The sequence below is a fragment of the Dioscorea cayenensis genome, chromosome 4, assembly GCF_009730915.1.
Source record: "Dioscorea cayenensis subsp. rotundata cultivar TDr96_F1 chromosome 4, TDr96_F1_v2_PseudoChromosome.rev07_lg8_w22 25.fasta, whole genome shotgun sequence".
Lineage (NCBI taxonomy): Eukaryota > Viridiplantae > Streptophyta > Magnoliopsida > Dioscoreales > Dioscoreaceae > Dioscorea > Dioscorea cayenensis.
The window spans coordinates 14,104,418-14,166,023 of record NC_052474.1 but is presented as its reverse complement, the minus strand read 5'-3'; the positions used below and the strand labels follow the sequence as shown (position 1 = coordinate 14,166,023).

At 39.7% G+C, this 61,606-nt stretch overlaps 1 protein-coding gene and 2 non-coding genes across 3 annotated transcripts; 2 read left to right on the top strand and 1 right to left on the bottom strand.

Moving 5' to 3' along the window:
* The first annotated feature begins 20,145 nt into the window (after positions 1-20,145).
* On the top strand, positions 20,146-20,252 carry LOC120259714. The gene has a single exon (XR_005536269.1). It is a non-coding gene; the product is annotated as a small nucleolar RNA R71 (small nucleolar RNA).
* Positions 20,253-34,838: 14,586 nt separating this feature from the next.
* Positions 34,839-34,945, top strand: LOC120259635. The gene has a single exon (XR_005536192.1). It is a non-coding gene; the product is annotated as a small nucleolar RNA R71 (small nucleolar RNA).
* Positions 34,946-55,667: 20,722 nt separating this feature from the next.
* LOC120258338 (protein trichome birefringence-like 26) lies at positions 55,668-57,403 on the bottom strand. The gene is made up of 4 exons (XM_039265713.1): positions 57,143-57,403; positions 56,964-57,050; positions 56,579-56,856; positions 55,668-56,494 (listed from the first exon to the last, which is right to left on the bottom strand). The coding sequence occupies exons 1-4, from the start codon at positions 57,309-57,311 to the stop codon at positions 55,691-55,693; spliced, it is 1,338 nt and encodes a 445-aa protein (XP_039121647.1). The 5' UTR covers positions 57,312-57,403; the 3' UTR covers positions 55,668-55,690.
* Between the last annotated feature and the right edge of the window lie 4,203 nt (positions 57,404-61,606).

Here is a 61,606-nt window from a genome sequence, read left to right as displayed (position 1 = left end):
GTGAAAAATGTACGGGCGTGCGAATTTTCCGCACGCTTGTGTAGATCTCTGAAGATGAGCTTTCTCCATCCCAAGAAGACATAGGGGCATGCGGCTGCCCCTGTGAGTTGGGCTTGTGAATGTCCACGCCTGTGCGGAATTTCCTCACGGGCGTGCGAAACACTTAGCGATTCTTCTCGATTAGATAGAGAAGTCACAGGGGCGTGCGGCTACCCCTATGGGTCGGGCGAATGGGCTTGGGTATTTTTCACACGCCTGTGTGGATTCATTTAGAGGCAGTGTGGGTTTTCCTGAGAGCGCACAAGATCGTGCATCTGCCGCTGTGAAGCTCTCCTGTGGAGGCGCATTGGCGTGGGTAATTTCCGCACGCCCATGCGGATATACAGAACGGCAAGAGGCGCGAGTCCTTTTAAAAGGATCATCGTTTCTTCTCAATTTTACACTTCCCATTCATTTGCAAGCACGCTCACACTTTCTCCCGATTTTGTATTGCCAATTTAGAGGGATTTTTACTTGGTGATCCGGCCAATTTAATGTCTTTCATCTCAACTCGTTGGTAAGCCCTTATCTTTATTTTTCTTCGTTAATTCTTGATTTTAATCGATGAAAACTGTCAATCATGCTTCATTTCTGCAATTAGAATGATTATACATGTTTAGAACGAAGTTAGAAAGAATTTAAAAGTTTCTTGTTGGATTTTTGTGGCGCGGTCGTGCGTTTGTTCACGCCCCGTGGATCCACATGGGTGTTTGGAAATTCCACACGACCATGCGGATTTTTGCAGCAATACTTAATTAACTTGTTTGATCGAGTTTCTTTCAAATTTTGCAGGTTATGACACTTCGGTCAAAGAAGCAAGCTGATAAACGGCCGCGTGAGCCATCTCCCGAGCCCGAGAGCATGAGTTTTACAATTCTCTAGCATCAGGTGAGGTTTGAGGGGCTAACTAGTCTCAGATTTGGTCAGACAAGATTTCCCGACGTGAGCACACTTAGGAAGATTCAATCAGCAGAGGGTATGGCATACGAGATTGAGGACATGCTTGCGGTTGGTAGCTGGGACCATTTACTATCAATCATTCAGTTCAGTTTGATCGCTCATTTGAGTTTGATCGCTCATACTCCAGTTTCGACAGCGTTAGTGTCATTCAGTTCAGAGCCCTCAGACAGTATCATAGCTTGAGCGTGACTCAATTTGCAATCTTGATGGAGTTATATGGTGCGGCTTATACAGAGACAGAGCAGTATGTGAAGCTGCCCACAGATTATCCTGGGAATTTTACTCCGCAGCGTGTGTATATAGTATTCTGTGGACGGGCAGTATGAGCCTAGGGTTTCAAAGGCCACTTGCCTCTCCTGCCTGAGTTACAGATATATTCACACTGTTCTGAGTAGGTCAGTAAGCTGGCAACGTGACAATACCGGTGTGCTTAGCCGACAGGAGTTTTTATATTTATATTCTATTGTGCGGCGCACATCGATACATTTAGGGCATATCTTGGTAGAGTATATTCGACATCAGGGGCAGTATGCCAGACTTGGAATGATTTTCGCGGGCCCTGATATCACGAGACTAGTCGTCGGTATGGGTTTACTCGACGTGATCAGATGGGCCGAGAAGGTGACTATACCTGCTCCCCTAGGTATGGAAACACTGAGGTTGATGGGGATGGTACGGAGAGTTTAGTTAAGAGTATATGCTCTGATTATTCCTACCCTGGAGATAGCTGAGTTTAAGGAAAATGATGCCGGAGCTTCTCAGCCATCTTCCGAGCCTCAGCCGATATCCATGGAGACCGACGCACCTCCTGTGGCAGAGGACCCCTAGTACGCATATTTTCACCATCTCGAGCCCATGATTATTTTGAGAGGCTCGAGAGTGCTGTGGCGGTGATACGGACTGAGATTGCTGAGGCACAAGCAGAGATAGCAGAGGTTCGTGTGATGTAGGCCACACAGTTCACAGAGTTCATGACGCGTTTCAACGTTCTACAGAAGATCCTTTAAAGAGACGTTGCCTCACCATTTGTGCTGCGACCCCACACCTCTAAGGCACCTCCTACATCATCCTCACCGTATCCACCAGCGCCGTTCGACTATCCAGTAGAGGAGCCAGAGCACGGCATAGACACCTGATCTTATTTTCATTTCTTTATTTGCATTTCCTTCAGGACTTGTATACTCAGAAAGAATTTTCCTTCTTAGTTTATTTTCATTTTGTTGTCTCGAGTTGTACTCATTTCTCTATCTTTTATTTAATCGAGTTGTTTTTTGTTTTATTGAGCTTCACTGAACCCCCTCGTGTATGCGTGGAGATGGTCTTCTCATCATGGGAATTGAGAACTTGTCATAGACACGACCAAGGTGCTTCGGCATTTGGTCATGTATGCTTCACAACCCGTTGGAACACCACTCCCAATGAATTAGCCCCATCAAATGCAACACTAGGAGTTAGGGGAGTATTATTTTGATTGCTTCTCCTGCATTTATTCTTGATTTATATACATCATGAGTGAGCTTGCATGTGTACATTGGGGACACTGTACAACTTAAGTGTGGTGGGTTGTTTCATAGTGCACATATCTTTTATATTAGTCTTGATTGTTATACATGCTCACATAGCCATTGGCGGTTCACCTTAGTTGCAATGATTGTATTCTTGAGTATAGGAGAATTTTTAATATTGAATGTTCTCATGCTCTAGTTCTTGCTTGACTTTTTAGGAATTTTTGCCTGATTGACACTTGTGCACTACTCACTCTTTAAACTCTTTTGGAAACTCAAGTTTGATGTTAAAGGGACTAGTTTTAGTTTTGTTTCTTATGTTATTTGGCTGAAAAAAAATGGAAAAATTAAAAGAAAGAACAAAATAGTTTTGTTGTTTAGTTGTGCTTGTTGGGTTGAAAGAGCTACCACCTATGATGTATGAAGCTACTCTCATAAGTCGGATACTAGTTATGCCCTAATGAGAGAAAGAGCTATCTGATGGGACGTGTGAAAGCTACCACCCCGGTAAAAAGAGCTACGACCTCGAAAGTGTTAAAGCCACCTTAGCGGGCGCTTTGGAAAGGGCTACCTTAGAGGATGTGTGAAGCTACTACCATTTTTGAAATTTTTGTTACTTTTTGTAGATAAATAAGTCCCTTGTACTTAAAACAGTGAGGAGTATAGTTTGGGTTGTTTTGAGTGAGTTCACACACTTACACGATTTTGGGTTTGTTGTCCTTTTTTTATTCAAGTTTTTAGCTAGAGCATTGATTTTTCGTATTTAGTGTGGAAATTTCCCTTACTTCTAGAATGCTCTCTTTGTATGCTTTGGTGAACCTAAGGCTAAGAACTTCCAATATTTCCTTCATCTACGAATATAATGTTTTAATTTTTGCTTAAGAACAAACCAAAGCTTAAGTGTGGGGGAGTTTGATAAGTGCTTGTGTGATAAGAATGCGAAGTGTTCTTTCCATATGATGATCATTACTTTTATCAGGTTTTAACACTAATATGTGTGTATTTATGTTACTTTCATGCATATAGGGTTGTGAAGCCGAATCTTAGAGAAAGAAGGCAATGTTGATTGTGAGTGCACCATTCGGAGGAAATCTTGAGAAGGTTCAAACGCGAAGACATAAGTCGGGTTCAAGATGCTAGAATGTGCGCCAACCTCCTTGTATTCAAGCTAGCACAATGATTTGGAGGAGCACAAAGGCAGTCACATTCTAAGTATTCTGGCTTGTGCATGTGTAACAAGATCTCCACGAACGCGGCCGTTCATTGAAGAAGCAAAGCAATCTACGATGTAAACGTGTGCCCGTTTACGTTACCTCAATGAAAGCATGGTTTCGGGAGTGTTTCAGACCGATACTATAGCAAGTACTGTTTACAGCTGGCCGAAGAAGGAGTTAGCAAGAGAAGCCACACGACCGTGTTGAAATTCCACACACCCATGTGTTAATTCCACAAGCTCGTGTGGAATATACACAAGGGCGTGTGGACTCCCGATTCTAGCCCTTTAAAAGCCGATTTCAGCATTCTTGTTTCCATCTTTTCCCCAACTTGAGATAGGGCTATGGCTAGGGTTTTGAGAGGTATTGGCTAGGGATTGGGAGAGGTTTTACGGCTCCGACATCGCGCTCCGTTTGGAAGAAGGTTAGTGGGAGAGCTTTCGTCGGCACCGATCCTGCGAGGTGTATCCTAGGACGGACAAAGGGACCTTTGGACAAGTAGACGACTCTCCACAAGACCATCATCATGACTATAGAGATGGGTTTTCTATGGATTTATTGCTTTTACATTCAATTTTATTAATTGTAATTAGATCAATGGAGAGCTAAACACCCTAGTGGGTACTTGGATTATGAACCCTAGGATGGATTCATTTCATTGAAGTTTGTTATTATGCTTTCATTAATTAATGTTTTTATTGATTTCCAATCTTGAATGCATTAGTTATATGAATACTCCCTTAGAGTGACACTAGGGTTGACAGTTCTTGTTGATAACCCTTGTGAGTGAGTAACACACCACGAGAGTTAGACAAAGCTAGATTGGAGAGGGTTGAGAGGGTGATTCGAGAGGTAGCGGAGCGTCCCCTTTCCCCTCTGGTGTGATTTATTCTACCTCCAATTCCTCAAGTTCTTTACAGTCATAGTAGAGTGAATGGGCTAAGGGATAACCTTCCGATGGGGCTTAGTTGCGAGTGCAATGGAGTGAAGCGTTGAAGTGATTTTAGCATCTAGGGCTTAATTGTGGCTAGGGACCTTCCACCTTGACCAAAGGGTTAGGTCTATATATAGGAAGAGGATTTTTTAGTTGGAATTCCTAGAACTCATTGCAATTCTATACCAGCGCGAGGTTGAGAGATTGTTCATTTTCTCCTCCGGGACATGTATAGGGTTAGGCATGGTTGATCTTAGATTTGGGACCATGTATTAAAGGATCTCCATGACTCATTAATGCATTAGTTAGGAAGCATAATAGAGGGTTTTTGCACTTGAAAGGATTGTCCTAGGCGGATCAATATCCGAGTACCCCATTTATATCGATTGCCTTACCTCTCCTTTACTTGTGCTCTCTCTTTTGTCTATTTAACTTTTATTTGCATTACACCTTGTCACACAAATCATTATTCATATTTTGCTTAGTTAAGAAACAATTTAAGTATTTTTAATCCCTACTCCCTGTGTATACGATACCCACTCACCTGGGATTTTATTATTTTGACAAACCCGTGCACTTTATTAAAGGTTATAGCAAGAAAATAACATGTATTATTAAAGGTTGAAGGGTTTTTCATGGCATTGGATTAAGCAAAACTAGCTTCCTCATCCCTAATCCTGAGTGTCATTCTACCATTGCTAGCATAGATTAGGGCTTAGGAGGTGGCTAGGAAAGGCCTACCAAGAATGAGGGGCACTTTAACATCTTCATCTTCATCTACAATCACAAATCTACCCGAAAAATAAATTTATCAACCTTAACCAATGCGTCTTCTATGACTCCCCTAGGATGCCTAATGGACATGTCCGCTAATTGCAAGGTCATCCTAGTTGGCTTAAGGTCACTAAGTCCAAATCTCTTAAATATGGTGTAGCGCATTACATTAATGCTAGAACCTAGATCCTCTAGGGATTTTTCATTTAACAAATCACCAATGTTATAAGGGATAATGAAACTGCCCAGACCTTTTTGCTTCTTTGATAGTTATTCCTGAAGCAGCATTGAGCTCCTTTCACTCAATGTGACCGTTGACACCTCTTCAAAATTTTAATTGTTTGTTAGTATATCCTTGAGAAACTTCACGTGCTTTGGCATCTGAGACAGGGCTTCAACAAATGGTATATTAATGTGCAATTGCTTCAAGAAATAGAGAAACCTTTTTAATCTTCACCTGTACGATATTCTTCAACCTTGATCAGTATGGGAGATGGGGAACATACTCCTTCACCGCTGGTGGTGTTCTTTTCTTAACTTTATAGTAGATTCTTTGTCCCTTTGGCAGACTCTCAAAAACTTCAATTTATGGTCCCTTTTCCTTCACCATCACCTTTTCACTATCCATCCCCACCTCTTTACAACTCCAAAGAGTGATATCCTTGAGATACTCATGAGGGTTGGCTTTAATATTACTCAACAAACTTCCATGAGGATGTTTGGACAACATTTTAGCTATCTACCCCACCTGATTATCTAAATTTTGAAAAGAATCCTGTTAGCTTCTCATCGATACCTCTATACTCTGGAATTGGTATTCAGATTGCTGAAACTTAAAATCTACCTTTGAATAAACCAAGTAAGTAATTTCTCTAAAGCAAATCTCCTTCCATTCTACTGGCGAGTAGAAAATCTTGGCGGGGCTTCTATTGCTGCCCTTGATTCCCCAAGAGAAATTGGGGTAATTCTGTCATCCTGGGCTATATATGCCACTGTAGGGGTTTCTTTACTGTCAAAAGGCACTACCAATGAAATCTATTTGTTTGGCGGGTCTGTGTACCGCTCCAACAATGGGACAATATGTTAAGGCAAGTCCTCCCCCACATGTTTCTCATGTCATGACTGCAACTGACTCTAAGTAGACAAGTTATCAATCTTTCTGCTCAAAGCTTTCACTTGGGCTGCTAGTGTTGTTACTTTACTAACTTCAATCATCCCAGCTGGCTTCAAAAATGACTTGCCTCTCGAATTCCATTGATAATTATTTATGGCTATTTCTTCAATCAAGAACATAGCTACCTTTGGGGTCTTACAGCAAAGCTGATAAATAATTGTGCATTAGTAATACGAAGTATTATTTTCTTACAATGAGCATTACTTTTCTCAGATTTTATCACTTATACATGTGTATTTGCATTACTTTTGTGCATGTAGGGTTGTGGAGATAAGAATGAAAGAAAGAATCTGAAGTAGATCGTGAGAATACTTTGTTGATATGATCTTGGAGTGAACAAATGCGAAGACACAAGTTATGATCTAAGACACAAGTGTATGTGCCAACATCCATTATGGTCAAGCAAATACATGGTTTGGAGGGGCACAAGGGTAGTCACATTCGCTTGTCTTGACTTATGCAAGGCAAGCAAGATCATTGTCAAATGGGATTTTATTTGAAGATGCAACGCGATCCATAGCATAGACGTGTGCCCGTTTATGTTGCCTCGATGAAAAGTGTGGATTCGGGAGTATTTTGGTGGAGTATTGTAGCAGGTACTGTAGTAATTCACTGTAGTAGTTACTGCTTACAGACCGCAGAAAATCAGATTTCCACAAATCCACACAAGCGTGTGGAAATTACCTACGTCTGTGTGGATGCCCGATTCCAGTCCTATTTAAGTCACGAATCAGCCTGATGTTAGCATGTTTTCCGCATCTTTTTTTCCATCTTTGGAGAGGCCTGCGGCTAGGGTTTAGAGGGGCTTTACCAAGATTTTTTGAGTGGTTGTACGGCCTCCGATAGTACGTTCCTTTGGAAAAGAGTTATTGGGGGAGATTTCGTCGGCACCAATCCGGCGAGGTGTGCCCTAGGCTTGACAAGGAAACCTTTGAAGAGGACGAGGCTACTCCACAAGACCATCGACACAAATACACCGAGGAGGTTTTACTCATAGATTGCATGTTTTTATTTTTGATTTCATTATTGAATGTATCTTGCTCCATGGAGAGCTAAACCCATAGAGGGTACTTGGACTTGTAAACCCTAGGATGTTATTGTTTCATTGACCTTTTATAATGTTTCTTTAATTAATGTCTTTATTTGAGTTCCAATCTTGAATACTTGTTGAATGATTTCTCCCTTAGAGTGACACAAGGGTTGAGAGTCTACATTGGTAATCCTTGTGAGTGAGTGACACACCATGAGGGTTAGACAAAGTAAGATTGGAAAGGGTCGAGATGGTGAGTCACTCCAATCTTGGTAAGAGAGGAACTCCGCTGGGCTTAGCTTTACAAGCAACAAAGTGAAGTGTTGAAGTAATCCTTAGTGCCGGTTCTTAATTGTGACTAAGGGTCTTTCGCCTGGACCAAAGGGTTAGCCCTATATTTAGGAGTAAGGTTTATCACTTGGAATCGCTAAAGCTTCTTGCAACTGTACACAGTGTGAGGTGTTGAGAGTGAGTGATTTCTCCGCCGGGGTATAATGTAAAGTTAGTCATGGTTGACCTTAGGTTTGGGACTGTGTATCTTATGATTTCCACGACTCATTAAGCATCAGTCAAGAGCTTAATAGTTGGTTTTGCACTTGAAGCAATAGTCCTAGGGGGAGCAATGTCCGGGTGCCCCACTTTCTATCGATTGCGTTTCTTCTCATTTTATTGTGCCTCTTGTTCTTACTTTCTTTATTTCTATGCATATTAATTTTGTTCACACTACTATCGATTCATCTTCACTTTAGTTAAGTAGCAATCTTTGTGTTTCTGATTACTATTCTCTGTGGATTCGACTACCCACTCACCGAGGTATTATTACATTGACAAACCCGTGCACTTGCAGGTCACACGCAAGGGGTGTGTCAAAAACCATCCTCCCACTGCTGAATCAATAAACTATATGGTACTATAATTGAGGCCTATATGGAAAATATGAACTAACATTCATGTCGGGAGATTATGATGTCGGTATTTCCTCAACATGTCTTTGAATTGCTTCCATAACTCAAATAGCGGTTGAGTGTCCAATTGTGCATAAGCCATAATCTCCAAACGTAGTTTGGTCATTCTTCCTGGTGGGAAATAACTAGCCAAAAATGACTCAACAAGTTGCTCTCAAGTCATGATAGATGCTCTAAAAAAAGCCTGGAGCCACTGCTTAGCTTTTCCTTTCAATAAAAATAGGAACAAGCGAAGTGTGATTGCGCAGTCAGAGACATTATTAATCTTAAGCATATCACATACCTTGATGAATCTCCTAATATGGCTATTAGGATCCTTATCGATAATCCATGGAACTATACTGAATTCTGGAGCATCTATACAAAAGTGGGATTGAGCAAAAAGTTATTTGCCGTATCTAGTGGGCGCACTATACTTGACTAAGAACCATAAAGAGTGGGACACGCATAATTGGTTGACTACCCACAAGTGCATGGTTTGATCAAGTAATAGACCTCTCGTGCAAGCACGAGAGGATCGTATTCCGAAGGGCTATAGAAGCTACTCTTACTTTCTCTTTGCATGTTGCTTAACCTACAACTTCGAGTGAGGCAATGAAACTACGAAGTAAATATTCAAACTCTGTTAAAATGTTTATGGTGAAGGAAAATCGCAGGTGATAATCAAGGACTGAAAGTGGTCATGGATGAGGATCACCTTGGGCTACTAAAGTGCTAAGGATGCTACAATTATCATAAAAATGGTAGTTTGTATTTAGAGAATCCTAAGTTAGGTCATCCCGATGATCATAGTGATTAACCCCTAATCTGGTACCAATATTGATACGGAATTTCTTCTGAACAATTTCTCCTATGATTGCAATGAGGGTAATGGATTCCTCAATCTAGGATCAAAACACAAGCTAGGAACAACCCTAGAGTTGGAGAGGTACAAAATACCCGATGGTCACGGCGTATTCATACATACATCCCTTCCAAGCATAGTGTGTCTAATACAAGGGCGATGGTCACGCAACCCCGCATAACCTAGAAATTGATACACAGAGTTCTCATGCATACCAATACCATAAAGTACACCAAGCATGGATTACAAACACACCAAATGCAATAAAACAAGTTATAGCATCCAATCAACACAAGTTCACTCCCAATATTTACCTACATCAGGTGATCTTGGGGATTTAGTTGTCAGATTGAGTCCGATCCCACAAGTCAAAGGGTCCTCCAGTAATACCCCTCACGCAAGCACGAGGGGGTCGTATTCCCAGGGCCCGAGAAGCTACTCTTACTTCCTTTTTGCGTGTTGTTTAACCTACAAATTTGAGTGATATGTTGAAACTACAAATGCAATAAAAAAACTCTACTAAGATGTCTACAATGAAGGCAAATCATGGGTAGGAATTAAGAATGTTTAATTCCCCTTTTTTCTAAGATTCGCTTTAATTCCTGATTCGATACTTCAACTTAACTGCTAGTTTGGGATGATATGGAGTCAAAGTTCGATGAGATGCCCCGTAAAATTTCAAGACCTTTTCAAGCTGAGAGTTACAGAAATGAGAGCCTCGGTCACTTATGATCACTCTTGGTGTGCCTAACCCGGAGAACAATTTTTTAAAAATCTTACTACCACTCGGTCACTTATGATCACTCTTGGTGTACAACTTAAGTGTGGGGGGAGTTTCATATCGCACGCATCTCTTTTGTATTAGTTATAATTGATATACATGCTCACATAGCTAATGGTCGTTCACCTTAGTTGCATTGATTGTATTCTTGAGTTTAAGAAAATTTTTAACATTGAATGTTTTCATGCTCTAGTTTTTGCTTGAATTTCAAGGAATTTTTGCCCGATTGACACTTGTTGCACTACTCACCCTTTGAACCCTATTGAAAACTCATGTTTGATGTATAAGGGACTAGTTTTAGTTGTTTCTTGTGTTATTTCTAAAAAAAATGATAAGAAAATGAAAAGAAAGAACAAAATAGTTTTGTTGTTTAGTTGTGTTTGTTGGGTGGAAAGAGCTACCACCTATGATGTATGAAGCTACTCTCATAAGTTGGATACTAGTTATGCCCTAATGAGAGAAAGAGCTATCTCATGGGATGCGTGAAAGCTACCACCACGGTGGAAAGAGCTACCACCTCGAAAGTGTGAAAGCCACCTTAGCGGCCGCTTTGGAAAGGACTACCTTAGAGTATGTGTGAAGCTACTACCCTTTTTGAATTTTTGTTACCTTTTGTAGATAAATAAGTCCCTTATATGTATAACTTTGAGGAGTATATTTTGGGTCGACTTGAGTGAGTTCACACACTTACACGATTTCGGGTTTGTCGCCTTTTTGATTCAAGTTTTTAGCTAGAGCATTGATTTTTCGTATTTAGTGTTGAAATTTCCCATACTTATAGAATGCACCCTTTGTATTCTTTAGTGAACCTAAGGCCAAGCACTTCCAATATTTCCTTTGTCTATACTTTAATGTTTTAATTTTTGCTTGAGGACAAGCAAAAGCTTAAGTGTGGGGGAGTTTGATAAGTGCTTGTGGGATAGGAATATGAAGTGTTCTTTCCTTGTGTTGAGCATTACTTTTCTTGGGTTTTAATGCTAATATGTGTGTAGTTATGTTACTTTCATGAATGTAGGGTTGTGAGGCCGAATATGAAAAAAGGAAGCCAATGTGGGTCGTAAATGCACCAATTTGGAGGAAATATTGCTAAGGTTCAAACGTGAAGACACAGGTCTGGTTCGAGATGTGGGAATGTGTGCCAACCTCCTTGTATTCAAGTTAGTATAACCATTTGGAGGGGCACAAGGGCAGTCACATTAAAGCATTTCGACTTGTGCATATAGAACAAGATCTCCACCAACATATCCGTTATTGAAGAAGCAAAGCGATCCACGACATAAACGTGTGCCCGTTTGCGTTACCTCGATGAAAGCATGGATTCGGGAGTATTTCGGGCCGGTATTGTAGTAGGTACTATAGAAAAACTGTAGCAAGAATACTATACCATCACTGTTCACAGCTGGCCAAGAAAACAGGAAAACAGAGAATCCACACGGGCGTGTGGAAATTTCACACGCCCGTGTGAAAAATCCACAGGGGCGTTCACACGGCCGTGTGGATTCCCGATTCCAACACTTTAAAAGCCGATTTCAGCATTCTTTTCTCCATCTTTTCCCCAACTTGAGAGAGGGTTGTGGCTAGGTTTTTGAGAGGTATTGGCTAGGGCTTTGGAGAGGTTCTACGGCTCTGACATCGTGCGCCGTTTGGAAGAAGTTTAGTGGGAGAGCTTTCATCAGCACTGATCCGGGAGGTGTATCCTAGGCAGACAAAGGGACCCTTGTGACGAGTAGAGGACTCTCCACAAGACCATCACCATGACTAATGAGGGGGTTTTCTATGGATGCTTTGTTTTTACATTCGATTTCATTGATTGTATCTATCTCAATGGAGAGCTAAATCCCTAGTGGTTACTTGGTTATTTGTGAACCCTAGGATGTATTCATTTCATTAAATTTCTTTATTATGCTTTCAAATAATTGATGTTTATTGTGAGTTCCAATCTTGTATGCTTGATTATATGAATACTCCAATAGAGTGACACTAGGGTTGAGAGTTCTTCTTGGTAACTCTTGTGAGTGAGTGACACAACATGAGATGAAGAGCGTTGAGAGGGTGAGTCGAAAGGTAGCAAAGCGTCCCCTTTACCCTCCGGTGTGATCTATCCTACCTCCATTTTCCAAGAGTTCTTTGCGGCCATAGTAGAGTAAATGGGCTAAGGGATGACCTTCCACTGGGGCTTAGTTGCGAGTGCAATGGAGTCAAGCGTTGAAGTGATTTTAGCATCTAGGGCTTAATTGTAGCTAGGGATGTTTCACCTGGACCAAAGGGTTAGGTCTATACATAGGAATAGGGTTTATCGCTTGGAGTCCTTAGAGCTCATTGCAATTCTATACGAGTTCGAGGTGTTGAGATTGTTCAATTTCTCCTCCGGGACATGTATAGAGTTAGGCATGGTTGACCTTAGATTTGGGACTATGCAATTAAGGATTTCCGTGACTTACTATTGCATTAATTAATAATCATAATAGAGGTTTCTTGCACTTGAAACGATTATCTTAAGCGGAACAATATCCGGGTACCCTATTTATTGTCGATAGCCTCTCCTAACTTTTAATTGGGCCTCTATCTTTTCTTATTTTCATTTGCATTGAGTTTGTTGTCACATCACTTTCAACATATTTTCATTCTAGTTAAATAACAATCTTGGTGGTTCTAAGCACTATTCCATGTGGATTCGACTACCCTCTCACCGGGGTATTATTACTTCGACACCCGTGCACTTGTGGCTTACACGCATATTCGGATGTGTCACTTACGCAACTAAGCCCCAGTGGAGTTTGTCCTCTAGAACTTTACTCTATTGTGACTGCCAAGAACTCAAGGAAATGGAGGTAGGATAAATCACACCGGAAGGGAAAGGGGACGCTCTGCTACATCTTGACTCACCCTCTCAACCCTCTCCAATCAAGCAATGTCTAACCCTCGTTGTGTGTCACTCATTTACAATGGTTACCAAGATTGACTCTCAACCCTAGTGTCACTCTAGGGGAGAAATCATTCCACAAGCACTCAAGATTGGAACTCAATTGAAACATCAATTAAGGAAAGCATAATAAAAGATCAATGAAATAATAACATCCTAGTGTTTACAAAATCCAAGTACCCACAAGGGGGTTTAGCTCTCGATTGAGCACAATATAATCAACAATGAAATCAAAATTAAAAACATGTGTTCCATAAGAAAATCCCCTCAGTAGTCGTGTCAATGGTCTTGTAGAGTAGCCAAGTCTTCTCCAAAGGTCCCCTTATCCAACCTAGGGCACACCTCTCCAGATCTATGCCGACGAAAGCTCCCCCAATAACCTTCTTCCAAGCGAATCGCGGTGTCGAATCCCTCAAACCACTCCAAAGACTTGCGAAAAGCCTCTCCAAACCCTAGCCAATGGCTTCCTAAACGATGGAGAAAAGTGAAAGAGAAGAAGGGAAAAAGATCCCCAAAATTAGGCTGAATCGCGGCTTAAATAGGGTTGGAATCGGGCATCCACACGCTCCAGTGGATCTGCCACACGGGCCTATGGAATTTCCACACGGGCGTCTGGAATTTCCACACGCCCGTGTGGATTCTCTGGAAATCTTGTTTTCGGCCGGCTGTAAACAATATCTACTGCAGTACTTGCTATAGTGTTTTGCTGTAGTACCTGCTACAATACTCGGCTAAAAACACTCCCAATTCCACACTTTTCATTGAGGCAACATAAACGGTCACATGTTTATGCTGTAGATCACAACTCTTCTTCAATCAAAGGCTTCGTTGGTGAAGATCTTGTTCTTAATGCACAAGTCGGGATACGCAAATGTGACTTCCTTTGTGCCCCTCCAACTCATTGTAATGACTTCAATTCATGGAGGTTGGCATACATTCACGTATCCTGGAGTCCCACTTTTGTCTTCACATTTGTTCTTTCCAAGATTCCATCAAATAATGCGTTTACAGTCTACTTTTGGCTTCTTTTCTCAATACTTAGCTTCACAACCCTACATGCGCAAAAGAACACAAATATACACGTATTAGCGTTTAAGCCTGCTAAAAGTAATGCTCATCATAAAGAAAGAACACTTCTCATTCTTATCACACAAGGAGTTATCAAACTCCCCGACACTTAAGCTTTTGCTTGTCCTCAAGCATAGAAATACACATTGAAACATAGAAGAAGGAAATATTGAAAGTGCTCTGCCTTAGGTTCACCAAAACATGCAATGATAGCATTCTACAAGTAAGATAAATTTCAACACTAAATACGAAAAATCAATGCTCTAGCCAAAAACTCAAATAAAAAAGGACAACAAACCCAAAATCATGTAAGTGTGAGTAAACTCACTCAATTCAACTAAAAGTATACTCCTCAATGTCCTAAGTATAAGGGACTTATTTATCTATAAAACATAACAAAATAAAAAGATGGTAGTAGCTTCACACATCCTCTAAGATAGCCCTTTCCCAAATGGCCGCTAAGGTGCCTTTCACATTTTTGAGGTAGTAGCTTTTTCTACCGTGGTGACAGCTTTCATTGATCCCATGAGATAGCTCTTTCTCTCAATAGGGCATAACTAATATCCGACTTATGAGAGTAGCTACATACAACATAGGTTGTAGCTCTTTCCACCCCTAATGCACAAACAACAATTTTTTTTTTGGCAAAATTAACAAAAGAAATAACACTAACTAGTCCCTTTAACATTAAACTTGAGTTTCCAAAAGAGTTTAAAGAGCGAGTAGTGCAACAAGTGTCAATCGGGCAAAAATTCCTACAAATTCAAGAAAAAACTAGAGCATGAGAATATTCAATGTTAAAAATTCTCTTAAACTCAAGAATACAAACATTGCAACTAGGGTGAATTGCCATTGGCTATGTGAGCATGTATATAAATTAAAACTTATATAAAAGACATGTGCAACATGAACTCCTGCCACACTTAAGTTGTACAGTTTCCCCAATGTACACATGCAAGCTCACTAATAGTGCATATCAATCAAGAATATATGTGGGAGAAGCAATCGCAATAATACTCCCCTGACTCCTAGTATTACATGTGATGGAGCCAAATCCTTGGGAGTGATGTTCAAACGGGTTGTAAAGCACACACGGCCAAGTGCCAAAACACCTTGGCCGTGTCCATGACTAGTTCTTGATTCCCATACCGACAAGACCATCTGCATGCATACACAAGGGGGTTCAGTGAAGCTCAAGAAAACATAAACAACTCGAGTATATAAAAGATAGAGCAATGAATACATCGAGACAACAAAACAAAAACAAAAGACATAATCAGAAAGAAAATCCTTTCTGAATAGTGCAAGTCTAACAATAATACAAAATAAGATAACAAGAAAAAAAATAAAAAACGACGCATCAAGCATAAGTGTCACGCTCTGGCTCTACTACTGCTAGATAATCAAAAGATGCCGGTGGATCTGGTGATGGTGAGATTGGTGTGGCGGTAGGGTCTGAGGTCTCAGAACAAATGATGAGGCAATGTCTTATTCAAGAATCTACTGTAATGTATCAAAACGTGCCATAAACTATGTGTACTACGTGGCCTATATAGCCCAGACTTCATAGATCTCTATCTGTAGCACCCCCACCACACTATGAAGTCTCTCAAAATGATCATAGGCTCGAGACGGTGAAAACATACGTATAGGGGGTGGCTCCTCTGCCAGAGGAGATGCCTCGATCTCCACCGGTATCGGCTGAGGCTCGAGAGCAGGCTGAGAACTCTCGACAATATCATCATTTTCCTCTGTTACCTCTAGGGTAGGTGTAATCAAAGCATACACTCCGGATTGGACTCTGCAAACCATCCCCATCAGCCTCAACATCTTTATGCCCATGGGACCAGGTATACTCACCTTCTCGTCCCCTCGAATCACGTCTAGAAGGCCCATACCCATAACCAGTCTCGTGATGTAGGGACTCGAGAAAATCACTCCTAATCTAGCATATTGCCCTCAATGTCGTATATACTCTACAATGATATGTCCCAGATGGATCGATGTGCTCTGAACCATCGAATAAAGATACAGAAGCTCCTGCTGGCTCAGGACGCATGTACTGTCACCATGGCCATTCACCGACCTACTCATAACTATGTGCAAATATCAATATGCAGGTCGAGAAAGGCATGTGGCCTTGGATACTCCTGATTCATACTTGCCCTAACAGTATAGCACTCTATATGCTCTCGAGGGGATCAAGGTGCCTAGATAATCCGTCGGCAACTGAGCGTACTCCTCAGTATCTGTGAATGCCTCCTTATATAATCCCAACCAGGTTAAGAAATGTTTCACGCTCATGGTGTAGTGATCCCCAATGCTCTGAACTGTATATCGTTGCCACTGTCAAATCTGTCATAAGTACGGTCGAACTCGAATGATGATAGCACCTCGAGTGTAAGTGTACGGATAGTAGGCTCTCTGATCATCAACAACTGTCTCCAACCTCCAACCGAGACAAGATCCTCTACCTCGTTCGCCAACTCGCCTCCCTATTGTATATCTCGCAATAGACTCGTGTCTAGGAAGTGAGTCTTCCAGAACCGAAGCCTCGACAAACGTTCAAAATGAGCATGATGCTCAGGAATAGTGAACTCATTGCGTTCTACCTCAGGGGACTGCTCTCTGGGACGTTTGCCAGCCACAATCTTAGTCCTAGGTGCCATATCTGTAAAAATCAAAAAGAAATCACTCAAAATGGCTTGAAGCAATAATGCTGTAGGAATCCACACGACCGTATGCATCCACTGGGGATGAAAAACGCATGGCCTCACGCTAAAAACAAATAAATACATCATTATATCCTTTCTAATTTTTTCTAATCATGTATACCCCTTCTAATTGTAGAGACGAAGCAGCATTTACTAGTTTCATCGCTTAAAATAAAAAATTACGGAGAAAAGAAGGAAAAAGGGTTTACTGATGAGCTGAAGATGAAACTTTCAAAATCGGTAGAAAAATCGAGTAAAACTCCTCAAAATCAACTATGTGAGGTCGGGAAAAGTGTTAGGAGTGTTCTCTAAGTAACTAGAGGTGTGATGATGAAGAAGAGTTGAAAGATTTTAAAAGAAAACCACAACTCTTGCATTCTTTCTCATTCCCACGGGCGTGCGGAAATTACCCACGCCCTTGCGCCTCTATAGGAGAGACTCACAGCGGCAGACGCACGCCCTTGTGCGCTCTTAGGAAATCACTCAAGTCTGTGTGAACGCATACACACAGGCGTGGAAAAATACCCATGCTTATGCGCCCGACCCACAGGGCATCCCCACACCCCTGTGGCTTCTCTGGCCAACCTGAGAAAACTCTAAGTGTTTCACATGCCCCTGCGGAAATTCCCCACGGGCGTGGCCATGTACATGCCCAGTTTAAAGGGGCACTCACACGCCCCTGTGTATTCTCGGGATAGTAGAGATTTCTTTTGCAGAGATCCACACGAGCGTACTGAAATCACTCACTCCCGTGTGTTTATCACAGGGCCATCCACAGGGGCGAGTCCACGCCCCTATGTCTTCTCGGGAAAAATCTCTTAATCTCTGCAGGAAGACACACGCCTATGTAGAAATTACCCACGGGCGTGTGTATCTCACAAGGTCATTCATAGGGCCGAATCCACGCCGTTGTGCTTTCACTAGATGAGCTCTCACTAGAAACCCAAGGGCGTGTGGAAATTCCACACGCCCGTGCATTTTCTCTGGATGCTTTAAGGGAACTACAGGCTCAGAAGAAAATTCCTGCATATATAAAAACAATCAGAGCCTGCTTCTAGCATGCAAAATATAGCAGAGAAAAACTTGAAACATGCTCAAACGACCAACAATTTCGCCATAGACATTTAAGCACAAGATAACACCAACTCATCCATAAGAGAATCACATCGATGCATCAGAACATATAGACACCAACACTCAACGTCTTATTCATGCAAACACTAAACTAACAACTAACAAAATAGTAAGTGCTTGGGTTGCCTCCCAAGAAGCGCTTGTTTAATGTTAGTTAGCTTGACATACCTTTTCTTACCTCACGGGGGCTCATAAATGAAGGTTTCCCCCTTACCCATAACTTGAAAGCACGATGAGCAAAGCCTCTTCAAGGTAGAGGGAGAGTTGTCGAGCTTGTTACCACTTAAAGGCTTGTCACCCTTGTTCCATTCATGCACATCCCCAACAGCCTTGGGGCGTTTCTTGTGGCGTCTTCTCGCTCGCTTCATCTTCCAGAGCATATTTTTCATGATCCTCAAAGTAGGTGGTACTTTCTCCTCTAGACAAAGCATCATCAATTCCTCGTTCTCCTCATCTTGGTCTAGCAACCCCTCGTATGGGTCTGGATTCAATATTTCCTACACATATTCATTGATTGGTTCATCCGTAGTGTCAAGAAAATATAAAGAATCATCAAAGTCAAGAGAATGTCACATGGCTTCGGTAAGGCGCAATGTGAGCTTGTCATCTCCAACCCTCAGTGTCAACTCCCCCCCATCCATGTCAATCAATGCCTTGGAAGTACGCAAGAATGGCCTCCCAAGTATCAAAGGAACATCTGCATCCTCATCAACATCCAACACTATGAAATCTACATGAAATATGTACTTGTCCACCTTGACAAGCACGTCTTCAATGATGCCTCTCAGATGTCTCACCATCCGGTCCGCCAATTGCAAAGTCATCTGAGTGGTCCTAGGCTCTCCCAAGGCTATCTTTTGAAAGAAAGAATATGGCATGACATTGATACTGGCCCCTAAGTCTGCCAATGTTGCCAATGTTGCACGGGATAATGAAGCTTCCTATGTCTTTCTTCTTGTCGGCGTATTCTTTTGCAAGACGACCGAACAAGATGCATCTAAGATCATCGATGCACTCTCTTCCAACTTCCTCTTGTTGGTCTATAGATCTTTCAAGAACTTAGCATACCGAGGCATTTGAGACAATGCCTCCGCAAAAGGAATGTTGATGTGCAATTGCTTGAATAGACCTAAGAACTTTTTGTATTGCTCATCGTTTTGGTCATTCTTCAATCTAGAGGGATAAGGGATTCTTGGTTTATATAGTGGGGGTGACACCTCCTTCTCCTTAGTTGCTCCCTTCTCAACCTCTACGACCTCTGGTGCTTCAACATTGGTCTTCTCACTTGGAAGCCTACCTTCAACCACACAACCACTTCTGAAAGTGATCACCTTTACATGCTCTCGTGGGTTGGTTTCGGTGTTACTCGGTAAGCTTCCTTGTGGTCTCTCCGATAGAGACTTCGCGATTTGCCCTACTTGATTTTCTAGGTTGTGCAATAAAGCAGTGTGGTTGTGAAGTGTATCCTCAACCAATTGGAACCGTATATCTGATGATTGTATAAATGGGGTCAAGGTTTTATCTAAGTTGGTCATCCGGGTCTCCAAACCTGAAACTCTATTTTTCATGTTCGGGGCTTGTTATTATTGTTAGAAACCTGATTGTGCTATGGCCTTTAGCTGCCCTTGTGTACTCCAGAAGAAATTTGGGTGATTCCTCCAACCCTGGTTGTAGGTGTTGCAATAAGGATTGCCTTGGTTTTTGATTCAATTACCCACAAAGTCAACTTGCTCAATGGATAAAGTACCACAATGGCTATCGGGCAATCGGATGGGGCATGTTCTCCCCTCACCCATTACAATTTGTTACGCCCGCCAATCTAGGAGAAATTAGAGCGTCTAACTTCTTACTCAATGCCTTCACTTGGGCAGCCAACGATATAACCATATTGATCTCATGGAGTCCGGCCACTTTCTTCCTTCCCCTTGCATTCCATTGGTAGCTATTCATGGCCATTTCTTCTACTAATTGTCAGGCTTCATCGGGGGTCTTATTCCACATTGTACCTCCTGCGGTGGCATTTAGAAGTTATATTGTACTTGGATTTAACCCGTTGTAAAAGGTCTGAATGATCATCCATTCGGGGAATCCATGCTGTGGCCATTTCAGCAAAAGATCCTTAAATCGCTCCCATGTCTCAAACAAGGACTTGAGCTCCATCTAAACAAACGATGGTATCTCATTACGAAGCTTTGCTAATTTCCCCGGAGGAAAGTACCTTGCAAGAAAAGAATGTAACCACTGCTTAGATCTTCCTTTTAGAGATAATGAGAAAGCCCTCAATCTAATAGTATCGTCCATGACACCGTTGATCTTCAGCATGTCACAAACTTCACAAAAGTTCTCAATGTGATTGTTTGGATCCTCATCGGCCAAACCATTGAACTGCGCTGACTGCTGTATCATCAGGATGAATGCTGGCTTCAGCTCAAAGTTTGGAGCTGTAATCGGGGGTCGCACAATTGTAGATTGTGTCCCCAGTACTAACAGTTATAGCGTAATCATAGAGTGCTCTGTATTATTCATTCTGTTCCGCTATATTGTCTGATCCTTCAACTTTTACTTCCGCTAGATTCAGCCGTTCTTGAACAGGTTCTTTACCCCTTTTTCTGTGTGTACATTCAAGTTCAGTATCACCATCAATTAGTATTGATGGGTTCCCTCCGATCATAACCTAGAGCTACACCAAAAGAAAGAAAATAAAATTAGAACAATGATAAGATAAGAAGATATGAAAGAGAATGAATGAATAGCTAAGATAGCAAAGATAGCAAAGTACAAAGTATCTCTAAAAGCCTACTCCCTGACAACAGCACCAAAAACTTGACAATGCCCCTTGTGTTTGACCCGCAAGTGCACATGTTTGTCGAATAATAAATCCCAGGTGAGTGGGGTATCTTATCCACAGTGAGTAGGGAGTAAAAATACTTAAATTGGTACTTAACCACGTGAAAGTGAACAATGATAGTGTTAATAAAATATAATGAAAACAAAGATAAAAAGAAACAAGAATGAAAGGCAACAGTAAGTGAGAGGTAAGGCAATCCACAGAAGTGGGGTACTCCGGCAATGCTCCCCCTATAGTTAATGTTTCAAGTGCAAGACCAACTATTATACATCCTAATCAATGCTCAATGAGTCATGGAATTCCTTAACCACACGGTCCCAAATCTAAGGTCAACTGTGGCTAACTCTACACTATATCACGGCGGAGAAATCACTCAGTCTCAACACCTCACACTGTGTAAAGTTGCATAGAGTTCTAGGGAATCCAAGTGATAAACTCTCTTCCTATGTATAGACCTAGACCTTTGGTCCAGACGAAAGGCCCATAGTTACATCTAAGGCCCCAGACACTAGAGTCCCTTCAATGCTTCACTCTGTTGCTTGCATAAGTAAGCCCCAGCGAAGTTCATCCTCTAGAACTTCACTCTATTGTGACCGCCAAGAACTCAAGAAAATAGTGGTAGGATAAATCACACCGGAGGGAAAAGACGACGCTCCACTAACTCTCGACTCACCCTCACAACCCTCTCCAATCAAGCAATGTCTAACCCTAGTAGTGTGTCACTCATCTACAATGGTTACCAAGATGAACTCTCAACCCTAGTGTCACTCTAGGGTAGAAATCATTCCACAAGCACTCAAGATTGGAACTCAATTGAAACATCAATTAAGGAAAGCATAATAAAAGATCAATGAAACAATAACATCCTAGTGTTTACAAAATTCAAGTACCCACTAGGGGGTTTAGTTCTCCATGGGGCACAATACAATCAACAATGAAATCGAAAGTAAACATAAGTGTTCCATAAGAAAACACCCTTGATAGTCATGTCGATGGTCTTGTGGAGTAGCCAAGTCTTCTCCAAAGGTCCACTTGTCCGGCCTAGGGCACACTGTGTCGGATCAATGCCGATGAAAGCTCCCCTAATAACCTTCTTCCAAGTGAATCACGGTGTCGAATCCCTCAAACCACTCCAAAGACTTGCAAAAAGCCTCTCCAAACCCTAGCCGATGGCTTCCCAAATAATGAAGAAAAGTGGAAGAGAAAAGGGGAAAAAGATCCCCAAAATCGTGCTGAATCGCGGCTTAAATAGGTCTGGAATCGGGCATCCACATGCCCTGTGGATCTGCCACAAGGACCTGTGGAATTTCCACACGCCCATGTGGATTCTCTGGAAATCCTATTTTTGGTGGACTGTGAACAGTAACTGCTACATTACTTGCTACAGTGTTTTGCTATAGTACCTGCTACAATACTCGTCCAAAAACACTCCCAATTCCACACTTTTGCATCGAGGCAACACAAACGGCACACGTTTATGCCGTAGATCAAAACTCTTCTTTAATCAAAGGCTTCATTGGTAAAGATCTTGTTATAATTGCATAAGTTGGGATACACAAATGTGACAGCCTTTGTGCCCCTCCAACTCATTGTAATGACTTGAATTCATGGAGGTTGGTATACATTCACGTATCCTGGAGTCCCACTTGTGTCTTCGCATTTCTTCCTTACAAGATTCCACCAAATAATGCATTTATGTTCTACTTTTGGCTTCTTTTCTCAATACTTAGCTTTCACAACTCTGCATGCGCAAAAGAACACAAATACACATGTATTAGTGCTTAAACCTACTAAAAGTAATACTTATCATAAGGAAAAAACACTTCGCATTCTTACCACACAAGCACTTATCAACACCCACACATAATGAAATAAACATTAGAAATGCTAAAGACACCCTTAATAGTCAACTAAGAATCCTTTGGTCCCTAAACAAAACATTAGCTCTCAAGTGAAAGTAAAAACAGGTTCTAAGCGATCAATAGGTCAATTTTCCTTTCTCCTTTTTTTCTCATTTTTTTTGAGTCCGCCTAATGTAGACTGCACAAAATCTTTCTAAATGATGCACATGTTGATTAGGCATAAGAACCACCGAACTTACTCGATTACTGATCTACATGTACGTATTCATGATTCACTAGCAGAGAAATATTGACATAGACTCCCTTTTTTCTTTTTTTTTCAAGTGTATATATATACACCCTATCTCATGTGACCTAGTAAACTACTTTCTAATAAAAACTTCACTTAGGGCTAAAGAAAAAACAAAGGAACCAAAAGTTCATAAAAGACTATTGAGAGTAGAATTTAACAAACTAACTCCATAATCAAAGTGATGGGTTGGCTGGAGTGTAAAAGGTGTAAGTTTTCATGATAGAGCATGGAGGTGCACTAGAGATAAAATAAGACTTCATTCAAGAACAAAAAAGAAATATAACTCACATCCATCATTCTTTCAAGCTAGCAAATTCTTAATAATGAAATCATACCCATCATGGGTAATTCAAGAATGCAAAACACTAAGATACACCATCCCCACACCTAAAGTTGTACATTGTCCCCAATGTACATATGTCAGTATAACAAGGTGAAAGATATGTAATGCAAGTAAGTAAATGGAGTAAAGAAACTTCCCTAATTCATTGGTGAGATTTGTGCTACGTAAGCATGGACATGTGGTAAGTAAAAAAATGAGATCCATAGAATGTAAAGCTCCACTGATGATGATCCGGAAATTAACAAGAAGCTTATCATAATTCAAGATTTCAAAGAAAATAATGGAGGGATGAGCGAAAACAAGAACCAAAATAATTAAAGTTTAGTAGGGATTGACCACTTACTGATTTAAGAGTACAAGTTACAACAAAACAATACAAAGTATGATGAACTACAATAATAGGATAACATAAGCAGAGAAATGCTTAGGTATGCTATGAACCTAAGGGTTTGGTGGAAGCAATGATGCCATGCAAGTAGTGGCGGCAGAGGTGGTGCCAACAGATGATGATGAAGCACGAATAAAAGCCAGAATCTCAGCCACGTTGCTCTTAATGTGGCGTTATGATACAGCTAAATCGCTCTGCCCCCTCTCAAGAACCTATAGATGGTGGTGAACCTCATTAAGAAATTCCTCATAACTCGTCTCAAGTGATGGCTGACTCTTCTTGGGCTCAAACTCTGACTCTGTTTCTGTCTCATGTAAGGAACCAAGGTCTTGGGCACTCATCCCATGACGCCATGCAAGGTGATTCATATTCCCCCATCTCTCAACTATCCCAATAGGAGCAAGAGTCTAAATCCCAAGTGGGGCAATGGCACCCATAACCTTCATGTCTTGGTGGTACACTCCTTGAGTGTGTGTACTTCAAGTGCTTAGGTTGTCGAAGTAATAAAGTACCCAAGTGAGTGGGTAGTTGTATCCTCAAGGAATAGTGCTTGGAAACACAAGAATTTCTATTTAACTATACTAAAAATTATTGAGGAGTTGTGTGAACAATATCAATACAAATAAAAGTAAAAAAAAAAGAAGCACAATAAGGATTAGGAGAGGTAATCGATAGAGAGATGGGGCACTCGGACATTGCTCACCCTAGGACTATTATTTCAAGTGGAAGACTAATAATTATGTCTCTTAACTGATGCTTAATGAGTCATGGACATCCAAAGACACACGGTCCTATACCTAAGGTCATCCGTGACTAACCCTATACTATGCCCCGGCGGAAAGGGATACTATCAACGCCTCACACTGTGTGGGTTTGCACGAAGCTTTAGTGACTCCAAATGGTAAGCCCTATTCTCTAAAATAGATCTTACCCTTTAGTCCAGGTGAAAGACCCTTAGTCATGATTAAGCCCCAACACTAAAGATTACTTCAACACTTCACTATGTTGCTTGTACAACTAAGCCTAGTGGAATTTGTCTCTTACCACTTCACTTTATTATGACCGTAAAGAACTCTTGGAATGTGGAGGTAGGATAAACCACATCACAAGTGAAAGGGGATGTTATGCTATCTCTCAACTCACCCTCTCGACCCTCTCCAACCTTGCTTTATCTAATCCTAATGTAGTGTCACTCATCCACAAGGATTACCAAGATGGATTCTCAACCCTAGTGTTACTCTAAGGGAAAATCAATAAAACAAACATTCAAGGATGAACTCAATTTAAACATCAATTAAAGAAGCATAATAACGGTCAATGAAATAAAGGCCTTGTTTGGATTGGCTTATCAAAAAAGTGCTTTATTTAGTTTAGTAGAAGTGTTTCTGAAAAAAGTGCTTCTCTAGAGTTAGTTAAGCACTTTTTGTATTTTATGTTTAAATTAGCTTTTATGTAGAAGTAGAAGCTGTAAAAATAAACTAAAAACAGCTTTTTCATAAGCTGGTCATGACTAGCTTTTGAAAAAAAAATGTTTTTCAGCTTTTTTTGCAGCTTCTGCTTTTTAAAAAAAGCTAATGCAAAAAATATTTTTAGAACTCAGAAGTGCTTAACTTATAAAAAAACACTTCAGGGTTTTCCAAAAGCCAATCCAAACAAGGCCAAAATCATCCTAGCATCTACAAGTCCAAGCACCCACTAGGGGTTTAGCTCTCTATGGAGCAATACACAATCAACAATGAAATCAATAGTGAAAACATGTAATCCATAGATAAAACTCCCTTGTAGTCCATATCAATGGTGTTGTGGAGCCACCTCATCTTCTCCAAAGATTCCCTAGTCAAGCTTGTGCCACACCTCACTAAATAAGTGCCGACAAAAGCTCCCCCAATAACTCTCCTTCAAAGGAACGCGATATCGAAAGCCGTAGGACTGGTCCAAAAACCTAGGCAAAGCACCCGAGGTCATGGAGGTTCAGAAGAGAGCCAACAAACGGAAAGAGGTGGCACCCCCACCCTACAAGACAAGAATTCCTTATCCTCTGAGACTGAAGAACAACCAAAATGATGAGAAATTGACAAGGTCCCCTTGCGTATATCCCGCAAGTGCACGGGTTTGTCGAAGTAATAATCCCGGATGAGCAGGTATCGAATCCACAGGGAATAGGGAATAAAAACACTTAATCCACTTCTTCGCTCTGTGAAAGATCAGTAGTGATAAGTGTGACAATGATTCAATTCTCAACAATAAAAACAACAAGTAAGAGAGCAAGAGTAAAGAAAGGGGGTAAGGCAATCGATAAAGATGGGGTACTCGGATAATGCTCCGCCTAGGATAATTATTTCAAGTGCAAGAACCCGCCATTATACTTCCTAATCAATGCAATGGTGAGTCGTGGAAATCCTTAATTACATAGTCCCAAATCTAAGGTCAACTATGCCTAACTCTATACATGTCCCGGAGGAGAGATTAGATAACCTCTCAACCTCGCACTCGTATAGAGTTGCAATGAGCTCTAGGGATTCCAAGTGATAAATCTCTTCCTAATTATAGACCTAACCCTTTGGTCTAGGTGGAAGGTCCCTAACCACGATTAAGCCCTAGATACTAAGATCACCTCAACGCTTCACTCCGTTGCACGCACAACTAAGCCCCAGTGGAAGTTCATCCCTTAGACCATTCACTCTATTATGGCTGCAAAGAACTAGAGGAGCAGAGGTAGAATCTATCACGTCGGAGGGGAAAGGGGACGCTCCTGTACCTCTCGACTCACCCTCTCAACCCTCTCCAACCTAGCTGTGTCTAAAGCTCGTGGTGTGTCACTCACTCACAAGTTTACCAACGAGAACTCTCAACCCTAGTGTCACTCTAGGGGAAATATTCATACAAACAAGCATTCAAGGTTGGAACTCACAATCAACATCAATTTATTGAAAGCATAATAAAGAGATTCAAAGAAACGAATAAATCCTAGGGTTCACAAATACCCAAGTACCCACTAGGGGTTTAGCTCTCCATGGAGCTAAGTACAATCAAAGAAATAGAATGTAAAAGCAATGAATCCATAAAGAAACCCCCTCTATAGTCGGGTCGATGGTCTTGTGGAAAGTCCTTTACTCATCGTCCAAAGATTCCCTTGTCCGGTATAGGATACGCCTCGACAGAAGCTCCCTTCCCAACCTTCTTCCTAAGGAATGAGGATGTCGGAGCCATAGAACCTCTCCAAAACCCTAGCCAATACCTCCCAAAACCCTAGCCGAAACCCTCTCTCAAGTTATGGAAAAGATGGAGAAACGAATACTAAAATCGGGGTTGAATCGGCTTTTGACAAGATCCCATTGTGTATATCCCCCAAGTGCACGGGTTTGTCGAAGTAATAATCCCGGGTCAGCGAGTATCGAATCCACAGGGAATAGGAAATAAAAATACTTAATTCGATTCTTAGCTATGTGAAAGATCAATAATGATAAGTGTGACAATGATTCAATTCTCAACAATAAAAACAACAAGTAAGAGAGCAAGAGTAAAGAAAGGGGGTAAGGCAATCGATAAAGATGGGGTACTCGGATAATGCTCCGCCTAGGATAATTATTTCAAGTGCAAGAACCCGCCATTATACTTCCTAATCAATGCAATGGTGAGTCGTGGAAATCCTTAATTACATAGTCCCAAATCTAAGGTCAACTATGCCTAACTCTATACATGTCCCGGAGGAGAGATTAGATAACCTCTCAACCTCGCACTCGTATAGAGTTGCAATGAGCTCTAGGGATTCCAAGTGATAAATCTCTTCCTAATTATAGACCTAACCCTTTGGTCTAGGTGGAAGGTCCCTAACCACGATTAAGCCCTAGATACTAAGATCACCTCAACGCTTCACTCCGTTGCACGCACAACTAAGCCCCAGCGGAAGTTCATCCCTTAGACCATTCACTCTATTATGGCCGCAAAGAACTAGAGGAGCAGAGGTAGAATCTATCACGTCGGAGGGGAAAGGGGACGCTCCTGTACCTCTCGACTCACCCTCTCAACCCTCTCCAACCTAGCTGTGTCTAACGCTCGTGGTGTGTCACTCACTCACAAGTTTACCAACGAGAACTCTCAACCCTAGTGTCACTCTAGGGGAAATATTCATACAAACAAGCATTCAAGGTTGGAACTCACAATCAACATCAATTTATTGAAGGCATAATAAAAAGATTCAAAGAAACGAATAAATCCTAGGGTTCACAAATACCCAAGTACCCACTAGGGGTTTAGCTCTCCATGGAGCTAAGTACAATCAAAGAAATAGAATGTAAAAGCAATGAATCCATAAAGAAACCCCCTCGATAGTCATGTCGATGGTCTTGTGGAAAGTCCTCTACTCGTTGTCCAAGGATTCCCTCGTCCGGTATAGGATACGCCTCGATGGAAGCTCCCCTACCAACCTTCTTCCTTAGGAATGACGATGTCGGAGCCATAGAACCTCTCCAAAACCTTGGCCAATACCCCTCAAAACCCTAGCCGAAGCCCTCTCTCAAGTTTGGGAAAAGATGGAGAAAAGAATACTAAAATCCGGGGCTTATTCGGCTTTAAATAAGGCTAGAATCGGTGACTACACGGGCGTGGATGCTTCACGTGCCCGTGCAGAATTTTCACACGGGCATGGATAATTTCCACACGCCCGTGTGAATTCTCTGAACTTCTGTTTTCTCGAGCTGCTGTGAACAGTACTACTACAGTACTTACTACCGTGTTGCTACAGTGCTCTGCTACACGTTCACATCGTGGATCACTTGCTTCTTCAATGATAGGCACGTTGGTGGAGCTCCTGTTCTATGTGCATAAGTCAGAATGCTCGAGTGTGACTGCCTTTGTGCCCTTCCAAATGGATGTGCCAAACTCGAATACGAGGAGGTTGGCACACACTCTAGCATCTCACATCGACCTATGTCTTCGCGTTTGAACCTTAGCAAGATTTCCTCCAAAATAGGTGCATTGTAATCCACATTGGCTTTTTTTCTTCATACTTGGCCTCATAACCCTACTTGCACGAAAGTAACATAAAAGCACACATATTAGTGTAAAATCTGAGAAAAGTAATGCTCAACATAAGGAATGAACGCTTCGCATTCATATCGCACAAGCACTTATCAAACTCCCCCACACTTAAGCTTTTGCTTGTCCTCGAGCAAAAATTAAAACGTTATGTGCATCAATGAAGAAAGTATTGAAAGTGCTTGGCCTTAGGTTCACCAAAATATACAAAGAGAGCATTCTACAAGTGAGGGAAATTTCAACACTAGATACAAAAAATCTATGCTCTAGCTAAAAACTTGAATCAAAAAGGAAACAAAACCTGAAATCGTGTACGTGTGTGAACTCACTCAAAACAACCTAAGGTATACTCCTCAAAGTTCTAAGTACAAGGGACTTATTTATCTACAAAAGTGACAACAATTTCAAAGATGGTAGTAGCTTCACACATCCTCTAAGGTAGCCCTTTCCATAACAGCCTCTAAGGTGGCTTTCACACTTTCGAGGTGGTAGCTCGTTCTACCGGAGTGGTAGTTTTCAATCATCCTATGAGATAGCTCTTTCTCTCATTAGGGCATAGCTAGTATCCGACTTATGAGAGTAGCTTCATACTTCATAGGTGGTAGCTCTTTCCACCCAACAAGCACAAATAGACAATAAAACTTTTTTTTTCAGAATTTAACACATGAAACAACTATAACTAGTCCCTTTAACATCAACCTTGAGTTTCCAAAAGAGTTTAAAGAGTGAGTAGTGCACTAAGTGTAAATCGGGCAAAAATTCCTAGAAATTCAAGCAAGAACTAGAGCATGAAAACATTCAATGTTAGAAATTCTCTTAAACTCAAGAATACAATCCTTGCAACTAAGGTGAACCGCCATTGGCTATGTGAGCATATAACAATCAAGAACAAAAAGAATGTGTGCACTATGAAACTCCCCCCCACACTTAAGTTGTACATTGTCCCCAATGTACACATGCAAGCTCACTCGAAAAATATATATCGTTCAAAAAGCAAATGTGGGAGAAGCAATCAAAACAATACTCCCCGACTCCTAGTGTTGCGTTTGATGAAGCTAATTCCATAGGGGGTAGTGTTCCGACGGGTTTGTGCAGCTCACACGGCTAAGTGCCTAAGCACCTTGGCCGTGCCCATGACTAAGTCTCAATTCCCAAGAAGACAAGACCATCACTGCGCATACACGAGGGGATTCGAGTGAAGCTCAATAAAAAAACAAAATATCTCGAGTATATATAAAAAGATAGACAATGAATACAACCCGAGATGCAAAATGAAAATAAACTCAGAAGGGGAATCCTTTCTGAGTGAACAAGTCTAAAAAAAATGCATAAAAGAAAAAGAACTAAAAATCAAATGTCGGTGTCGCCCTCGGGCTCAAGTGTTGTTGCTGCTGCTGGTAAAGATGCACATGGTGGGTCCACCGGTGCCGGGGTAGGGGATGAGGGTGCCGGAGGAACTGAGGGGGCCTGAGGAGTCCTCGGTCACAAGACAAATGATGAGGCGACGTCGCACTCTAAGATCTGCTGTAATACGTCAAAATGTGCATGAACTCTGTATACTGGGTGGCCTGTGTATCCCTAATCTCCGCAATCTCTGCTCGAGCCTCAGCTACCTCAGTCCGTATCACCCCCAAAGCGCTCTCGAGCCTCTCAAAGCGATCATAAGCTTGAGATGGTGAAAATATACGCACGGGGGGTGGTTCCTCTGCCACTAGAGTTGCCTCGGTCTCCATCGGGGTTGGCTGAGGCTCGGGAGTGGGCTGAGATGCCCCGGCTTCATCACCCTCATCCTTAGCTATCTCTGGAGTTGGTAGCACTAAAGCAAAAACCCTTGTCTGAACCCTGCGGACCATGCCCATCAACCTCATCGTCTCTAGGCTCAGAGGAGCAGGTATACTCGTCTTCTTGGCCCTGCGAATCAAATCCAAGAGACCCATGCCTAGCACTAATCTCGTAATGTAGGGGCCCGAGAAGATCGCTCCCAGTGTAGCATAGTGCCCCTGATGTCTAATGTACTCTGCCATGATGTGCCCAAAGTGAATCGGTACGCGCTGCACCATCGAGTACAGATACAGTAATTCCTGTCGGCTCAGAACACTAGTGTTGTCACCACGGCCATTCACCGACCTACTCATGATGGCATGTAAATATCTGTATGCAGGTCGGGAAAGGCACGTAGCCTTGGACACCCCCGGTTCGTACTGACCCGGACCAAATAGCACTCTGTAAGCTCTCTACGGGGTCAAGGTTCCAGGATAATCAGTAGGTAACTGAGCGTACTCCTCTGTATCTGTGAATGCCTCCTCATACAAGCCTTGTCATACTGAAAACTGAGTGACGCTCAAGGTATGGTGGTGTCCAAATACTCTGAACTGAATGGTGTCCAAACTGTCAAAGCTTGCGTAAGATCTGTCAAATTCGAATGATGATAGTACATCCAGTGCAAACTCTCAGATGGCTGGCTCTCTAATCGTCAATAACTGTCGCCAACCACCTGCTGAAACGAGATCCTCTATCTCATCAGCGAATTCATCTCCATGCTGTATATCTCGCAGTATAGTCGTGTCCAGGAATCGAGTCTGTCCGAACCGGAGTCTCGGCAAGCGCTCATAGCGAACCTGATGCTCTGGAATCACAAACCTCATGCCCTCAGGCTAAGGGGATGACTCACGCGGCCTCTTTTCAGTTTGCTTCTTCGATCGAGGAGCCATAATCTGCAAAACTTGAAACAAAATCCATCAAACAAGTTGATAAAATAATGCTCCAGAAATCCACTCGGTCGTTTGGAATTTCCGCACGCCCGTATGGAACCACGGGGTGTGAAAACCGCACGGCCGCGTTTCAAAAATCCAAAAATACAATGTAAAAATACTTCTAACTTCATTCTAAACATAAATCATCTTTCCAATTGAAGAAACGAAGCATTCTTAACCCAATTAATCGATGGAAACCAGGAATTGGCAAAGAAGATGAGAAATAGGGCTTACCGAAGAGATGGATTGAGAAAATGAGGGACTGGCCGGAAAACCACGCAAAAATCCTACCAAATTGGCGCTATGGAGTCGGAGACTGATGTGAGAATGATTCCAAACGAATAGAGGAAGTGAAGAGGGTGAGAAACTAATCTTCTTTAAAAAGAAATCGCGGCCCTTGATGTTCTCTGCATCAACACGGGCGTACGGTAATTACCCACACCCGTGCACTTCATTACAAGAGAGCCACAGGGGCGCACGCACGCCCCTGTGCGCTCTCGGGAAAACACTCCTTAGACTCTGACTGCTCTCGCACGGGTGTGTGGAAAATACCCACACCGGTGCGTCTGACCTACAGAGGCAGCCGCACGTCCCTGTGGCTTCTCTGGACATCTGGAAAAAAATACCAAGTGTTATACACGCCCATGCGGAATTTCCGCACGGGCGTGGACATTCACATGCCCAACTCACAGGGGCAGCCACACGCCCGGGTGTCTTCTCGGGATGGAGAGAAGTCCTCTGCAGAGTTTTGCACGGGCGTGTGGAAATTACCCACGCCCGTGCGTGGTTCACAAGGTCGCCCATAAGGGAGAGTCCACGCCGCTGTGTGTTCTCGGGAAAATTCGCCAAACTCTGCAGGAATTCACACGCCCGTGCGGAAATTAACAACGGGCGTGTGGCAATTGCATGGTTGTTCACAGGGGCCGCCGCACGCCCCTGTGCCTTCTCTAGATGAGCTTGCAATACAAATCCATGGGCGTGCGAAAATTTCACACGCCCGTGTGTCTTCACTGGATGCCTTAGAAAAATCTGCAGGCTCTGTAGAAAATTTCTGAAAATGTTTACACACTCAGAGCCTGCTCTGTTATGTAAATTTTTACCAGTGAAAAACATGAAATAGATCTCAAACGACCAAACTTCGCCAATTCCACATGAAAACATACGATTAAAATTCAAAGTTAACAAGGAAATCACAGCACAAGCATCTAAAAATCAAGACACCAACACTTAACAAGTTATTCATGCAAACAACCTAACTAAAAGATAAGAAAACAGTAAACACTTGGGTTGCCTCCCAAGAAGAGCTTGTTTTATGTCACTAAGCTTGACGTGCCTTGTCTTACCTTACGGGGGTTCATGAATGAAAGTTGCCCTCTTACCCTTTGCTTGAAAGCATGATGTGCAAAGTCTCTTGAGAGTAGAGGGTGTATTATCGGGCTTCAGACCACCTAACAATGATACGTCCAACTTCTTCGGTTCACGTACGTCTCCAACAGCCTTGGAGTGTTTCTGGTGGCATCTTCTAGCCCTCTTCATTTTTCAGAGCACTTTCTTCAAGATCCCCGGGGTAGATGGTACTTCTTCCGTCGATCCAAGCATCATTACTTCTTCATTGCCCTCCTCTTGGTCGAATAAACCTTCAAATGGATCCGGATTAAACATTTCCTACATGTATTCATCAATAATCTCATCAGTAGTGTCTAAAAAATATAAAGTATCATCGAAATTGAGAGAATGCCGCATGGCCTCAGCAAGGCGGTATGTGATCTTGTCATCTCCAACTCTCAATGTGAGCTCTCCGCCGTCCATGTCAATCAATGCTTTGGAAGTCCGCAAGAACGGTCTCCCAAGAATCAAGGGTACATCAGCATCCTCATCAACATCTAGCACTATAAAGTCAACCAGAAAAATGAACTTGTCCACCTTGACAAGCACGTCTTTAATGATGCCTCTCGGATGTCACACTGTTGGGTCCGCTAGTTGCAAAGTCATCCGAGTAGGCCTAGGCTCGCCCAAGCCTAGCTTTTGAAGGAAGGTGTATGGCATGACGTTGATACTTGCCCCTGAGTCCGCCAATGCCATTTCTTCACCTAGATTGCCAATATTACACGGAATGATGAAGCTTCCCGGGTCTTTCTTCTTATTCAGCATGTTCTTTTGCAATACCGCCGAGCATGAAGCATCTAAAGAAGCACTCTCCTCCAACTTCCTTTTGTTGGTCAACAAGTCTTTCAAGAACTTCGCATACTTAGGCATTTGGGCTAATACCTCAACAAAAGGAATATTAATGTGGAGTTGCTTGAACAAACTCAGGAACTTCTTGTACTGTTCATCCCCTTGTTCATTTTTCAATCTAGAGGGATAAGGGATTCTTGGCTTGAAAGGTGAGGGTACCACCTCTTTCTCTTTGCTTGTTCCCTCTTCTACCTCTATAACCTCGGGTGCGTGTTCTTTTGGCTTTCTCACTCGGAGGCCTACCTCCACTTCTCTAAGTGATCGCCTTCACGTGCTCTCTAGGATTGGTCTCTGTATTGCTCGGCAAGCTTCCATGTGGCCTTTCAGAGAGAGACTTCGCAATTTGGCCCCACTTGATTTTCAAGATTATGCAAAGAGGCGGTGTGGTTGCAAAGTGTAGCCTCAACTGATTCAAACCTAGTATTTGCAGATTGCACAAATCTAGCCAAGTGCTTCTCTAGGTCAGTCATTCGGGTTTCCAAACCTGAGACTCTGTTTTCCACCTGAGGGCTTGTTGTTGTTGTTGGAAACCCGGTGGCCCTAGGCCTTTTGTGGACCTTGATTACTCCATGAGAAATTGGGATGATTCTTCTAACCCGGATTGTAGGTATTGTTATATGGGTTTCCTTGAGGTCTCATACCATTACCTACAAAATCAACATTCTCCACCGAAGAAACATCACCAATAGAGATCGGGCAATCGGAGGGAGCATGTCCTCCACCATACCCGGTGTAATTAGTCACGGCCGCCACTCTATTTGAAGTTAGAAGATCTAACTTCTTAATCAAATTTTCCACTTGGGCCACCAATGAAGTTACCGCATCTATCTCATGGAGACCGGCCACCTTTTTCTTCTCCCTAGCATTCCATTGGTAGCTGTTTAACCCCATTTCTTCAATCAACTAACGGGCCTCATCGGGGGTCTTGCTACCTAAGGTACCTCCTACTGCCGCATCCAAGAGTTGCCTTGTACTCGGGTTCAAACCATTGTAAAAGGTTTGATTAATCATCCACTCCGGGAATCCGTGTTGCGGGCACTTCCTCAGGAGCTCCTTGAACCTTTCCCATATCTCGAATAGAGACTCCAATTCCAACTGAACAAAGGATGAGATCTCATTCCTAAGCTTTGCTGATTTTCCGGGAGGGAAATACGAGCTAGAAAAGCTTCCACCATCTCCTGCCACATGGTGATTGACGCTCTAGGTAACGAGTGTAGCCACTGCTTCGCTCTCTCCTTTAGAGAAAATGGGAAGGCTCTCAATTTGATGGCATCATCGGTCACCCCATTTATCTTCAGCATATCACACACCTCGAGAAAGCTCTCTATGTGACTGTCTGGATCCTCATCGGCCAAACCATTGAATTATGCGGACTGCTGCAAAATGTGGATGAATGCCCGCTTCAACTCAAAGTTCTGAGCTATAACCAGGGGATGCACAATACTCGATTGTGTCCCCAACACTTAAGTTCTTGCATAATCAGATAATGTTCACTGTTGCTCATTCTGTACTGCCATGTTTTCAAATTCTTCTGCTTCCAAATCAGCTGGATTAGACTGTTCTTGCACAGGCTGTTTCCCTTTTCTTCTAAGTGTACGTTCAAGCTCAGGATCCCCTTCAATCAATATTGAGGGATTCCCTCAAGTCATAACCTGTAGCTGCAACCAAAAAGAAAGAAAAAGAAATCAGAACAATGATAAAATAAGAAGATATGAAATAGAATGTATGGTGAAATAGCTAAGAAAACAAAGTGCAAAGTATCTAAAAATGCCTATTCCCCGGCAACGGCGCCAAAAACTTGACAAGATCCCCTTGTGTATATCCCGCAAGTGCACGGGTTTGTCAAAGTAATAATCCCGAGTGAGCGAGTATCGAATCCACAGGGAATAGGGAATAAAAATACTTAATTCGATTCTTAGCTATGTGAAAGATCAATGATGATAAGTGTGACAATGATTCAATTCTCAACAATAAAAACAACAAGTAAGAGAGCAAACGTAAAGAAAGGGGGTAAGGCAATCGATAAAGATGGGGTACTCGGATAATGCTCCGCCTAGGATAATTGTTTCAAGTGCAAGAACCCTCTATTATGCTTCCTAATCAATGCAATGGTGAGTTGTGGAAATCCTAAATTACATAGTCCCAAATCTAAGGTCAACTATACCTAACTCTATACATGTCTCGGAGGAGAGATTAGATAACCTCTCAACCTCGCACTCGTATAGAGTTGCAATGAGCTCTAGGGATTCCAAGTGATTAATCTCTTCCTAATTATAGACCTAACCCTTTGGTCTAGGTGGAAGGTCCCCTAACCACGATTAAGCCCTAGATACTAAGATCACCTCAACGCTTCACTCCGTTGCACGCGCAACTAAGCCCCCAGCGGAAGTTCATCCCTTAGACCATTCACTCTATTATGGCCGCAAAAGAACTCGAGGAACGGAGGTAGAATCTATCACGTCGGAGGGGAAAGGGGACGCCTCGCATGCCTCTCGACTCACCCTCTTAACCCTATCCAACCTAGCTGTGTCTAACGCTCGTGGTGTGTCACTCACTCACAAGGTTACCAACGAGAACTCTCAACCCTAGTGTCACTCTAGGGGACATGTTCATACAAACAAGCATTCAAGGTTGGAACTCACAATCAACATCAATTTATTAAAAGCATAATAAAGAGATTCAAAGAAACGAATACATCCTACGGTTCACAAATACCCAAGTACCCCCTAGGGGTTTAGCTCTCCATGGAGCTAAGTACAATCAAAGAAATAGAATGTAAAAGCAATGAATCCATAAAGAAACCCCCTCGATAGTCGTGTCGATGGTCTTGTGGAAAGTCTTCTACTCGTGTTCCAAGGATTCCCTCGTCCGGTATAGGATACGCCTCGACGGAAGCTCCCTTACCAACCTTCTTCCTCAGGAATGACGATGTCGGAGCCGTAGAACCTCTCCAAAACCTTGGCCAATACCCCTCAAAACCCTAGCCAAAGCCCTCTCTCAAATTGGGAAAAAGATGGAGAAAAGAATACTAAAATCGGGGCTGATTCGGCTTTAAATACGGCTGGAATCGGGTGACTACACCGGCGTGGATGCTTCACGCGCCCGTACAGAATTTCCACATGGCGTGGATAATTTCCACACGTCCATATGGATTCTATGAACTTCTGTTTTCTCGGCCGGCTGTAAACAGTGCTGCTACAGTATTTGCTACCTTGATGCTACGGTGCTCTGCTACAGTATCCATCCAGAATAGCTTCCCGAATCCATACTTTCATTGGAGTAACACAAACGGGCACATGTTCACGTCGTGGATCACTTACTTCTTCAATGATAGGCACGTTGGTGGAGCTCTTGTTCTATATGCATAAGTCGGAATGCTCGAGTGTGACTGCCTTTGTGCCCCTCCAAATGGATGTGCCAAACTCGAATACGAGGAGGTTGGCACACACTCTAGCATCTTACATCGACCTATGTCTTCGCGTTTGAACCTTAGTAAGATTTCCTACAAAATCGGTGCATTGTAATCCACATTCGCTTCTTTCCTTCATACTTGGCCTCACAACCCTACATGCACGAAAGTAACATAGAAACACACATATTAGTGTAAAAACATGAGAAAAGTAATGCTCAACATAAGGAATGAACGCTTCACGTTCATAACGCACAATCACTTATCAGCTTTAAATAGGGCTGGAATCGGGCAACCACATGGGTCTGTGGATTTTTCACACGCCCATGTGGAATTTCCACACGGCCGTGTATAATTCCACATGCCCGTGTGGATTCTATGAATTCCTGTTTTCTCGGCCGGCTGTGAACAGTGCTGCTACAGTACTTCTGCTAAAGTGCCTGGCCTAAAATACTTCCCGAGTCCATACTTTCATCGAGGTGACGCAAACGAGCACACGTTCACGTCATGGATCGCTTTGCTTCTTTAATGACGGACAAGTTGGCGGAGATCTTGTTCTATGTGCATAAGTCGGAATGCTTGAGTGTGACTGCCCTTGTGCCCCTCCAAATGGTTGTGCTAACTGAAATACGAGGAGGTTGGCACACACTCTATCATCTCTTACCCGACCTATGTCTTCGCGTTTGAACCTTAGCAAGATTTCCTCCAAAATCGGTGCATAATTATCCACATTGGCTTCTTTCCTTCATACTCGGCCTCACAACCCTACCTGCACGAAAGTAACATAAAAACACACATGTTAGTTTAAAAACCTGAGAAACGTAATGCTCAACATAAGGAAAGAATGCTTCACATTCATATCACACAAGCACTTATCAAACTCCCCCCACACTTAAGATTTTGCTTGTCCTCAAGCAAAAATTAAACATTTTGTGCATAGATGAAGGAAATATTGGAAGTGCTTGGCCTTAGATTCACCAAAATGTACAGAGAGAGCATTCTACAAGTAAGGGAAATTTCAACATTAAATACAAAAAATCAAAGCTCTAGCTAAAAACTTGAATCAAAAAGGACAACAAACCCGAAATCGTGTACGTGTGTGAACTCACTCAAAACAACCCAATGTATACTCCTCAAAGTTCTAAGTACAAGGGACTTATTTATCTACAAAAGTGACAACAATTTCAAAGATGGTAGTAGCTTCACACATCCTCTAAGGTAGCCCTTTCCAAAGCGGCCGCTAAGGTGGCTTTCACACTTTCGAGGTGGTAGCTCTTTCTACCAGAGTGGTAGCTTTCACTCATCTTATGAGATAGCTCTTTCTCTCATTAGGGCATAGCTAGTATCCAACTTATGAGAGTAGCTTCATACTTCATAGGTGGTAGCTCTTTCCACCCAACAAGCACAAATAAACAATAAAACTATTTTGTTCTTTCTTTTCATTTTCCATTTTTTTTTCAGAATTTAACACAAGAAACAACTATAACTAGTCCCTTTTGCATCGGACATGAGTTTCCAATAGAGTTTAAAGAGTGAGTAGTGCACTAAGTGCAAATCGGGTAAAAATTCCTAGAAATTCAAGCAAGAACTAGAGGATGAAAACATTCAATGTTAAAATTTCTCCTAAACTCAAGAATACAATCATTGTAACTAAGGTGAACCGCCATTGGCTAAGTGAGCATGTATATCAATCAAGAACAATAAAAAAGAATGTGTGCACTATGAAACTCCCCCCCCACCCCACCCACACTTAAGTTGTACATTGTCCTTAATGTACATATTCAAGCTCACTCAAAATATATATTAATGAAGAATATATGTGGGAGAAGCAATCAAAACAATACTCCCCTGACTCCTAGTGTCACGTTTGATGGAGCTAAGTCCTTGGGAGTAATGTTCCGACAGGTTGTGAAGCTCACACGGCCAAGTGCCAAAGCACTTTGGCTGTGCCCATGACAAAGTCTCAATTCCCAAGATGACAAGACCATCTGCACACATACACGAGGGGATTCAGTGAAGCACAAGAAAAACAAAAATAACTCGAGTATATAAAAGATAAAGCAATGAATACAACTCGAGGTGCAAAATGAAAATAAACTCAGAAGGAGAATCCTTTCTGAGTGAACAAGTCTAAAATAAAATGCAAAATAAAGAAAATGCAGAATAATAAAGTCAAATGTCGGTGTCATGCTCTGTCAGCTCCTCTGCTGTTGGTGGTGGTGGAGAAGCACATGGTGAATCCTGTGGTGCTAGAATAGGTGATGGGGATGCTGGAGGTACCGAGGGAGCCTGAGGAGTCCTCGGACGCAAGACAAATGATGAGGCGACATCTCTTTCTAAGATCTACTGTAATACGTCGAAATGTGCCATGAACTCTGTATAATGAGTGACCTGCGTAACCCTAATCTCGGCAATCTCTGCTCGAGCCTCAGCCACCTCTGCCCGTATCACTCCCACCGCATTCCCGAGCCTCTCAAAGAGATCATGGGCTCGAGATGGTGAAAACATACACACGGGGGGTGCGTCCTCTACCGCCGGAGGTGCCTCAGTCTCCATCGGTTCTTGCTGAGGCTCGGGGGCAGGTTGGGAAGCCTAAGCATGATCACCGTCATCCTCAGCTATCTCTGGAGCTGGTAACACCAAAGTATAAACCCCTGTCCGAACTCTGCGGACCATGCCCATCAATCTCAGTGTCTCTAAACTCAGGGGGGTAGGTATACTCGTCTTCTCAGCCCCACGAATTGAATCCAAGAGACCCATGCTCAGCACTAATCTCGTAATGTAGGTGCCCGAGAAGATCGCTCCCAGTCTAGCATAATACCCCTGATGTCTGATGTACTCTGCCATGATGTGTCCTAAGTGAATCGGTACGTGCTGCACCATCGAGTACAAGTATAGAAGCTCCTGTCGGCTCATAACACCAGTGCTATCACCACGTCCATTCACCGACCTACTCATTATGGCATGTAAATATATGTATGCATGTCATGAAAGGCACGTGGCCTTGGACACCCCCGGCTCGTACTGACCCTGACCACATAGTACTCTGTAAGCTCTCTGCGGGGTCAAGGCTCCATGGTAATCAGTCGATAACTGAGTGTACTCCTCAGTCTCTGTGAATGCCTCCTCATACAAGCCAAGTAGAACTGAAAATTGAGTGACACTCAAGATATGGTGGTGTCCAAGTGCTCTAAACTGAATGGTGTCCAAACTATCGAAGCTCGCGTAAGATATATCAAACTCGAATGATGATAGCACCTCCAGTGCAAATAATCGGATGGCTGGCTCTCTAATCGTCAATAACTTCCTCAAACCACCTGCTGAAACGAGATCCTAGACCTCATCAGCGAGCTCATCTCCCTGCTGTAGATCTCTCACTATACTTGTGTCCAAGAATTGAGTCTATCCGAACCGGAGTCTCGACAGGTGCTCATAGCGAATCTGATGCTCTGGGATCGTGAAACTCATGTCCTCAGGCTCAGGGGATGACTCACGCGGCCTCTTATCAGCTTGCTTCTTCGACCGAGGTGCCATAATCTGCAAAATTTGAAACGAAATCGATCAAATAAGTTGATAAACTAACACTGCAGAAATCCACACGGTCGTGTGGAATTTCCACACGCCCGTGTGGATCCACGGGGCGTGAAAGCTGCACGGCCGTGCCTTAAAACTCTAAAAATACACCGTGAAATTACTTCTTCTTCGTTCTAAAACACAAATAATCTTTCTAATTGGATAGACGAAGCATTTTTCTCTAAATTCATCGATGGAAACCATGAATTTGCGAAGAAAATCATAAATAGGGCTTACCGATGATATGGGAAGAGAAAATCAAGAACCGGCCAGAAAACCTCGCAAAAATCCCACCAAATTGGCGCTATGAAGTCGGGAAATGATGTGAGAGTGTTTTCAGACGATTGGAAGACGTGAAGAAGGAGAGAAACTATTCTTTTTTAAAAAGAAATCGCGTCCCTTTTCTTCAACTTTTCCCCATCTTTTGGGACGCCTCGGCTACGGTTTTGAGAGGCTTTTGGCAAATCTTTGGAGTGGTTCTACGGATTCGACACCGCGCTTCTCTTGGAAGAAGGTTATTGGCGGTGCTTTTGTCGGCACCGATCCAGCAAGGTGTATCCTAGGCCGGATAAGGGGACCTTTGGGGAAGAAGAAGCTACTCCACAAGACCATCGACATGAATATCGAGGGGGTTTTCCTATGGATTACTTTTTTTTACTTTTGATTTCATTATTGATTAAATCTTTCTCCGTGGAAAGCTAAACCCCCTAGTGGGTACTTACATTTTGTAAACCCTAGGATGTTATTATTTCATTAACCTTTTATTATGCTTTCCTTAATTGAAGTTTTTAATTGAGTTCCAATCTTGAATACTTGTTGAATGATTTCTCCCTTAGAGTGACACTACGGTTGAGAGTCCATCTTGGTAGCCTTTGTGGATCAGTGACACACCATGAGGGTTAGACAATACTAGATTGGAGAGGGTTGAGAGGGTGAGTCGAGAGGTAGCGGAGCGTCCCCTTTCCCCTTTGTTGTAATTTATCCTACCTCCATTTCCTATAGTTCTTTGTGGTCACAATAGAGTGAAGTACTAAAGGATGAACTCCGCTGGGGCTTAGTTGCGTGAGCAACAGAGTGAAGCGTTGAAATGATTTTAGTATCTGGGCTTAATTGTGACTAAGGGTCTTTCTCTTGGACCAAAGGGTTAGATCTATACATAGGAATAGGGTTTATCACTTGGAATCCCTAGAACTTCATGCAACTTTGCACAGTGTGAGGTGTTGAGACTGAGCGATTTCTCCGCTGGGACATAGTATAGAGTTAGTCCCGGTTGACCTTAGGTTTTGGACCGTGTACTTTAGGATTTCCATGACTCATTAAACATTAGTTAGGAAGTAAAATAGCGGTGTCTTGCACTTGAAACATTAGTCCTAGGGGGAGCATTGTCCGAGTACCCCACTTCTATCGATTGCCTTTCCTTTCACTTACTTGTGCCTTTCATTCTTGTTTCTTTTATTTCTGTTTACATCATATCTTTTCAACACAATTGTTATTCATTTTTACTTCGTTAAGTAGCAATTTTAGTATTTTTATTCCCTACTCCCTGTGGATATGATACGCACTCACTTGGAATTTATTACTTCGACAAATCCATGCACTTGCGGGTAATACGCAAGGGTGTTGTCAGAGGAGCTTCAAAGTGGCAATAGGATCTCAAGGAGAAGAGTTTTGATGAATATATTTGCTGTGATTACAAAATACTAAGTTTGGAGTGAATGTTGATTGAAGACCGAACTTGGACAAAACATTAAATCTTGATTAAAGTTGTCTTTGGGAAGCACTCAATTTGTGATCATGCTTAGAGGTTAGTAAGCTAAATGACAAAAGTGCTCCGAGTGGCGGAGGGGGACCACTTAAAATGGAGATGAAGATAAATTTGCATGGAGCTAAATTAAACAAGGTTCAAAATAACTAAAGACCAAGTTTAGATGATTGAAGACTTAATTAAAGACTAATGTAGCTCATTGAAGATTTGGTTAAAGGCCAAATTTTGATGCATGATTGGTGACCAATTTGGTTTATTAAAGATTAATTTATGAATATCACATTAGATTAGTAGAAGCCAAATATTGTAAAATTGTGAAGAGTTGAGTTTGGGTGTGTTAAGATCCAAGAGTGTTTTTGCTAGTATAATATTGGAGTTCAACTAGTTTTTATTTTTTTTATCAAGATCAGGAGAATCCGATGGCCTATAACTCAAGCTCAATTTGGAAGGTTGGAGATGTCCTAAGGTAAGATTGTAACTAAGTGTTGTGACTAAGATAGCATTAGCAGGTAGTACAAGTTGCAACTCAACTACAAAAGAGTTGTAACTAACATAATATATTTCATATTATTTAACTTGAAAAGATTTGTCAAGTGAAGATTAATTATGATTGATTTGTTGTATTTATAAAGCTAATTTTGGTAACTATTTCCCAATATTATTGTTTATGATCCTGACTTTTTTGGTTTAAAAGAAAATTTTAATTTTATGGTGTGTTATAAGAAGTTCAAAATAATTTTATAGTATTTTAAACACTTAGTTGGCATGTATTTTGTCATTTATTTGAAAGACAATGCTTAACATGCTATAAAATTTGATTTCAGGTCACAAGTAGTGAATAATGAATAAGAGGAAGCCAGAAGAAGTAATGTTAAGCCAAGACAAGGAAGATAGAGCTTTGTCAACATAAAAAACAAGGGAACAGTCTAGACAAAACACCTTACAGCTAAACGTAAGGTCGTAAGCCTCATTCAAAGAACCTTGCAAGCATGCTTATACTCTTAAGTAAAAGCATAATTAACAGACATAGGGACTTACAACTAGGACTTATGCTCGTAAGTCGGGGTATAAGGTTCAACGAGTGGAGATTACTGGGAAGACACACACCCCATAAGGGCAGTCATAAGTACCATCGAGAAAAGGTGATGGTCGAACACTCACAGCTGTAAGTTGGATTGTAATACAAAGATAAAAGATCTTCCTAGCAAAGTTTATGGATGTAAGATGCCTGTAAGCCAGACAATCCATTATCTCGAGCCTCTTATATCCTTGTTCATACTTACGTAAGGCGTCCATATGGAGTTAGGTATAAAAGATTTTGCTGAGTGTTTAGAAAGGAGATCTTTAGTGGCCAAGCTTGGGGAAGAGGAGAGAGATAGATAGATAGATAGATAGATAGATAGAGAGAGAGAGAGAGAGAGAGAGAGAGAGAGAGAGAGAGAGAGAGTCATCTAAGCTATTCTCAAGTAAACAACACATGGAGGAGTCTTACCCTCGACCTAGAGCATGAAGGAAACCACCGAGGCAAAGTATTCAGCGGTATATTTGGAGTTCTTATGGAGGATTCATCAACACCCCGAAGTGACGAGGCTTAGAAGTAGTTTGGATGTTTACTTTTATCTTCTTTGTATTGATCAGATTCCATGATTGTTATCCTCTGATGGAGAACTAGTTTTCGTCGTGTTTGGGCATGGATGGAAGTATTCTTCATTACCTTGAACTCTATTATAGTGAAAGCTAGAAGTTCATGATGGATGAACTTGTGTGATGATCGGACTAGTTATTGTTCACCTTGAGAAAGGGAGCAATAAGATTTAGGAATTCTCTCAGTACAATTACATTGCAAGAGTTTAGTGCAACATTGTATGAAGCTTACAAAACCTTAGGGGAAGTCTATGCCCGAACACCCCTCTTCATATTTGATTGCCACTATTTTCTTTTTTATTTAGTTTGTAAAACTCATTCTTGATCTGGTCCTAACATTTGAATTAGGTTAATTGAGGAGTCATAGATCAGTGCATGCACTTGCATCTAGTAGGTGACATTAGTCCTTATCAATGTGCTTAGAAAGCTAATTTAGATTTTCTATCTCCCACTATTACTATTCCTTAACAACATAATGCAACATAATTCAAAGTTGTTGTTATGCCTTATATACAAAAAGTAAAACCTGGCGGATGTTGGAGCGGAACAGAGCGGCAGAGTGTGTCATAGAAATGGAGTAAAGTAGAGCTGATAGCTTTTTGCCATATTTGGGGAGCCATGGTTAGATTGGTTGAGGCGTGTCGAACACCCTCCCGTGTCATACTGTATAGGGGTGATTTGTAAATTATATCAGGTAGGGTTTTACTATATAAATTCATGAAAGCATAATTTTTTTCACAATAAGAGAAACATAGCTTGTCGCCTCCGCTCCGGAGGACTTGGACACATAGCCCGAACTTGTTGCTTTTTTCTTAATTTCTATTGAGATTCTCTATTATTGTCATAAAGAGTTTTAACTAAAGAATGCACTCTTTTATCTAGTAACTAACTGTGACGTTGGAATCTAAACATGTGTTCATGCATACGAGTTAATATGGTTCATGTATATATATTTTTTTGAAAAAAAGTGATTCATGTATGACCCCTGTGAATTTGGAGCAACGCTTTATGTGTGGGCCACTTGGAAACTTGAAGGTTTACTTGAAAAAATTAAAGGATTTTATCATTTATTTTATGAATGTATTTGGACGTATCTTTAACCTGTGTGAGCGCACATTTGTTACTTCAAGCATGTCGTTCATCAACTTTATTTTAAAAAGAGAAACACATAATAAAATGAAAAGACTCGAATGGCATTCTAGAGCAAAGCGTATACAGAGCCACCAAGATCTCCACCGATTAGCATCTTTAGTAGCAGCTCATTCCAAGTGTCAATAGGACCAGCAAGCACCAATGCAGGCAATCATTTTGAAGCTTTTTCTTCTTATCACTATCAAATGGATGGCAAGTACCATAAGGACCTGGATGCCCATCAGGTCGCAAGAGTGAAAGATGGTAAGTATCAAGTAGCTCCATTCTCACCCCATTACTTGCTCCAATGCACTACAAAAAAATTGTTAGATAGTGACAGTAAAAAATCCGTCACTAAAACCTCAGTTTCTGTCACTATGGCATTTTTCATGCTATAGTGACGACCATAAACCCTATTGCAACAGTAAAATTTTTGTCAAATTATCCCTCGACGCTATAGGTTTATATTGACAAAAATTAAGCCTATTGCAATATTCCATCAGCATATACTGACAGCATAGAATATGTTGCTATAACCTATACTGACAGAAATGTCCGTCACTTTATCCTTATTCTTAAATAATTCTAAAAGTTTTTACTGGCGAATAATATCGTCAGTATAGTTATAGGGATGAAATTTTTAAAAGTTTTTATTGACGGATAATATCGTCATTATATCTATAATGTTGAAATTTTTAAAAATTTTTATTGACAGATAATATCGTCAGTATAGCTTTAGAGAAAAAAATTTTAGAAGTTTTTACTAACGGATAATACCATCAATACATCTATGGAATGAATTTTTTATAAATTTTTACTGACAGATAATACCGTCACTATATCTCTATTTTAACATAAATTTTCAAAGCTTTTAGTGATGGATATGATGGTCTTTTTACTGACACATAATATCATCATTATATTCATACAATTATTTAATTTATAAAATAAGCAATTATACTGGAGAGACAAAAATAAAACCACATCTTCACAGTTCTAACACCAATAGACCTACAAAACAATTAAATAATCAAACATTCTGATGGACAGATATCAAAAGACAGTAGGCATATAGATCAAAAAGTCAGGTCAGTTTACCAAAGAGTTACAAAAAGACTGGTGATAAGCCAGAACACAAAACCATACACTTCTATAGAAAAGCTCACAGGCATCCAAAGTCAACTGCTAAAGGAACATAAACACTCTAATCCATAAAAGAAAAATCTATGTAGGCATTTATCAAAACATCCTAGTAATCATGTTAGACGATGGCGACATCCGATGAATAAGTGATAATCTCTTATCAACGTTAAGCAAATCAGTGCGTTGAACTTTTGCCATTCGCCCATCCTGCCCAGGCTCAAGGGGTAGGTGAAAATCACTACTTGCTCGGGTCGAATCAATTTCCCGAAAAAGCCGGAAGATATGTTAGCTTCATCAAGTGTTCGCTGTGTCAGGCGAGAATGGCTTCCATCATCATGTGACCTCTTGGGAGTGCCACTCATACTATTTGAGTTATTAGCACTCATAAAACTTTTTGACAGAACATATACAAGTGACGAGCTAGGCAATGGATGCTAACTTGAATTGCTTCGTGAGATATTTATGCAAAAGACCTTCCCGAAAAATAGAAATAAGTCGATGTAAAAGATAATAGCATGCAAAGGAATCAGCAAATAGTACTACAAGGACATCTACATGGTAGACAATGATAAATTAAATATAGAAGAAAACATTGAACTTTCAAACAAGATTCAGTAAAATTACTGTAATGCGAGATGTCATCTTCTTCAAGAGATACTTCTCACTGCTCTCCGGTTCTTATGCTATGCATCGATGGAGTGTGTGAAAAGTGAACGGGTTTAGGAACTTCAAATTCATGTCGATACCAAAAGTATATAATATTAAATTGCACAATAATCTTGATTAAAAGATATTACTAACAAAAGCCACAATGGAAATAAAGCATTAAACGATAAAACAACTCGGGATCGAATACCTCCAAAGAAGAATGATTAAAAGGCATATCTAGAGAAATAATCGAACAATATAGGTAACTCGAGCAATGTACACATCGACCGGGCATGCCAATTACTGAAAGCGACAAATGTAAATAAAATAGAATATCAATTAGTAGAAGACATATAAGACATTGAGAACGGTGGCGTTGTAGGGTTTTTCAATCGATAAAAACCGATGGCTAGTCAAAAAACTCAAGTTAAGACATTTACTCCAAAACATGAAACAGATTAACACATGCTTTCCAGAATGAAAAAATCTTTCAACAAATACACATTATCAACATTGGTAGTAACTATGAATCCACTCAAATCTCCTCAATGTGTTCTTTTCACAAGAAATCAAAGAGACTCACCAGTCTTAACTAGTTGAATCCATTATCATATTTATACACGACTATTTTTCGAGTTAGAACAATACATTATATTTCTCAAAGAAGAACAAGAGCCATCTGTACAATCGCTCACATACCAAATCAAAATCTCATCTGAGAGATCTAAACACCAAGGGCAATGATTTCCATCACAAACAAGATCAACGACACAATATTATCCAACCTTAATCACAAAAGATTTAAAAAGCAAAGTACACATATCGAAAGAAAATAGTATTGAAATCTCAACCACTAAAGCAAATCACCTAAAATCCGAAATTCAGAAGATACACAATGAGATAGGTAGACCTGGATGTAAGTACGGATACAATGAAATTTGAAATTTGGAATCTATCATGTATGGGTAAAATTTGAATATCCACAAAAGGGCATTGAATAAAAGATAATGGCTCCCAAAGCCTACCAACAACTATGCAGAAATAAAAGATTCATTTTCTGATTTCCAAAATCCCATGCCTTAATGTGGTTTAGCATGATTAAAGTGCCAAAACCACAACAATATTTATCATTGGGGAATTGAACATTTCAAATAGAGATCCAGGAAGTTTGAAACTTACAAATGCTATCAACAAGAAGGATCTGAAACCCAATAATTTTTGGGCCACTACTTTACTAGAAATCAATAGTTGGTTTGTTTATGAGATTTCCTTACTGTTTTGATCTTGTTTTTTTAGTGTTTGTTTAATGCCCCACTCTTTGTTCTCGACTCAAGATTCTCATGACATTGAAAATCGTAAGCATTGGACTCATTGTCCAATAATTATAAAACATATTAATCAACAAACTGGCTTTTATGACATTCTTTTTCCTCCATACCTAGAAGACAAATTATATTATCAAGATGCACAATTAGTGGATGCATATGGCACATAAATAAGTTCACTGTTAATTTGTAGCTACCTAAGTTTAGTTTTCTCTTAAGGTTATAATCAAAGAACATTTTCAATATATTTTAACAAATAAATTATTAAAGCTAAGACATGACAACCAAATTCTGAACCAGCAGAAGAATGATTAAAAATGTCATGTGAGAAAATCCAAGGTTCAAAGTAGGTATTGGCAACAAGAGAAAGACGTAACAATATACCTTCAATGAACGCCCTATGTAAAGATCTTCTAATGAGGCATGCAACTCAACGATTAAATGATCACCTTGTGGAATTTTATCTTCTTCCTCCTCTACTCTACCACCGCCACCCAAGAAACTAGGAATAAAAAGCCATTATCGTTTAATAACAAAAAAGTATCAAGCCACTATCCATTCAAGAAAAACTGATGAAATTGTTGCCGAATTCATTGATGAGTGATACTGATGGATCATCTTCTTCATGCACTGAATTTAAACTAGCTTGGGGGCATTATCTATAGATCTTATCAACTAGATTAACCTAAAAGTGGGTTGATAAGACCTTTGGATCATTTACCCAAGGCCTAGGCTTAGATCCTAGAAGGGACAAGTGGTTTCTTAAAACTCTACTGGAATTTAAACTACATTACAATGCCAATATTTATAGAATAGGCTCAAAAGGTACAGAATCTCCTAAGAGATAAACATCCTCATCCTCTTTTAATACTTCAAATATTGGAAAGATAACATGACTTATGGCAAACAATTAAATTTGTTACCAAATGGGAATCTAAACCTAATTGACAATCCCATTTTTTGCAATTCTACTAGCGATTCGGCTTACAATAATCTATGAAGATAAGGCAATAAGATGTACAAAGACTTCCATCATCCAAGATACCCCATCCTTACCACAATACCATGAAAAACAAGCCCAAATCATGCATTTGATATCCAAATCAAAACACAAATTCCCAGTTTCTTACAAAGAATGTGCAAGAGTTTAGTAAATCAAAAATCAAGTTTCCATAAGAAAAAAATAAAATAAAATAATAATAGAAAATTTTATCGGAATCCACCTCTCACGTACAGATGATATCAGATAATCCTTCAGTCCGAGGAGACGTTCATCGCTTCACCCATTCTTGGTACACCATCAATCTAAACATACCCAACAAGAAACACAAAATGGAAATCTTCAAACTTTCAACAATGGATGAACGAATAAATCAACATCAAGATCAACAAAAAGAAAAAGACTCTGCTTTCTCCCAAAGAAACAAGTAAACGAATCAAAGAGGCTAGCATAAACGAAATCCTCAATGAGCACAGAAAGATGACAACCAAAAAATAACAAAATAGAGATATTCCCAAGCACAATTATAGAAAACACAAAGTAATGCCTAAAGACAGGAAAAACAATGAATGAGTGAACCCAAGCAAAAACAACTCCACAGAGAAAAGTTTTTCAAAGGTATCAAAAATGTTCAGTAACTTGTATCTAAAGCATATGTGATGAAAAATAAGACAGAATGAGGAGTGATTGACGGCATGAAATCAGTTTGTCTATATACTCTTATTATAGTTTGGATATAAATGGAGGAATAAATCACATTACAATCAGATGTATCAAATAACTACCATCTCATCTGCAAAATACAAAATACTTGTTCACAAGTAAGAAATGCCAATGAAGAGGAACTGTAAAACCACTTCTTCCAATCTTAAGAAGGGTTTCCGTAACTCATAGAGGATGTGGTTTTTATTCCGAGAACTATCAAACGTAGAAGTCTACATCCGAGAACATGGATTTGAAGACAAATTAGAGAAGAAAAATTATGTTCTCTGGGGTTTTCGGAGAAAATCTGAGAGACCTTGGAGGCACATCAACTACAAGAACACTCTCTAAAAATCGAACAACTTGACCCATTGTTGGCCACAAAATCATACAGAAATACGCAAGAGAAAAAAGATTCAAACTCTAAAACAAACAAACTACTCCGAATTCTCTTCGGATCTTAGGGAAAAACAAAAGAAAAATGCCAAAGAGTTCACCTCCGATCGTACTCACCTCTAATCCGCGAGCTCACGCCGATGCTTCCCTTCCTCCTCCAAGCTCCCCGCAATGGCCACGAGAGAGGGAAAACATATTCAAACCCCTAAGAAGAACACATTATTCGAATCCCTCCGGATTTTTAAAGAAAAATAAACAAGCTAAAGAGCTCACCTTTGATGGTCCCGAGCTCCCGATTCTTTCCCTCCTCCGACGAGCTCCTTTAACCGTGAATGACGAGTGATCTCGGGTCATCGATCGTCACAAATGTTCCTCAGATCTCAACCCCTAGAACGAACACCTCTTCTGAATTCTCCCCAGATCTCACCACCGATCGCATCCGCCCTCAATCCCCCCTAGTAGCTCCTCCAATGGCGGCCGCGAGAGAGAGATGAGCAATGAATTGCAAGATCCAATGGGGCAGGGGATTAGGGTTGGTGATGAATGGAAGAGTTGAGAGAGAGAGAGAGAGTGTGTGTGTGTGTGAAGGGTGAGCCGTTGAGAGAAAGACAATGGCAATTTTGTTTTTTGTTTTTTAAATATAAATATGTTAATGTAGAGTGAGGCATTGAAGAATTAATTTGAATTTTATTTTTTTAATATGTTAAACTAGTAAACATAGAGTAAATTTCGATGTTAACAATGAATATAATTAGATTTATGATTTTTTTAGTGAATTATTAAAATATTTGTAAATATAACACATTTATTTTTTAAAATAAATATAATATATATTGCTTAAAACAAAATTTTCATAATTATTAATATTATTAGTTAAAAAATAAAAAATTATCTTTACAAATTAAAAATTTTCATTTTCATATATTTTAATAAAATATATTTTTAATATAATTATTTAACTTATTAATAAAAAATAACAATTAAAAATATATTTTTCTATTAAAAAGGATTAAAACAGATGCTTTATAATATTTTAATAAAAAAATATTTTGTATATTTAACCCACGAACACATCATTGTCAGGAAATGTCTAATTTATTGTGATAGTTTTAAAATTTCATTAGTATAAACCATTTGTAGTTACACAATTTGACCGTTACTATAAATAATAATCAATATATAACAATATTTATACCAACTAAAAAATAGGTGTTAGTAAATGCTTGATTTATTCTAACAGTTATGAAAATTTTAAAATATTGTTGGTAAAAATAGTCTATAGCTACGGAATTTAACCGTCATTGTAGATAAAAGTTAGAATACAATAATAGCTATACTAACGAAACAAAATTCGTCAGTAAATATTTTGTCTATTCTCACGCGTTTTAAAGAATGCATCAAGTAAAAACAGTCTATAGCTACGACATTTGACTGTCACTATAGATAAAAGTCGAATAAAAAAATAGCTATACTAATGTAATAAAAATCCATCGAAAGAAATATCTTGTCTATTCTAACAATTTTAAAATATTGTTGGTAAAAATAGTCCATAGCTACAAAATTTGACCGTCATTATAGATACAAGTCAGAATACAATAATAGCTAAACTAATAAAATGAAATCCGTCAGTAAATATCTTGTCTATTCTAACAGTTTTAAAGTACTGTTGGTAAAAATAGTTTATAGCTACGAAATTTGGCCATCACTATAGATAAATGTCGAAATTTGGTAAAAATAGTTTATACCTTAGGTTTGGGACCGTGTACTTTAGGATTTCCATGACTCATTAAACATTAGTTAGGAAGTAAAATAGCAGGTCTTGCACTTGAAACATTAGTCCTAGGGGGAGCATTGTCCGAGTACCCCACTTCTATCGATTGCCTTTCCTCTCACTTACTTGTGCCTCTCATTCTTGTTTCTTTTATTTCTGTTTACATCATATCTTTTCAACACAATCATTATTCATTTTTACTTCGTTAAGTAGAAATTTTAGTATTTTTATTCCCTACTCCCTGTGGATATGATACCCACTCACTTGGAATTTATTACTTCGACAAATCCATGCACTTGCGGGTAATACGCAAGGGTGTTGTCAGAGGAGCTTCAAAGTGGCAATAGGATCTCAAGGAGAAGAGTTTTGATGAATATATTTGCTGTGATTACAAAATACTAAGTTTGGAGTGAATGTTGATTGAAGACCAAACTCGGACAAAACATTAAATCTTGATTAAAGTTGTCTTTGGGAAGCACTCATTTTGTGATCATGCTTAGAGGTTAGTAAGCTAAATGACAAAAAGTGCTCGAGTTTTTGCCGGAGGGGGACCACTTAAAAATGGAGATGAAGATAAATTTGCATGGAGCTAAATTAAACAAGGTTCAAAATAACTAAAGACCAAGTTTAGATGATTGAAGACTTAATTAAAGACTAATGTAGCTCATTGAAGATTTGGTTAAAGGCCAAATTTTGATGCATGATTGGTGACCAATTTGGTTTATTAAAGATTAATTTATGAATATCACATTAGATTAGTAGAAGCCAAATATTGTAAAATTGTGAAGAGTTGAGTTTGGGTGTGTGAAGATCCAGGAGTGTTTTTGCTAGTATAATATTGGAGTTCAACTAGTTTTTATTTTTTTTATCAAGATCAGGAGAATCCGATGGCCTATAACTCAAGCTCAATTGGGATGGTTGGAGATGTCCTAAGGTAAGATTGTAACTAAGTGTTGTAACTAAGATAGCATTAGCAGGTAGTACAAGTTGCAACTCAACTACAAAAGAGTTGTAACTAACATAATATATTTCATCTTATTTAACTTGAAAAGATTTGCCAAGTGAAGATTAATTATGATTGATTTGTTGTATTTATAAAGCTAATTTTGGTAACTATTTCCCAATATTATTGTTTATGATCCTGACTTTTTTGGTTTAAAAGAAAATTTTAATTTTATGGTGTTTTATAAGAAGTTGAAAATAATTTTATAGTATTTTAAACACTTAGTTGGCATGTATTTTGTCATTTATTTGAAAGACAATGCTTAACATGCTATAAAATTTGATTTCAGGTCACAAGTAGTGAATAATGAATAAGAGGAAGCCAGAAGAAGTAATGTTAAGCCAAGACAAGGAAGATAGAGCTTTGTCAACATAAAAAACAAGGGAACAGTCTAGACAAAACACCTTACAGCTAAACGTAAGGTCGTAAGCCTCATTCAAAGAACCTTGCAAGCATGCTTATACTCTTAAGTAAAAGCATAATTGACAGGCATAGGGACTTACAACTAGGACTTATGCTCGTAAGTCTGGGTATAAGGTTCAACTAGTGGAGATTACTGGGAAGACACAGATCCCATAAGGGCAGTCATAAGTACCATCGAGAAAAGGTGATGGTCGGTCACTCACAGCTGTAAGTTGGATTGTAATACAAAGATAAAAGATCTTCCTGGCAAAGTTTATGGATGTAAGATGCCTGTAAGCCAAACAATCCATCATCTCGAGCCTCTTATATCCCTGTTCGTACTTACGTAAGGCGTCCATATGGAGTTAGGTATAAAAGATTTTGCTGAGTGTTTAGAAAGGAGATCTTTAGTGGCCAATCTTGGGGAAGAGGAGAGAGATAGATAGATAGATAGATAGAGAGAGAGAGAGAGAGAGAGAGAGAGAGAGTCATCTAAGCTATTCTCAAGCAAACAACACATGGAGGAGTCTTACCCTCGACCTAGAGCATGAAGGAAACCACCTAGGCAAGGTATTCAACGGTATATTTGGAGTTCTTATGGAGGATTCATCAACACCCCGAAGTGACGAGGCTTAGAAGTAGTTTGGATGTTTACTTTTATCTTCTTTGTATTGATCAGATTCCATGATTGTTATCCTCTGATGGAGAACTAGTTTTCGTCGTGTTTGGGCATGGATGGAACCTAGGGTTTATTCTTTGATGACATTGGTTGAAAACTCTTAAGCTTGTATTGACTAGTATCTTGCAATGCCTTGATTTTGAATTTAATTAAGTATTCTTCATTACCTTGAACTCTATTATAGTGAAAGCTAGAAGTTCATGATGGATGAACTTGTGTGATGATCGGACTAGTTATTGTTCACCTTGATAAAGGGAGCAATAAGATTTAGGAATTCTCTCAGTACAATTACATTGCAAGAGTTTAGTGCAACCTTGTATGAAGCTTACAAAACCTTAGGGGAAGTCTATGCCCGAACACCCCTCTTCATATTTGATTGCCACTATTTTCTTTCTTATTTAGTTTGTAAAACTGATTATTGATCTGGTCCTAACATTTGAATTAGGTTAATTGAGGAGTCATAGATCAGTGCATGCACTTGCATCTAGTAGGTGACATTAGTCCTTATCAATGTGCTTAGAAAGCTAATTTAGATTTCTCTATCTCCCACTATTACTATTCCTTAACAACATAATGCAACATAATTCAAAGTTGTTGTTATGCCTTATATACAAAAGTAAACTGGCAGATGTTGGAGCGGAACAGAGCGACAGAGTGTGTCATAGGAATGGAGTAAAGTAGAGCGATAGCTTTTGCCATATTTGGGGGAGCCATGGTTAGATGGGTTGGGGGCGTGACGGGAACCTCCCGTGTCATACGGTATAGGGGTGATTTGTAAATTATATCAGGTAGGGTTTTACTATATAAATTCATGAAAGCATAATTTTTTTCACAATAAGAGAAACATAGCTTGCTGCTCTGCTCTAGAGGACTTGGACACATAGCCGAACTTGTTGCTTTTTTCTTAATTTCTATTGAGATTCTCTATTATTGTCATAAAGAGTTTTAACTAAAGAATGCACTCTTTTATCTAGTAACTAACTGTGACGTTGGAATCTAAACATGTGTTCATGCATACGAGTTAATATGGTTCATGTATATATATATTTTTTGAAAAAGTGATTCATGTATGACCCCAGGAATTTGGAGCAACGTTTATGTGTGGGCCACTTGGAAACTTGAAGGTTTACTTGAAAAAATTAAAGGATTTTATCATTTATTTTATGAATGTATTTGGACGTATCTTTAACCTGTGTGAGCGCACATTTGTTACTTCAAGCATGTCGTTCATCAACTTTATTTAAAAGAGAAACACATAATAAATGAAAGACTGAATGGCATTCTAGAGCAAAGCAGATACAGAGCCACCAGTATCTCCACTGATTAGCATCTTTAGTAGCAGTTCATTCCAAGTGTCAATAGGACCAGGCAAGCACCAATGCAGGCAATCATTTTGAAGCTTTTTCTTCTTATCACTATCAAATGGATGGCAAGTACCATAAGGACCTGGATGCCCATCAGGTCGCAAGAGTGAAAGATGGTAAGTATCAAGTAGCTCCATTCTCACCCCATTCCTTGCTCCAATGGTTGCAGCCTTCTCAAACTCCACAACCTCAACGTCCCTCATTTTAAGGTCTGAAGGAGCACCACTGATTTCCCCTTCTCTAAATGGCATAGTTCTACTGCAAACTCTTTCATTAGGAAACTCTCCATCCTCATAGTGACTTGGTGACCATGTCCTGAGGATAACGAAGGGCTTGTGCTCAGATGTGGCAATGAACTTGAGACTCAACTGGAGTGCCCTCCTGTAAATCTTATCAGTTGCTAAATTTCTTAGTTTCAAGTGAGGACAGTAATGGCAGCCAATTACTTGGTTGTTCTCATATATGATGCTTGATCTGTAGAAATCTGGACCACCAGAGATCACCACATAGTCAAATTTGTTGTATTCACTGGTCCACTTGCTATCCAGGATGTCAAGATGAAGGTGTGTGTCGATCTGAGATTTATCTCCATGATTATCAATTGTCTCGTAATGAATCAGAAATGGAGCCCAGATGACATACAGTGTGAGGTTATGAGAAGAATAGTGCCATGTCCTAGTGCTGAATGTTGAGTCATGAAAGATATCACGAGCCTTTTCTACCTGGATTGAATACGTTCATAATCCATTGAGTCATCCAAATATTTAGATATAAATCAATGTGGAATTTGGACATCGGATTATTACCTTAGATAATAGGCAGGTCAAGGAGACCACAAGGTTGTGGCAAATTGAAGCGCCGAGGAATGCAATTGATTTATTGCGCATTGCATTCAGAAATTTCAGTGGATCAATGTAAGGTAAGTCACAGGCACTAGGTTTCCATCTCCAGTGAAGGTAACCAGTATCAGGCCTCTCATTCTTCAGGCAGTTTAGATATCTTGGTATTTGATTGCAGGTTTCATTTGTGTATGCTGGTCCTGCATGGTTTGGTATCCATTCTCCAACAGAAAGATCACATACTTCTGCATCAGTGTTTCATGAAAAGGACAATTCAAATATCAGAACTTGTAACTCATTCAATTCCTTTTGTTTTCAGAAAGACAGAAAAGACTCTGGAGTTGCTATCTACCTTTCTTTAGTTGCTTCTCTTTAACGGTTGATTCCTTTATCAGTGGCCTTATATTCAATGCATCTTGTTTCTCAAATGACAATGAGACTGAAATTGGCAAAGACATATGTAAAAAAATTAATCAACGCAATTCATCATCCCACAATGCCACCCAGTTATGTGAAGAGAAAAGAAGGTACATTTTTTGGCGTCCGGTGTCGATGAATTAAAGTTGCTGATGAAGAGGTAGCAAAGGGCACCTGCCAAGAAGAGAACACTAAAGAACTTGAAGAATATCAAGCCTATGCTGCTCCTCCTATCATTTGCACGCAGTGGCTCAAAGTCACCTGCTACAGCCTCATCTGCCATTGCAATATCTGTCTACACACCCACAAAGCACAAGAGAACAGCCTAATATATGCTACCCCATTCCCTCCAATTGAGTTTCAATGCATTATTGTATTGGATTTAGTTATCGCACTCACACATGGCTCTTTATTTATTTATTTATTTCCTTTTCTCCAAATAAGGTGGACAAGCCCCTCTTACTTGGCATGAGCATGGCAATTTTGTCTATATACTCATGTGCCATTGAAGATATTAAATACAAATTTTATCTGTATTGTCTCAATTATTCATTGCCAGCTCAAAATGTCCATTTATTCTCATGTGGCATTCAATCAGCCTAGCATATTCCTGGCTCTATTTTGTTTTAATTCCAAGTAACTTTCGTTTTTCTTTTGAAAAAAAAAGAAAGAGTAAATTTCATTTTTGTGTGGCCTCGCTTGAATCTCCATGAGGTATATATCCAGCATTATTTTTGTAAAAATTGAAGAAAATGAAATTTCTTTTTTCTTGATATTTTTACATGAAAATTGAATGATACTAGAAAATTATTGTTGTTTTGTTTATATATTCAGATATTAATTTATATATTTACATATGAAAATATTTTGTGTAATTTTTTCTTTCAGTTATTTTTTGGTTTATATATCCATATTTTTAACAAAATAGCATGTATAGTAAGTATTCTACGTAGTTTTATCCTACAATCAAGTATGCAGCAGGTTTTGTATACTTTTTGAGTTTTAGCTTGATTGTTCTGATATACAGCCTCCTAAGTGGTATTGCTGCATGTTCAAATTTATTTCCCTTTGTCAACGAGTGAAATCTTATGTGTTTATTCTTATTGTCATTACTTCTTTTAAATTTTTATTGTAGTAAACCACCAATGTTAACTACTTTCATTTGTAACTTGTTTTTCTTTAATTTTATAATTTAAAAAATAATTGTTTTTCGCTATTTTCCAAATAAAATCTAGATTAAATTTCTACTAACAGTTTCAAACTTAATAGATTGAGTGAACACCATAAGTAGCTTGTTATCGACTTTAACCCTTTTTTTACTTCATTTTATTCAATTTTATAATTAACTTTTTTTCCTTAAATTTAAATAAAAATCATAAAAATAAAATAAAATTCTAAGTTTCTATTTGGGTTAAAGCCTCAATTGCCGTTTTTAAAGTCTTGATCCTTGACATATAAATATCATAGTACGAAGCTCATTTTTGCTTCCATACATAAACAAATTTGTCCGTTAACCTTCGATTATGCAAATCTGTTTGATGTGGCACTTTTAACCAATAAAATATTTGATTTGATAAACTATACCATGGCATCAAAATAAACATAGATATATAGTCAAAAGACTAAAATGAAAAATTTTATACTTTAAGCACTAAAATAAACAATTAATAATAGCACAAACATACACTACCACATAACAACACTTATGCAGCGGTTATCTCGCAGCGGCTATATAACTGATACAATAGATAGCCTATTGTAGCGGTTTTGCAGCGGTTATATATCGTTGCAAGAAATTTTCCAAATAAGTATTACATTTGACTCAATATGTTGCAAAAACCGCTGCATATTAAGATAAGTATGCACATGTTATACAAACCAGCAGAATGTTTTAAAAAGCGCTAGCTTTATAATCGACGCATATGCATTGTGTTGTAGCAATCTTAATAATCACGCATATGGGTTATGATAGGGAGCTGCTTTTTAAAATTGTTACAGATAGTAGTTATGATATGCAAGTGAGTTTTTTAAAACCAACTGATATGGAACAGTGAATGCATAAGTTTCATAATATTTATTTATATATATATATGTATTTTTAGAAATAAAGTTGTATTTTTATTTGTTTCACTATATAATTAAAATTCTTAAAAGGTTTTTTTGTTTATTAAGAAAATTAACAATCAAACATAATGGAGTACACATATGTATTAATGGAGAAAAATATTATATATATATATTCAATAAATGTTGCCCAAACAAAATTTAGTCCTACAATTATTAAATATTTTTTTATAAATATTATTTATATCTATTTTTCTCTTGTAGGACTCCTTTCAAAATCAATATTTTTTTCATACCTCTTAATATTTATTCCATCATTATTATCTCTTATCCCTTAATTATGTTATTTCTGTAACTGCCCAATCATCCTATTATATAATACTTATAATAATAATAATAATAATCTATATGATTATCGTGGATTCATAAGATACATAAAATAAAATAAAATAAAAACACTTGAATGAGTAAGAATGGGTTACTTGTATAAAATTATTTAATGATCAAAACAATACCACAAGGTTAACTGCCAAAAAAAATATGTAGTGATATATAAGGAAAAAAGATTTGAGAGATATGGGCATATATGCAATTGTGATGCTTTACATGGGTATTTTTGTAAATAAAAAAGATGAAAATCAGTGATAAAATAACCAAATCACTCTCAACAATAATTTGGATTAAAACAAATCACTCTCAAATTTAGTGATCTATTTAAATGAAATCTATATATTAATTTGATTGGAAGCTTCTTTTAAGTTTTCAAATAAATGGAATAAAACGCAATTATATTTATTTCTTTTATGTTTTCTTCCTAATCCGCCTCCTCAACCATCCGTGTTTATTGCCACCGTGTCGCCCATGTATCATGTCTACCACATGCAATCTCAATGTTTATTGCCACCGTGTCGCCCATGTATGCTTGTCATTGTGTTCACTTTGTTGACTATGTACAAGTAGTCATTCCATATGTCATGCCCCGACCCAAGCTAGGCACATAGTAATCACCACGGCAATAAAAAGAGAATCCCACATCACCCCACCTCCAAATTAGCGTAAGGCTCAACATAAACCTCCTATCACAATCTTACTTAAAAGAAAAAGACAAACTCAACAATAAAAGTATAATGGGTTACCTTACAATTGGGACCCTAAATACAAGAAACATCAATAGAAACACAAGTCATGGTTTCAAAATACACCCAAAATACAAATGTAAGAATAGAACATAGAAATCAAGTCTACTGAATCCATAGAGTTTACATTGCAACTAGAAAACTAACCTAGACACTAAAGGGGACACAGGTCACTCTAGGAACTTCCCAGCACAACCAAGTTCAACGTCGCAATCTAAGAGAAAGGAAGAGAAAGGGAGTGGTGAGTAACAAGTGTTACCAAGTGAGTGGTGACAATATAGACATAATATAGTAATAAAGCATTGCAAATAGTACTCATCATACTAATCATAACATAAGTTAATTTCCAAGAATTGAACAACTTAATAGTTAAAACATGATTTATTAGTAATACATGCAAATAAAATCTTCAACACATTAAACATAATTCAAAACATAGGCTAACCTCATATAACCCCCAAGTGAATCGTGGTCGCGACTAGATACGGAACCACCAAGGTGTTTTAAACTTTTAAAATCATAAATGTTGCCCCCCTTGGTGTTAGTCATTGAGATCCCCGTGTGGTGACCCCATGTGTCTCACATAAATGAATGTATCACCCTTACTAAACCCTATCAATGGATCTACACATCTCTTGACCATGGGTAAATACAGGGTTGAGCACGCCATTTCCCATTAGGTTGGAGCATGGGACCCCCACTACAGTGTTGAACTGAAGTTAAGGGTCGGGTCATGGCCCGTAGTCACCATCAAAGTCAAATACATAAATATAGATATTTCCAATTTCAAACTTAAGAAATCCATCATACAATGGCTAAATAAATAAATATACATCAAACCATTTTCCCTTGGAATGTAAATACCTATACATACAAGCATTACTTCTTTAGAAATAAATACATATAAATATTCTAGGTTTAACCACTATAATAAGTTAATTCTTGATAGAGAAAATGAAATGCGATTTCACGTTAGAAATAGGGTATAAAATGTAAAAATAAATATTATAATACTCTTATTAAAACTATGTAAATATTGATGAACTCTGTGCAAGTACACGGATTGTTACCAGTAATAAAGTGGTACTCCACTAGGGGTAGGGTTGTCGAATCTCAGGGACTGGGCTTCTAGTACTAGTTGATCTTCTAATGTCTAGTTAACTGAAAATGTAATGAAGATATTAACTACTACAAAAATAAAACAAAGGGGTGGAATAACAAAGTAGACTAGGGTTCAGTGTTGATAGCAAAAGGACAATGCCTCGGGTTAATCCCTAAGTGCCTAAGATACTGACTTGAGACTAATGCCTACCAAGGTACATTCTAAGATCCTTGTGGGTGCTCAGAAGCAATGTTGTATCTACGGCTATCAATTATG

What these genes read in the sequence shown, in the direction of transcription:
- LOC120258338 (XM_039265713.1), bottom strand. Translation starts at nt 57,311, where the DNA reads ATGGCAGATGAGGCTGTAGCAGGTGACTTTGAGCCACTGCGTGCAAAT. An exon ending in GACACCGGACGCCAAAAAAT is followed by an intron (nt 57,051 to 57,142) that starts GTACCTTCTTTT and finishes TGCCAATTTCAG; the next exon opens with TCTCATTGTCATTTGAGAAA. An exon ending in TGACCTGCCTATTATCTAAG is followed by an intron (nt 56,495 to 56,578) that starts GTAATAATCCGA and finishes TATTCAATCCAG; the next exon opens with GTAGAAAAGGCTCGTGATAT.